At 46.1% G+C, this 72,089-nt stretch overlaps 1 protein-coding gene across 1 annotated transcript; it reads right to left on the bottom strand.

Annotated features, from left to right (window-relative positions):
• Window positions 1-27,274: 27,274 nt before the first annotated feature.
• On the bottom strand, window positions 27,275-71,406 carry LOC146064814 (cytochrome P450 2C5-like). The gene is made up of 10 exons (XM_083178709.1): window positions 71,239-71,406; window positions 64,142-64,341; window positions 56,066-56,228; window positions 50,470-50,619; window positions 45,250-45,410; window positions 44,682-44,858; window positions 36,000-36,141; window positions 35,738-35,922; window positions 30,641-30,782; window positions 27,275-28,491 (listed from the first exon to the last, which is right to left on the bottom strand). Exons 2-10 carry the CDS (start codon window positions 64,319-64,321, stop codon window positions 28,313-28,315), a joined length of 1,479 nt encoding a protein of 492 aa, XP_083034835.1. The 5' UTR covers window positions 64,322-64,341; window positions 71,239-71,406; the 3' UTR covers window positions 27,275-28,312.
• Between the last annotated feature and the right edge of the window lie 683 nt (window positions 71,407-72,089).

Here is a 72,089-nt window from a genome sequence, read left to right as displayed (position 1 = left end):
TAAGGGATGCATTTTTGTGCAATTACTGCGTTCAGCGAAACCCGATCGCGACCTTACAAATACACTGTAGAACATGTGGGTGGCTGATTCATCGGCGGCCTGTGAACAGGTTTAACAAACACACGTACACACGTGGCTGTTCACTGGCACTGCACATGCAGCACACATAGGAGCCCAGAGGTGGCTAGTATTAATCACAAGCTTTATTTAAACGGTATATTAACATACTGTGGATAAAGCGGTAATTAATGAAAGTAAATAAGTTTTTTTTGTTAATTTTTCTCAAAAACAAGCAACTCAAGCATTATTTTAATAGATTCCTATAGCCATTTAAGGGATTTATACCTGCATAAATATCTAGTGAGAAACTACCAACTAGGGAAGATTTTCTGTACAGAAATATTTCAAGTTTAAGCGTAAGACCAAGGTGTAACTAGCACCCAGTATGAAACAATCATTGAGGTGAAAGGGTGTGTGACGACACGTCTAAGTGCAGTCCAGATCAGGATATTATTTGTGTGTTGAAATAAGACATATAGGTACACGTGACGACGTGCCCATAGGAACTTCCCCTTTCTTGGATCTACCTATTTTGATCCACCGGGAGGGTACAAGAATCTAAATCGGAACCCAGTGATCTGATTAGCTGCTTTAGAAATACCAGTTTTGAGGATACAGGAAAAACAAGTTTTGTTGTGTTCTGCAAAACTTGGCCGCACCCTGCAAGTCGACTAGCAGTTCGCTGCTAGCCGAAAGCGACTAGTGATTGAGTACATTCACGTAGACTGTGCGCCTCGCTTGAGTGCGGGAACGTTTCAGGATATTGAGGAGGAGTGTTTTGGGTACTGCTCACTGATAAATTACCCACCGGCCTCTTTAAAGTGAACCTATCATTCCCTTAATGGGGAACCGCAGCTCACACCAAGGGGTCGTGCTACCTAGGGAAGAATTACGCCGACCGCAAGGATCGGCGGCATTCATAATGTGCAGGAAGCACGGTGAACGAGCAGTTGTTTACTTAAATAAATGGAAGGAAATGACACAATGCAGCAAAGTAGAATTTCCCAGTGTTGGTAGTTTCGATCCAGAAGTCTAATCAGCAGTTAGAGATCAGATATGTTTGCTCTTGTCACTCAAGGAAAGAGTTGAACAGATTGAATGTCTAAACTTGTGGCAGAAGGAAAGTAAAATTCAAAGGGAACATGGTTATTTGTGAGATGCAAATATAATCGGCCACAGGAATACGAATGTTCCTATCTCCCAATGTGTAAAAAAGGGAACAATTCAAGTCCAAAGTAAAACCAACAAAAACCTGAAAATGAATAACCTGTATACTGTTTTTACCCCCTGTAAGCAAGGTACAGGTCAACAGGAAGAGTTCCTGACACCAGCCATCCCTTGTGAAGCTAGCGGAAAGGAGAGAAAGACTGAGACAGTCCAAGCTGCTGTTGCCATCCTGGCTAAAGAGATGGCTGGTGCCAGGAACACACTTGGAGACACAGGTAAGTACACACAACACAGCACAGAGATGGTTATCCCTGGGATGTTGTCCAGTGGTGCAGAGGGGATACAAGTCTACCCTCTGCACACGATGGAACCTCCTTGGGGACGGGGAGACAGGGAGGAGGTAATGCCTGTAAAGGATAGCGACATGCACAATACGTGGACACGATTGGAACGTCGTTCAATCATCTCAAATTTCCCTGATCCCAGGAAAAATCTGGCAAAGTGTCAGAAATTTGTAAGGGATCTGGGAAATTCAGATGAGCCCACCAATAAGGATTGGCGATACATGTTGAAAGCTTGCCTCCCTTCACACATAGATATCCCGAAATTTATTCGGGATAGTGGTGTGGTGGGCGATAAGATTTTAACTGAACAGGGCAACCAGGAAAATATACGCCTAATAAATATACAATTGGGTGTATATTTCCCTGCGACGGTTGAAAATATCCTGACGTTCACTATCAAACAAAAAGATGGTGAATCTGCCAGCGAATATTTCAACCGTGCTTTGCAGGCATTGCTAAAACACACTGGTGTCCCTGACCCCAAGGACAACATATATTGCCTTGCGGCCTAGCGGCTCCTGATTGGCCGCTAGGCCGCAAGGCGGCCAATAGCGGCATTCGGGAGGCGGAGCCACACAATGTACACAAACACCGTGCGGCTCCCTGCTGTCCGGCTGGTTTCGCGTTCTCGGTTTTTTTTTTTCCAAAGACCCTTACCTGGACTACGTCGCGCTGGGACAGGTGAGTATGGTTTCCTTCCACAGCTTCCTCCATGGCTTTCGTCGGACTCCGGACGCCATCGCCGACAGCGGCGTCGACTTGAAGAAGGACGTCGACATGAAGAAGAATGCCGACACAGGACTGCAGGACATCAGGACCAGGGCTACCTACGGAAAGAAGATTGGTAAGTATTAGTATGTGTGGGCTTTGTATGTATTAAAGTTTTATTTTAAATGTGTGTCAGTGTGTTTTATTGTACTATTTTTAATACTGTGGAACTACAAGACCCAGCGGGCCCTTTAATGCCCCGGAGGCTGGGACTTGTGGTTCTCCAAGTCCCAGCTTGCTGGGACTCATAGTGCCCCAGTATTAGACAATAGATTATTCTATTTTTTACACCAGAATCAGCTCGATGCCCACCGCCCAGGGGCATCGAGGACAGCACCAGGCTTCAGCCTGGTCAGGTAAGTCCTGGAGGGGGGGACACCTTCATTGGGGGGTTCCCCACTCCCCCAGGGCCCCTGGCCAGGCTGACTGGTCGGTAGGGTTAACCTTTTGGCCGCGGGACCTTATATCATAAGTGTCCCCCGGCTGTGACATTACCCTGCTGGCTGGTTTGGCCTGGGGCTGGTTCTTAAAATATGGGGGACCCCTAGTCATTTTGTCCCCCATATTTTGGGAACCAGCCCCGGACCTGGAGCCTGGGGCTGGTTGTTAAAAATCGGGGAACCCCTATTTGTCGGGTTCCCTGATTTTTAATTACCGGCCCCGGCTCCTTCAGCCTGGTGCTGGTTATGGCTGTGGGGGGGACCCCACGCCGTTTTTTTTTTTATTATTTAATTTTTCTATTTTTTTTACACTGAAGCCTGCACGGATCTGACTGATCCGTGCAGGCTTAAAGCAAATACCACAGGGAAAGCAAGGTGTATTTTCCTGTCGTATTTGCGTGGGTGTTTTACACCACTTAGCAGCCGTATTATCAGTACGGCTGCTTAGTACATCAGGAACCACCATTCTTTTGAATGGTGATTTCTGTCGTATTCTATCTATGGTGTAGACATTCGTATTTGTAAATACAAATACGAATGTTCCATCTTTAGGACTACGAATTGTTGTATTTTCGGGATTGTAATTCCCGAAAATACAAATTCGTAAAAAAAAGGTGTATTTCTCCCTACGAATACACCTTTTTTCTACGAATCCATTTTGGTAAATGTCCCCCAATATCTGAAGGAGGAGCCTCAGATACGGGTAAGTGTAATGGTTTAAAAGCTAAAGTTTTTTTTTGCTTAACCCTGCCAACAATTTTTTTTCCCCTTCCTCTGGATTTAGGTTGGGCAAAACAAAGGGTAGTTACAATTGGGGTAACAGGAAAAAGTGCAGCATTACCCATTGGTAAAACCAATAGAGATCATAATCGGGCCCTTGCATATCAAATGCTCTGTCCTATTGACTGCAGCGGCTGCGATTTACCTTCTATTCACAGAACCGCCTGGAAAGATAAGTTATGTCTGCCTCTGGGCTCCAGAAGATTCATAACTTAGAGACAACAGGACCAGTATGCATGAACAAGGTGCTAAATTGTTAGATATACCTCTATGACTAATGCTGCACTTTACTGTATAGATTTTAACCCATCTAAGGTAGCTAAAAACTACAGCATGAATACTGAGTTCCCTTTGAACTAAAGATGGGCGGGACACAGGATTAATGGCAATGATAGCTCCAATAGAAACCCAATTAAAACCAGACAGCATAGCGCCCCAAGGTACAGCTTCACCATTTGAAACCTGAAGTCGAGCTGGAAAAGTACCCAGTGAGATAACAAGGTTCCCAAAAGAGAACCTTTTAGTTAATACCCCTAGACATGGCCCATAGTCACACCCCCATTGGGTAAGAGAAAGGAGGGAGGGCTTACAGACCAGAACAGGATTTGAAAAGGGTGAAAACCAAATAGTTGAGAGCCAATTCCCCCATAGTGCCAAATCCTGTTGTCATCAAAATAAAAGAGAAATTTCTGTTACAATAAATGCACACATTGCTGTCATTAAGTGTCTCCCTTCTGCTTTAATTCCCCCCCCCCCCCCCTTCTGTTCCAGAAACTTTAAGAGCCACGAAGCCTCTTCCCCAAATCTTGCAGGATTGCACGCTGTCCTTACAGCCCACTAATGGCTTGATACCGATACAATGGGTCAATGATTTATTGTTATGTCCTGACTCATTTCTAACACCGGTAGATGGCGATAGACAACTCCTGGTGTATTCCCATGAGGCAGAACATAAGGTATTGCAGGACAGATTGCAGTTGTGTCTGAGTGGGGGGAGAGGGGGAGAATCTGGGACACTGTTGTAATTTAAACACCACAAATGATAGAATAAGAGTTCAAAACACTGTCGCACACCCAGCAGAGAAAATGCATATGAATAGGTGTAATCACCAAACCCATGTCTCCACAGACTCATGTGGATGATTTGTTTCAGTAGCTGGCACTCCAGTGGCGCAAGCGTTGAAAGCTCAAAAGATTCCTGACAGCCACACAGCTGCCGGACAGAGTGGCTGTTATCAAGTGTAAAACCCACACCTTCGATAAGGATTCAGTGTCACTTGATAATAGCCATGCTGGCGAGGCAGCTGGGTGAGCCACACGCTCTGCGGATAATGGTTTTTGCTCCTTTGTAAATGTCAATGTAGTCACATAAAATACAAGATTTGTGTCCCCTGCAGGAGAAAGCAGTCTGGAAGCCGGAGGGATGTGGACAGTAATAGAAAGATGGACAAGGAAAACCAGTGACTCAGAGAACATGCTAAACTGTCAGGGCAGAGATAGCCTATGGTCTGACTTGCCTTGGCAGGGAAGGTATGTGGAAATTAGCCAAAACTTACTGGTGTGCCCACAGACAGATAAGACAGCAAGGTCATGCCTTACTTGTCTGGGGAAAGATACTGGAACGGCTGTTCCCACGAGCCATCTCCACATCCCTCCTCCAGCAGGATCCTCTGCAGGTAATACAAATTGACTTTGTACAGTCCACTCTAAAAGCGTTTAGTTATATATTTTTTTTTCATATGTGTTGATGTTTTGTGTGTATAGATATGGTAGCCCAGAAACACCCCTGAGTACGCAAGAGTATATGAAAAGTTTTAAATCAAGTGTAAACTCATAGGGACTGATGGTACACCCCACATTCTCTGCCGACCCCAAATAACCGCTAAGGTGGAGAAGGTGAAGGGTACTATCAAGAACAAACTGGGTAAAGTTATAGCTGAAAGAGAATTGCTATGGCCAGGGGCACTGCCCATTGCGCTGCATAGTAGTAGAATCACTCTCAGAACTCCACCTCATTTGTCCCCTTCGAAACATTGCTTGGCTGGCAGCCACACGTTATGACAACCCCACAAGAAGATCCTAGACTCAACCACGGACCGACCCTTGTTTCAAGTACAACACCAATGATGTATTCACCCCTGGGAAAAAGGCAGCCAAAAAGGACTTTGTTGACATCTGTTGTGAACTGTCATAACCATGAACCAGGAGATGTTGTTGTTTCCCATGATTTGCCATATACAGGTTGCTTGATAGATCTTTGAAAAGAACCACGCCAAGTCTTGTTGACCAGCACTACCTCAATTAACAAAGTCGCAGAGAGAGAGATTCGGGTACGTTCGTCCTACTGCCAAAAGACCAGAAACCCAGAAGGTCCTTACATTAAGAGCAAAAGAAAGAAATCGCTAGAGGCATCATTTCTGGAGGACTGGAGAGCAGCTACGGTCAAGCAACCTGTACAAGCTACACAAAGGACTGTGACAAACCCCACTGGTAACAGGTTGGAAGGATCATTAACAAGTTTTTCATTTTTTTTTCTCCTTCATTATTATGGGTCCTATTTTTGCTTTCCCCCCCCCCCCCCCCACTATCCGTTCTTATCCCCAAAATCAAGGATACTGCTTTCGCACTGCTGCCAGGTATTGGGCAGATGATACAGAGTTCTGAGAGTGTGTTACCCGACCCAGTTTAGGTCAAGATATAATCTATAAGCTTGATACGTTACCCAGGACCGGATGTTGGTAAGGAGGTTTGATCGTAATAATACCAGCATACTCAAAAACATACCAGAAAGAGAGACAACAAAGAATTCAAGGGTCTGTTGTCACAAACAATGCCTACCAAAGGATGCCATATCTGAAAAACAATTGTATATAGTAACCTCCCCTGTTTTTATTTTTATCCCAAAATTGTACATTATCCTTCGTCACCCTGAGTAGATTGTTCGATAAATGTGGCCCCTCATTTATCCATGATCCTGGATTGGCCAAAGAGCAGATGGTTTACTCCCCTTTTGTGTTTGATTACTAGATAACAAAATTGTTTATGAATTTCTGTGGTTTTAGAAATATTTTGTACTGTGACAGTTTTGTATCTACTGTCAAAGGGTGGACTGTTAAAGTCGAGTTGCACACACACCATTTTAGGATAGTATGGCCGCCATTTTGGTTTGCAGAGTTGCGCAAATAAAGTATAAATACCCGAGTCTGTGTAACAAAGTGGATCATAAGCGCAGCCATACTAATACACATAAATTCATAATACCATACTTACACCAAATAAAATATAGTTAATTAAAGGTCTAGAGCACTACACATAGTTTAATCAGCAATACACACTATGTCTGTATAATGTTTAGTATCGTTATGTTCCGTTTCTTATGCGCAGCACTCATGTCGCTGCGAAAACTTCGCAACTCATATGGTCCGATAATTATGGACAAAATCCATATTTCAAGGACTATTTCTGCTAAACTGTGTGAGACAAAGGAATCCAGTTATAACCGGTTCTTGTTGCTGTTTACGACCCCCAACGACGATGCCAACACACAAAGGATACCAAAGTACACTCCCCCTGCACCAATCCAAACCAGGTGTAATACTTTGCCCCAATCACTGAGGACTGGACATTCGAACACTGGACCAATAGGAATGGCCTTTGACCTCCCCCTTTTGACCCTATAAAGATAGCGAACCCTCGGCTGGCTCAGTCACTTTGGCACTGCTGATTATCCCCTCACCATTGACCCGGGCTATAGTTCTATTTGAATATAGCGAGCTCCGACCAGACTGCGCTGCGCTATTCCATGATGGTAACATTTGTATTCCTGTTCTGTTTAACGTGGCTGATTATAATTGTATCTGTTCCTGTTCCTTTGTTAGTGTTTTTAAAGTATACTTATTATTGTAGGATAATTGTATCACGTGTTATCCTGTATTTTCCTCTTTCTGTAATCCCCTTTTGTCCGCTAGGGACTAAATACACTATTTTGGAGAATCTATCTCCTCACTTGTTATATCGTGGTCTCGTCTATTATTCGCATCTAGCGATAACGTATATCACGGACATTGTCCTTAAAAGTTATTCGCAGATTAGAGACTAAGTACTGCGAAGGGATTTCCCATTACTGTTATTGATTCAGCGTGTACAATACACGGAAAAGGTATGCTACGCTGCGCTACGTTTTGTTCGCACGTACTGTAGCTAGGAATAAAGGGTACGCAAGTTACGGAATAAGTACGTAAACTGCACATTTCACTTATTGGCCCTTATTCTGATCGGTGCGGCCGGAGCCGATTATGCGGCCAGGACCGTGCGTGCGAAACCCCGCCTTCCATACGGATCGCCAACTCCGTCCGTATGCGGTAAGAAGCTGTCCGAACGGACCGCACGTGTATTTTTCACGGAATACGCCTCCTCCATCTAAGGGAACCTCCCCCATCATTCGATGGTCGCAGACCATCGAATGCAGGACCGTGTGCTCCACCAGCACCCGCAACCTCAGACCACACGGACATTTTTCCGTGCAAAAGCAGGGATCTGGGCAGGCAGCTGACATCCGGCGATGTCATATGTCCGCCCCCTACACGTGCGTCACGGCCGCATTACCATACGTACGCCCAGCGTTTTCATGGGAACTCCCATGAAACGCGGGGCGTATGCATATGGTAATGAGCCCAAATAGCCCTTCACGCCCCTCTCCACCCCCTGTTCGGAGTGTTCACATATCATGCAGGATTTGGCCGTACGCCCCGCTCGCACATGCGCAGAGACGCCTCTGCACATGCGCAGACACAAAACATCGGCGGGCCGAACACACGCGAATATATCCGCACCGATCAGAATAAGGGCCATTGTTCTTTGGTTATACAGTATAAATATCAGCTTTAATATGGGTCAGTTGGTTCCGAAGATATAGACAGTTAAATAAGATAACTGGTTAAAGGGGGGGGGGGGGGGGGGAGTGGTGGTTTTCTCTCCCCCTCACACCAGAAAATGCAGGGACTAGGCTGGTGTAAAAGGGGCCAACCTGGGAATGCATTTTCAGGTGTGAAAGGGGTATTATTTCAAATAGCCGGGACCTGCAGTGCTCTGAATACAGCCAGGCTCTGCCACTGCCACGTGGCTATCACTTCTGTCTGGCGGCGGCTGTCCCCCGTTTACCGCGAGCATGTATTCCCCCTTGGCAATGAGCATGTAATCTGACATGGCAACGAGCATGGAACCTCTGGCAATGAGCATGGAACCCTTGGCAATGAGCATGTAGATAAGCAGCACTTATGTAGCATAATTTTTAATAGGTATTATGGTGTTTGCCATAATACATAATGGACATAATGGCGTGTAACTTAACGTGTAATGGACATTATGGTGTAAATGTTTAATGCGCTCCTGTTTATGAAGTGTATTGTGAATTCTGGCTCAATCCGTGTGGCATTATGTGAATTTTGGCTCAATCCATGTGGCATTATGTGAATTTTGGTTCATTCCATTTGGCATCATGTGTAAGGGACAAGTATAATGGGGTGATACACTACACTCAAGGACACGCCCCCTGTTGAGTGGCCACACCCACTTTTCCGTAGCGCGCCTTCGGCGTGCGCACAACTACACCCTTCACTTTTGTCACCGTGGTGGGCCTGCATACTTTAAATGCCAGGGCCTATTTTTAATCCCATTCCCACCCTCTCTCTGCCACTCTCTTAGCATGTACACTGGCACCACTAACACCGCCCCACCTAAACCCTCTTTAATCATGGTGCCCCCCTGTCATTTTATCCTGGATCCGCCCCTGTACATACATACACTGACGCTCTCATTCATACATACACTGACGCTCTCATTCATATGATATATACATTAGGGCGGAGTGAAGAAACTGAAATTGAGAAATTCAAAATCGGCTAGTGTGGGAAAGTTGTGACTTGACCTGAATAAGAAACGTGCAAAAGCATTTTGATCTGAGTCAACATCTTCTGTTCTGGCAAGAGGCCTAAAGTTTCACTTTTTAGGTGAAAATGACGAAACCTATGAAGATGTTGACTAGTCTAGTTATAATTATGTCAGGATGTCTTAGAGTGGTTCATTAATATACTTTAGCATAGTAAAAAACAGTACGAGCTTGTCCTAGTGCAAAGTGACTGACTGGCGGGAGAAAAAATCCCTAATAATTGACCCATTTTCATGGTCACAATTGTGAATATTGTGTGTTTTCTCCTGAACGTGTTTATAATAGAAGAAGCACAAATACTCTAAATGGAATTTCATTGACACTGTGTGAAATATAACACTGCATAATAGCCCTTAATCAGACCTGATCGCAGTACAAATTTGTTCTCAAAATGGGCAAAACAAATGCTGCATTGCAGGTGGGGCAGATGTAACGTGCTGAGAGAGTTAAATTTGGGTGGGGTGTGTTGAAACTGAAATCTAAATTGCAGTGTAAAAATAATGCAGCAGGTATTTACCCTGCACAGAAACAAAATAACTCAACACAAATCTAAAGGTGGCCATACATCTACAGATCGATTGTCAGATCTGGCTGGTTGGAACAAATACCTGGTAATATCTGAATGACAGTTTTTGGCAGTTTTCCAGCATTTCAAAGCAAAGTGCTCTCATTCATTACCAGTATTTTCTTCCAAACAGACAGATCGGACAATAAATCTGTAGATGTATGGCCACATTAACCCCCTCTGCACATGTTACATCTGCCCCACCTGCAGCTGCATTACAGCATATAATTATGCCAAAGATAAGCCAATATATTAACAGTTAAATACATTAAAGTGCATTATGCTGTAATAAGTATTGCTGATCAATCCTGCCTAGCAGGGCTGTCTTTTTGTATGGGCTTAATGGGCACTTGCCCGGAGGCCCCAGGCGTATAAGGGCTCTATGTCGATAGCTGAGGATCCCCTTTTTCCAGGGATACCATAATTTTGAAAATCGGCCCTGGGGAACTGCAGATATCCAACTTTAAAGCAGCAGTCCACATCCGACCTGTTAATTACAATTTCCAGTCATATTTCTCAGGTTCTCTCTGACACTAGCGGCTTGTCTCTATCATGCCCAGAACCAGAGATATCAGCCTTCAAGCAGCCAGTCCCTGCTCCAGCTACAAATGTCTGGTGTAGTTTTATATTTTTGTCAATGAATTGCTCTGGCTCCTGATCTCTGATACCCAAGATCCCAGCACCTCCTGAAAGTTGGAACTCTAGGTTTTTATACTAGGCTAAGAAATCTATTTCCAGATAATGGCGATATCTGCAGTCAAACAAGCTGCCCTTCCACCGGAAAATGACGAATATTAAGCCCACTCCATTATCCAACCGTCCCCTGTGTATAAAACACCCCCTACCTCCCTGGAAGTCATTTACAAGGGACCCTTCATTCAGCTCAGTGCCCCCTTCCTCTTTTTAGTGTTCTCCCTCCCACCACCTGTGCAGTAAAGGAGTAATTAACAGAAGTTACTGCTCCAGGTCCTACATGTTGAATGGAAGATAGAGCACCCCCTGCCACCCGTGGGACAGCAAAGCTGCTGCTGATACCACCCCCCACCCCTAGGAGGGGAGAATGGGTAAGGGCCCCAGTGCATTGCTTTGCCCAGATGCCCACACTGCTGTTAAGACGGCCCTGCTGCCTAGAAATGAACACAGTGATTGGCATATATGTACTGCTGGACACCACTAATAGAATGATTAACCTGTTATTTTTTGAATCAATGTTCTTGTTTTTTTCCCCCAAAACATTAGATGTATTTGTTTATTTATTTATTTACAGTTTCTTATATAGATCAGCAGATTCCTTTACGCTTTACAATAGTAGACAGTGATAAAACAAACTGGGTAATGACAGACAGACTTGGGGGTTAGAGGGCCCTGCTGCAAGCTTACAATTTATTACATCATAATACACTTCAACGTATTTAACAGTTAAATTGGGCTGTAATGCAGCCCAATCATGTTCCCAGTATAGGGGATGCAACACTGTTTTTCTGTCAATAAACAGAAGTGATATGTAAAATGATACATTAGACAGTTTACACTTACTTGTAATACTTATTGTAACAGTTACTGTTTTTCAATAACAGACTGCAACAGTTATTTCTTATTTATATACACAGGATTATCTATCTTTGTATATGCACTGCAAAGAGAGCAGCATAAATCCAATTTCATGTATTTCAGTGACACTGTGTGAAATATAACACTGCATAATGGCCCTTAATCAGACCTGATCGCAGTGCAAATTTGTTCTCAAAATGGGCAAAAAAATGCTGGACTGCAGGTGGGGCAGATGTAACATGTGCATAGAGATTTAAGGTGGCCATACATCTACAGATTTATTGTCCGATCTGTCTGGTTGGAACAAAATCCCGGTAAAAGATGAGAGCAAATGACAGTTGACCATTTGCTTTGAAATGCTGAAAAACTGTCATTCAGATATTACCAGCTGTTCGTTCCAACCGGCCCAATCTGACAATCGATCTGTAGATGTATGGCCACCTTTAGATTTGTGTGATTTATTTTGTTTCTGTGCAAGGTAAATACCGGCTGCATTATTTTTACACTGTAATTTAGATTTCAGTTTCAACACACCCCACCCAAATTTAACTCTCTCAGCACGTTACATCTGCCCCACCTGCAATGCAGCATTTGTTTTGCCCATTTTGAGAACAAATTTGTACTGGAATCAGGTCTGATTAAGGGCTATTATGCAGTGTTATATTTCACACAGTGTCACCGAAATTCCATTTAAAGTATTTGTGCTTCTTCTATTATAAACACGTTCAGGAGAAAACACACAATATTCACAATTGTGACCATGAAAATGGGTCAATTATTAGGGATTTTTTCTCCCACCAAAGTCATTCACTTTGCACTAGGACAAGCTCGTACTCTCTTTTACTATGCTAAAGTATATTAATGAACCACTCTAAGACATCCTGACATAATTTTAACTAGATCGGAGCATCTTCATAGTTTTCGTCATTTTCACCAAAAAAGTGAAACTTCAGGCCTCTTGCCAGAACAGAAGATGTTGACTCAGATCAAAATGCTTTTGCATGTTTCTTATTCAAATCAAGTCACAACTTTTCCACACTAGCCGATTTTGAATTTCTCAATTTCAGTTTTTTCACTCCGCCCTAATATACATACATACACTGATGCTCTCATTCATATATACATACACTGACACATATTCATACATACATACACTGACACTCTCATTCATACATACATACACTGAAACTTATTCATACATACATACATACATACATACATACATACATACACTGGCACCACTAACACCGCCCCTCCTCCACCCAAACCATCTTTTATCATGGTGCCCCCCTGTCATTTTATCCTGGATCCACCCCTGGAGAGAACGGAAGGTGGCGCTGTGACGTGGGCTGAGTTACTGGCAGCTGCTAAAAATGTCAGGTTAGTCAGGCCTGAACTGAAGCAAAAAAAGGGGGACATTGGAAAGCAGCGCTGACTATATACAAATTATTAGACAATTCAACCAATAAAAACCATATGGAGATTGGACTGATTTCACATTAAAATAAATACATTTTATTGATACAATGAGTGACCATTTGGGGGAAAGGCTGGTATTGGATGCATGTTAGAAAAAAGTCCCACATATGATAAGAATGCAAATAACTGTCCGTTCCTAGTGCGCCTCGATGGACCACATAAAGTGCAAATGCAATAGAATAAGAACTGGTGTTACCGTCCACTTCTGAGTTGAAGACCGTGGTGTTTCTTATACCTCCCAGGGACTCAAGGCCTGGATGGACTAGGCCGAGTAACCGTCCGAATTGGGGGAGTTCACACTGCAGCTGGGGTCAATTGAAGTGGTTCTGGAGTCCTTGTGTTGCAAATAGTGGGGTCCTACTTGCACTATAAAGGTGCAAGTAGGTGGGAAACCTGATGCGATTCACCGTCTCAGCGGCTTTGATAAAGCCGCTGAGACGGTGAAACACGTCAGCTTTTCCACCTACTTGCACCTTTATGGACTGATCCGGACCAGCCTCAAACACTACTTGGACTCCACTTTTTGCAACACAAGGGTTCCAGAACCACTTAATTTGACCCCAGCTGCAGTGTGTACTCCCCCAATTCAGATGGTGACTCGGCCTAGTCCATCCAGGCCTTGAGTCCCTGGGAGGTATAAGAAACACCACGGTCTTCAACTCAGAAGTGGACGGTAACACCATTTCTTATTCTATTGCTTTTGCACTTTAGGAAGTCCCGTGCACACTCCCAGAAATATTGTGGGAACACAGGGTGCACACTCCACACTCTATGCCTCGAAACACGCTGGAGACACTGCCTGCTACTAAGTCCCACCACGCCGGAGACACTGCCTACTACTAAGTTCCGGCACCCACCGCCTGCTACTTACTCCCGGCACCCGCCATCTGCTACTGAGGCCCACCACTCCACTCTGTCCACCACTCTCCCACGCCATCCCATAAGTACTGCAACACCAACACTCAGAATACACCCACCTAGCACCCCATACCACCAGACCACCAACGCATCATCACTTACAACTCACCATACCCCACCCACGCTCTCACAATGGACATAAAACACATCCTTCAACAAATAACAAACACACGTCACACTCAGATATATTTCTACCTTTAATGGGGCGTAGCCCCTTACGATGGTGTGAAGAGCCATCGTAGTCCAAGGGTAGGAAACATAGCCAGCACCGGCATCGATCTACCCCCCGCCCAGGTAAAGTATGAAAAGGGAGCCGCATTTGAGAGCTGTTTCACCCCAGTTCTCCACCATTCAGGTAATTGGCCATTTGTTTCATCTCATGTCCGATGTTTTTAATTGTGTATATTTAAAAAAAAATAAAGTGGTGTTGCACCATACAGTATATCTGCATCTCTTCTGTTTTTGGGTACCCATTTTGGAGACATCATCGTGGAACTCCCATTTACATTATCGGTGCAGAGGAATTATATCCTATTTGTGTGTCCTTTACTGGAGAAGAGGAGACGTTACCTCCCCAGAAGGAATGTGTGGTATTTGTTTTTCTATTCATTGCTGAAATACGGAGAAGAGGATCGTTTCCCTATCATAGGGTTGTACCCCCCCTTTTTTCCTCCTGTTGATATTGGGCGCCATTGGAGGGGACATCTACAAATATAGCATGCGGCCTGGAGCAAACAAGTCTCATGTCATGTTTGTTTTATAATACCCAGAAGTCATTTCTCCATTCTCAAGTCTTGCAAACATGATGACTGCCTGTGGACATACAGTAACCAGGACACAGCAATGATTATACAGTATGCATGTTAGCATCACAGGCAACCTGCACATCCATGGATCCAGTCCTGTCAGATAACAAACATCTCTGTCATGTGCTGAGGTGGTCTCTGTGCAATATATGTGCAGTACAAGTATGTATGCTCTCACAGGCAGGACCCTCCATCATTTTGTTCCTCCCTGAGCATCATCCATAACACCTGTGTGCCTTGTTTTTTTCCCCAAGGCTCAGCAGAGACTCTAAAGTCTTAGAGTGAAAGGAGTTATAGTTAGCCACTAAGAAGGGAGGGTTAAGCACTAAGGAGGAATGTTAGGGTTAGTCTAACGGGGGGACGGACGACCCCTGTGATAAATTGCCAGGTGCGCGCTCCCGTTTTCAGTCCCGTTCCAATCGCTGGTCGCAGGAGCTTGCTCCTGCGACCAGCTGATTACCTCTGCGGCACTGCCGGCAGAGGTTTCTTTTCATCAGCGACCGTCTCTGGTGGCCGATGAAAAGGGGGCATTGAGCGATATATAGGTAACTGTGCGGTGGGGGGGGAGCTTCAGTAATAGTTACGCCACTGGCTCTGGTCCTCTGTGAGTTACTGTGTCTGGGCAGAGCTCTGGTCCTCTGTGAGTTACTGTGTCTGGGCAGAGCTCTGCTCCCTGTGAGTTACTGTGTCTGGTCAGTACTCTGGTCCCCATGAGTTACTGTGTCTGGGCAGTGCTCTGCTCCCTGTGAGTTACTGTGTCTGAGCAGTGCTCTGCTCCCCTTGAGTTACTGTGTCTGGGCAGTGCTCTGCTCCCTGTGAGTTACTGTGTCTTGGCAGTGCTCTGCTCCCCGTGAGTTACTGTGTCTGGGCAGTGCTCTGCTCCCTGTGAGTTACTGTGTCTGGGCAATGCTCTGGTCACCGTGAGTTACTGTATCTGGGCAGTGCTCTGGTCCTCTGTGAGTTACTGTGTCTGGGCAGTGCTCTGATCCTCTGTGAGTTACTGCGTCTGGGCAGTGCTCTGATCCTCTGTGAGTTTCTGTGTCTGGGCAGTGCTCTGATCCTCTGTGAGTTACTGTGTCTGGGCAGTGCTCTGGTCCCTGTGAGTTACTGTGTCGGGGCAGTGCTCTGATCCTCTGTGAGTTACTGTGTCTGGGCAGTGCTCTGATCCTCTGTGAGTTACTGTGTCTGGGCAGTGCTCTGATCCTCTGTGAGTTACTGTGTCTGGGCAGTGCTCTGGTCACCGTGAGTTACTGTATCTGGGCAGTGCTCTGGTCCTCTGTGAGTTACTGTGTCTGGGCAGTGCTCTGATCCTCTGTGAGTTACTGCGTCTGGGCAGTGCTCTGATCCTCTGTGAGTTACTGCGTCTGGGCAGTGCTCTGATCCTCTGTGAGTTTCTGTGTCTGGGCAGTGCTCTGATCCTCTGTGAGTTTCTGTGTCTGGGCAGTGCTCTGATCCTCTGTGAGTTACTGTGTCTGGGCAGTGCTCTGGTCCTCTGTGAGTTTCTGTGCTGGGCAGTGCTCTGATCCTCTGTGAGTTACTGTGTTTGGGCAGTGCTCTACTCCCTGTGAGTTTCTGTGTCTGGGCAGTGCTCTGATCCTCTGTGAGTTACTGTATCTCCCTATCAAAATATTCTTCCCTCTGTTCCCAGCACACTTACTCAGCGCTGAGAAGGCCTCGGGGAGAAGGAGGCCACTGATGTCAGTGACCCTCCCTCCCAACAGCTGGGGAATGCCTGCATTTAAAATCCTTATACCAATAGGCTTATGAGGTACCACCAACACCCCACCCACTATGTTTTGCATTGGATAAAGGTAGTGTCAGTCTTAATCATGGAGAGAGTTGATTGGCGCACCTAGGTATTTATACGAATTAGGATAGGATCCAGACATATCCTTCTTGAAAAAGACCTCAGTGGAGGTCGAAAGGGCTTGAAGTCTGGACTCTGCACATAGGACTAAGGCACTGTGGACTGGTTCTTGGACCTTTTACCTGACCATCTCTAAAGCAAGTTGGTGAAATCAGGATTCACCATCAGTCTTTATGCGTGTTTGAGAGCTGGATTCACTCCATGCACCTCCACCTAAACGGGTAACAGGCCATTTGCATCCATTTGTTGCTCACTGTGTTATTCCGTGTTTGTTTATTGTATAATGAAATTGTATTACACTATAGGCCCTATAATCTTGTTTTTTGGGAACTATCATCACATTCCTCGAGTGGTACCATTAAGAGAGGAGCGATCAGTGACTCACTTGTTGGATACTAAATCTTGATACTGAGGCGGAGGAGAGGATCGTAACCCCATTAAAAGGGGCGTCTGTTATTTATTTATATATATGCTGATTCATCCCCCTATTCGGAGAAGAGGATCCTAATCCTAATAGGAGGGACGTATATTTCCTAGTGTCTGGTGCCAGTGGAGGGGACTTTCTATTTTTCCTTGTCCTGTTTGTTCTTTGAAGGTGTTTTGGGTCATCTTCCAGTTGATCACCCACCATAAGGCAGCCCCTATGCGCACCACCTCAAGAATTTTCACACTCTTTGCTCTGATGTCAGTGACCCTCCCTCCCAACAGCTGGGGAATGCCTGCATTTTCTAAGGCACTCCCAGAAAACGCAGGGTTACTGCCCTCAAACAATCAATCACCCTGCGAGCTGCTAGGGCAGGGCCTTCATAGGGAAAGATCGCACATGCGCACACCATACCGTACCCCAGGGGCGGATTGGGAATTAAAACCAGCCCGGGAAACATTTTGAAGCAGCCCTAATGAGGGGGGGGGGGGGGGTGTCTCACTGGAGCATGGTCAACAGGGGGGGGGGGTTGTTTGTATAGTTAGGGTTATAGGCTGCAGGGTTTAATGAGTGTATAGTTAGGGTTATAGGCTGTGGGGGGTGTATGGTTAGGTCTAGGCTGTGGGGAGGGGGATAGGTGGGGTTATACTGCAGGTGTGATGTGAATGGTTGGGCTGTAGGGGGTGTATAGATAGGGTTAGTCTATGGGGGATGTGTAGTTAAGGTTAGGCTACGGGGCATGTATAGTTAGGGTTAGGTGATGAGGGTATAGTCAGGATTAGGCTAAGGGGATGTATAGTTAGGGTATGGGGTGAGGAAGGTGTATGGTTAGGGTTAGTTGCGGGGTGCAGGGAGGTGGCTCCTGATGACACTGAAGGTTTGAACACATTAACCCCACTGTAGTCACTACTAACCTGATCCTCCTGTGGCTGTAAATGGGCTGCTTGTGGGCAGGATGCTCTGTATTAGTGCACTCCATCGGGGACCTTTGGTTCCTGGGATTCCTCTCAGCCTTGTTCTACTTCGTGTGCACTGCGCCCCCTGCTTTCATATGGCCGAGTGTCCGCACCATCGCTGGCCAGCATATGCCCAACCTGTAGCAGCTTCCAGCAGTGGACAGCCCAGCACACACAGATAATGCGGCGGAAGTCAACGGAGGTCCCCAAAAAATGCAGTGTCACAATGCCATATAGGAGCCGGCCCACAGTGATGGTGTGGGGCTCCAGGTCAAATCCAGCTCCCCAGAGAAGATCTCCTCTTTCTCTCTCCATGCTTTCTCAGTAACCGAATTATTATTCTGCACATATACAGGAAAGAACCCCTTATGGCCATTGAGTGCGGAGCTGACAACCGCCATATACATACTACATACGCTTTTATTTACATATACATACACTGACATTCTTCATACATGCACTGCCGCTATCATTCATACATACACTGACACCCTTATTCATACATACATACATGCATACATACATAGCCTGACGCTCTCATTCATACATACATACACTGACACCCTTATTCATACATACATACATACATACACTGACACCCTTATTCATACATACATACATACATACACTGACGCTCTCATTCATACAGGGCTGGCAACAGAAATCTTGGGGCCCGGAACACTGATATCTCGGGGGGCCCCCCCAACACTGAACGCGGATTCTTATTACATTGCATATTGAATGTTTTTTTTTATTTTATTATTAGAAGCAAATAGATAATTAATATTTACAATGCAATATAATACGGGAGGGCAGAGATGGGAGGGCACAGCATTGTGCGTTGTGTATTGTGTGGTTTAGTGTGTTGCGTGACGTCACTAAACTCATTAGTACAGGTAGCCAGACAAGTGATTAGGCAGCCCTGCTTTTAGACCTTGAGTCCCTCAAAGTCTTTGGGCCCCTCAACTGGTCGGGGCCCGGTACGAGTGTCCCCTTTGACTCCCCCTGTCGCCTGCCCTGCATTCATATATACATACATGCACTGACGCTCTTATTTATACATACATACATACACTGACACATATTCATACATACATACACTGACACTCTCATTCATAAATGGCCTCAGGAGCGCTGCTGCACATGAGCAGCAGCCCTCCGGTGGCCATTTTTGATTAGGGCAAAATGCCAGGGCCGCACTAAAAGTATTGTCCGTGGCCCAGACACTCTGGGTTGGGGTTACTGTATCTAGGGGGCTGACACACTGACAGACAGGCGCTGACACACATAAAAGGACGATGAAACACACAGACGCCGACATACACAAATGCCACCACAAAGATGCTGACACGTGCATACAGATGCTGATATACTGACAAACAGACACACACAAATGCCGACACAAAGATGCTGACACATGCAAACAGTTGCTGACATACTGACACACATATGCCGACACATGAATGCCATCACAAAATGCTGACACACACAGGCTTACATAATACATACAAACAGACCACCCAATCAACACACATACTGTAAGTTACCAGCAAATACTAACCTCCTCTCACCCTGCAGTATGTAGCAACTGCCGGCAGCCCTTCTCTGTCCCCCCTGCAGTGGCCAGCAACCTCTGACCCCCAAGAGTCTTTATCCCCCTCCCATCTCCAGCGGCACTGCAGCGCCCGGCGACCCAACTCCCTCACAGGGATCCTTCTCCATGCAGCACCCGCAAACCCCCTCCCCCCACAGCGGATGAGGCCGGGCGTCAGCAGGGTTACTGTAGTAGTAGTAGTACGTTTATTTATAAGGCGCCGCAAAGTGTCCGCAGCGCCGTACATAGCAAACAAAAAAAAACAAATTACAAGGTAACGTACAGGGTGTGTTGAAAAAATACAGTATAAATAGGGGTATAGCTGGTAGAACTAAAATCAGCATCAGTTCAGAAGTAGGTGTGGAAATTGTCGAGGAGACTGAAGATGAAGTAGAGGAAGGGAAGAACAGGACAGGAGCACAGGTGAGGTAATGAGGTAGGGTGAGTACGTGAGGAAGGAGGACCCTACTCATAAGAGTTAACATACTAAAAATAGGTGGGTGGACGAACGAAATACAATAGGATAAGTAGGAACGGAGGGGAAAGGAGGCAGGATAGGAGGATCAAAAGAGGTTAGGAGGAGGGATAGGCTAGTCGAAAAAAGTGGGTTTTGAGGGAGCGCTTGAAGGAGGTAAGGGAATCAGAAAGCCTGATGGGTGGTGGGAGGTTGTTCCAGTGCAGGGGGGCAGCGCAAGAGAAGTCTTGGACACGGGAGTGGGAGGAGGTGATTAGGTGAGAGGTCAGTCGGCGGTCAGCGATGGAGCGAAGAGGACGGGAGGGAGTGTGGATAGAGATCAGTGAAGAGAGGTAGGGAGCTGTGGAGGAGGGGAGAGCCTTGTAGGTGGTGGTGAGGAGTTTAAAGAGAACTCGGAAAGTAATGGGGAGCCAGTGAAGAGATAGACAGAGGGGGGAGGCGGAGGTAGAGCGGCGGGAGAGGAAGATGAGCCTAGCAGCAGCGTTAAGAATAGATTGGAGAGGTGCGAGGCGAGTGAGAGGTAGCCCAGAGAGAAGGATGTTACAGTAGTCAAGGCGGGAGATGACAAGAGAGTGAATGAGAATTTTGGTCGCGTCAGTGGAGAGGAATGGTCTGATGCGTGAGATGTTGCGTAGGTGAAAGCGGCAAGACTGTGAGAGAGCACGAATGTGGGGGGTGAAAGAGAGGGAGGAGTCAATGATGACACCGAGGCAGCGCGTTTGGTCGGTGGGCGTGATCTCGGTTTCACCAATGCTGATGGAGATAGTGGGAGAAGAGGGGATGTTCGGGGGATGGAAGATTAGAAGTTCAGTTTTAGCCATGTTTAGTTTCAGGAAGCGTTGGGTCATCCAGGCTGAGATGGCCGTGAGGCATTCGGAGACCTTGGACAGGAGTGATGGGGATAGGTCGGGGGAGGAGAGATTGATTAGGGTATCATCAGCATAAAGGTGGTAATGAAAACCATAGGAGCTGATGAGGGTGCCCAGAGAGGTGGTGTAGAGGGAGAAGAGGCCAAGGACTGACCCTTGGGGAACACCGACTGGCTGCGGGGTAGTAGGAGAGGAGGAGCTTGGAGTGGAGACGGAGAAGGAGCGATCGGAGAGGTATGAGGTGAACCAGGAGAAGACCGTGCCAGTGATGCCAAAAGAGCGGAGGGTGTTGAGCAGGAGAGGGTGGTCAACAGTGTCAAAGGCAGCCGACAGATCAAGCTGGATGAGGATAGAGAAGAGGCCTTTGGATTTAGCCGATAGTAGATCGTTAGTGACTTTGGTCAGGGCAGTTTCAGTGGAATGTAAAGGGCGGAACCCGGATTGGAGGGGGTCTAGAATGGAGTTAGCAGTAAGGTGGCTTAGGAGACGATTATAGGTCAGACGTTCTAGGAGCTTGGAGGCAAAAGGGAGGAGGGAGATGGGCCTGTAGTTGGATGGAGCGTTGGGGTCCAGATTAGTTTTTTTGAGAATTGGGGAGACAAGAGCGTGTTTGAAGGAGGAAGGGAAGATCCCAGAGGATAGGGAAAGATTAAAGAGGTGAGCCAGGTGAGAGCAGACTGACGGACTGAGATGACGGATAATACTGGAGGGGATAGGATCGAGCGGGCAGGTAGAGGGAGAAGCGGATTAAGGGATAGAGTGGACTTCAGCAGCAGTGGTGGGGTAAAATGAGGACAGGGGTTGGAAGGAGGGGAGTGGAGATGTAGGGGGGGAGGAGGGAGAGGGTGAGGTCATGGAAGCAGTGATGGCAGTCCTGAGAGAGGAGATTTTGGTTGAAAAGTAGGTAGCAAAATCAGCGGCTACGATGGAGGACGGAAGAGCTGGAGGAGGGGGGGGAGAGCAAGGAGTTGAAGGTGGCGAAGAGCCTGCGGGGATTGGATGATTGGGAAAGGATGAGGGACTTAAAGTAGGATTCCTTGGCCAGAGCAAGGGCAGAGCTGAAGGAGGAAAGAATGAATTTGAAATGTAGATAATCCGCAAGGGAGCGTGATTTCTTTCAGCAGCGCTCAGCAGTGCGAGAGTACTTTTTAAGGAATCGGGTGATAGGCGAGTGCCACGGTTGGGGGTTGGAGCATCGAAGGGGGATAGAGGAGGGAGGGCAGGCAGAGTCCAATGCCGAAGATAGGGTGTCATTATAGAGGGAGGCGGCGAGGTTCGGGCAGGACATGAGGGTGATTGGGGTGAGAAGAGGACACAGCGTGTTTGAGAAGGCAGCAAGATCAAGTGTGTTGACGTTATGCCGTGAGACAATGCGCTTGGGAGGGGGGGGGGTGGGAGAGGGGGAAGCAGTGAGGGAGAAGGAGATGAGGTGATGGTCAGAAAGAGGAAAAGCCGAGATAGTGTAGTCAGTAAGGGAACAAGAGCGAGAGAAGACGAGATCGAGGGAGTGTCCTTGAATGTGGGTGGGAGAGGTAGTCCACTGAGTTAGGCCAAGAGAGGAGCAGAGAGAGAGGAGTTTGGAGGTGCCAGGATCAGTGGGGTTATCCAAGGGGATGTTAAAGTCACCAAGAATGACAGATGGCAGGTCAGAGGAGAGGAAGTGTGGAAGCCAGGCGGCGAAGTTGTCAAGAAATTGGGAGATAGGGCCAGGGGGGCGGTAGATTGCAGCGACACGGAGGTGGTAGGGGTAGTATAGACGGATAGAGTGAGACTCAAAGGAGGAGAAAAGGAGAGAGGGTTCAGGGTGAATGACACTGTGGGTGCATGAGGCTGAGAGGAGAAAACCCACACCGCCACCTTGGCGACCGTCAGGCCTGGGAGTGTGAGAGAAAGAGAGGCCACCGTGGGAGAGAGCAGCTGTGACTGTGACTGCAGTTACTTACCCTGCTTGCCCGGCCGCCGATCCGCTCTCCCCCTCAACCGCTGACAAGCTGCTCTGCTGCTGTAATGCTGCTCCCGGCTAGCCGGAGCAGCTTCCGGTTTCCAAGAGCGGCCGCGGAGCAGCAGCCCTCTGCCTGTCAGCCAGCCCTGGGACAGCCAACGGACCAGCCCGCCAAGGGGTTTATTGGACCGGCCCACCAGAAATTATCCCGGTGTCCCGGTGGGCCAATCTGCCTCTGCCGTACCCATGCGCTGTCATCCGATTAATGCTCCTGCTACAAATTCACAGCAGAGGGAACAGGTCTGAATCGGGCCGATAGATTTATTCTTTTACCGGTGATCTTAATGGGACTATGTAAAAACCGGACCGGACTAGACTCCGGACCGCCGGACAGGACATCAAAATCTGCAGTCCGGAGTTTATAGGGTCCGGTCCGGGGGGTGTCCTGTCCGGGGGGTGTCTTGTCTGAGGGGGTCCCTGTGATAGCTATCACCAGGGACATGGGGGAGGGGAGATTACAGCCTCCCCGTGTGGTCTGGACTTTTTGCTACATGCTACATGCCCGGACGATTCAGGGAGACTTTATTCTAGCCCTCCTCCTCTCCCTGGTGACAGGTGTGACAGGCAGCCCCCCCGGACAGGATACTACCGGACAGGACACCCCCCGGACCGGACTCTACAAGCTCCAAAATGCAGAGTTTGATGTCTGGTCCGGCGGTCCGGGGGTTTTGTCCTGGTCCGGTTTTCACCCATACCCGATCTTAATTCAAAACTAAGCAAGTATACAGTATGATAAAATTGTATAGTTTCTGATGCTTGCTAGAGCAAGAGAGGAGCTAACGTTACTAGTTGCTCAGTTGCGATATAAGTTGTTACTAGGGGCCAGATGTATCAAGCTTCAAAAAGTGATACTATGGAGAGTGATAGACAACCAGCCAATCAGCTCCTACATGTCATTTTTTAAACCCAGCCTGTAGCATGGCAGGTAGGAGCTGATTGACTGGTTGTTTATCACTTTTTGAAGCATGATACTGCACATCTCATGGATTACAATGATGCTGTTGTTGCTCAGAGGTGATATAGGATTAATCCACTAGATGTCACTATTCCCTTCAGTAAAGATAGTGCACAACTCAGATTAAGGGTTGACTTTGGCCCCATCCTCGATGGTGGGGGACTGCGCATAGGCGCTAATGCGTATGTGCAGACACTCGAAGCGAGTGTCCCAGGGAACGCAGGTGTTCCCCTGCCTGCTCAGGGCGGGCGGATGACATTGCATGATGTCAGCGAGGGCCAATTTAGACGACAACATACAGCATAAATGTTACTCCTGGGCAACTTGTCTGCTGTGAACAGAGGAATTTTTCCTCTGGTCCTGACTGGCTGCTGAACCACAAGCTCTGATTGGCTCGCAGGCCAGCGGGAGATTCTAAAAAAGTAAGGGACCTGAGTCTGAATACAGTGGGCCAACATACCGCTCTCTGCCTGGTCATCGCTTTCAATTCAGCCCAACTGGTGGCTGTCCTCATTACTGCGAGAGGCAGCATTTTACTCCCTTCATGGCAACGAGCATTTGACTCCCCATTGGCAATGAGCATTTATTTTTTCATCCTTCACAAATCAAGTCAGGATTTGGGTAAAAATGATGGCCTATCCAACAGGTGGCTCTTTTGGATTTATGCCCGTGCATGACAACGCTTTATTTTGAACACAAGAAAGTACTGTTGCAACTGGTGGCTGACTAATACAAACCATATCCTCATCATCAACATCCTCATTAGAGTTAAATAGAACGTAACTATCCCCCTCATCCTTTTGCACTTCCACAGTAGCATCCTCGATTTCTATTATCTCACCATCTTCACTTGCTCATCCCCATTTTGTAGGGGGAGCAGAAATGGTTTAAAGAGGCTTCCTTACGAGTACAATGTCAGAAGTGTGACACACACATACAGTAGATAATGTGAACACTCCTTTTTTTCCCAGCGATTTATGAACACGCAGATTCTTAAGTGTTCATTTTTTGATGATAATTGATTTGTCTGTTTTAAAGGTGACACCCCTTTCTCTTTTTTTAATGTTGTGAAATATTTAGATTGCAGGTGGCTTTTCGTAAACTTTTAGTAGAGGTTGAATTACCATCTTAATGATTGGCAGCAGCATACTGTAGTTCCTGAACATCAACACACAGAATATACTTTATTTCTTTTAACATTGGAGAAAGTAATGGATGAGTGGCACCTACTGAACATTATTTTATTAAGTACAGTTAAACTACAACAACACACAGATTTTCTTTATATTTATAATGATGATGTTCCTAACACTGGTACAGTTACAGCATTTCAGCCCAAAGACCTTCACTGGGTTGGAATCATATGGTCTACAGCATGCTGGTCAACAGTCATTAGGTTGACATGTAAAAAGGTTGACATGGGTCTAGGTCGACATGGGAAAAGGTCGACATGGTTTTAGGTCAAAAGGTCATTAGTTCGACAGGTCATTAGTTCGATAATGTCTAGGTCGACAGTGAAAATGTCGACATGGGGTTTTTCACAGTTTTTTTACCTGAAAGTCAACACAGTCGACATGGACACAGTTTAAAGGGCACTACATGAGATCGGCACACTATTTTATTCTCCCACCACGCCCTAGTGGATGGTAGGGCACGAAATTCCACCTGTCGGCACATGTCAGCTGCAAAAACCCAATGTCGACCTTTTGACTGTTGACCTTTTGACTGTCGAACTTATGACCTGTCGAACTAATGACCTGTTGACCTAGACCCATGTCGACCTAATGGTGTTAACCTAATGACTGTCTACGATAATGCTGTAGACCAAATGACCGCATCCCCCTTCACTGATGTCACTGAGTCTGAGGGTGACTGTATCCCACCACCCTTAAGCCGCCCATACACGCTCCGTTTAACGGATCCATTTTGTGCTTATATAGTACACATTGTATCGCATGCCTTGTGCATGCGATGCGATGAACAGCAAGTACAAAAAGTATGTGCAGCACAACTTTTTGTACCGTACTATGAGATGCACGGGAGCGCGCATCTCATAGTACAGAACGGACGGTCCGGGAACGGTCCTTATTATTAAGTCACAATTAATCCATTAATCACACTGCAGCCCGCAGACCATTACCGTTGAAACTTAGGGGTTTATTCTAGTTCATTTGGTCCCCCTGTGCGTTCACATGCGTATACACGGATGTGTTTCTGCACATGTTCACCATCCCGCTCACACCTAGCAGTGCGGGCCCGGGGCAGTGGCAGGGGGGCACAGCCCATGGGAATGCCCAGTGTTTCATGGGCATTCCCATGAAAACACTGGTAATCGCCCAGTGACGCAGGTGCATGGGACGGGCAGCTGATGTCAGCTGCCTGCCCTGTCCGAACACAGGGCACCCAGCAGGCCAGAGACACCATAGAGGTGGTGCGGGCGGTCGTACGGGCAGCCTTTGGTGGACTTTCACAGCCTTGCGAGTCAACCAAAATACGGTCCTTAGTCTGAGGTTGGAACAGTATCCCACTGCCCTTAATCACAGTCACAGGCGCCACAGTAACCCTTAATCATGTGGAGACCTTCCCCGCACCTTCTCTTCCAGCATTCTGTGTGAAACGGCATCAACATCACGAGCGATGGACTTTCATCAAATTCAAAAGGCTTGGAATTGGAATTCGGGTTCCATCTCTATGTAGATTTTTCCAGATTTTTTCCTCCTTAAAAAAAGGTTCTAGATTGGCGGTTGGCTTTACAAATTGAACCTTTTGTGGGAAATTTACTAAGATGTGTATTCTACTTCACATGTGATGTTGCTATGGGCAACCAATCAGAATCTACTTCTTATTTATTTAGGACCCTTTAGAAGATAGTAGACAGGATCTGATTGGTTGCCCAGCAACATCTCATGTGAAGTAGAACATACATCTTAGTAAACTCCCCCCTTTATGTCTTATATTTAATTGCATTTCATGAGTATGGGTATTGTGAATTAAGTTCTGCGAGTTTGTATAATTTGACCAGCAGATCAAGGCGAAACCTCTTGGGGCCGGCTCTACCATTAGGCAGATTTAGGCAACTGCCTAGTGCTCCAGGTTCTGGGGGGCGCCACCAAGTCTGCCTATCAAAAATCAAATATGTCTATTGGGATTCTTGTACTTAACGCAGGTGACGTACTTCCCTAGTTTGCTGCGCCCTCTTCCTTGTACTGATTTTTGTCTCCCTGCCATTCTGTAATGTTAGGCAAGTATGCCTTAAGGGGTTAGGAAATGGTTATTGGTGGCAGTATGGGGGGGGGGGTGGTGGTGGTGGTGGTGGTGGTGCAGTAGGTTGAAGTTTTGCCTAGGGTGCTAACAAGCCTCACACCGGCCCTGACTACACTACATTGTGCAAAGGTAGAGGAAGTGGAATAGGATCTCTAGGGCCTATTTGTATAGATATAGCAACAGACTGAGACTTGATATGCAATTACACTGGAGAGCCAGCAGATGGAGCTGTCGTGTATGTGTTTATGTTTTATTGTCTGTGATGTGTATTGTACTTGTTTGTTCCTGTATGTGTGAAGGAGATCTGAAAGTGACACGAAGGAGAGAGATGGCGCATATAGTGTTTGCTGCTCATATACAGTAATCTTGTTCTGATTATCAGTTTGTAATATGATCGGTTCCAGTTTTGTTATATAAACAAGTTATACCACTAAGGGCCAGATGTATCAAGCTTGAAAAGTGATAAAGTGGAGATTGCTAAGCATCCAGCCAATCAGCTCCAGCCTGTCATTTTTTTAAACCCAGCCTGTGACATGACAGGTAGGAGCTGATTGGCTGGCTGTTTATCACTCTCCATTGTATCACTTTGCGAAGCTTGATACATCTGGCCCAAAGAGCTTTCTTTGAAGCATAACTCCAGAGGTAATCCTGACTGCGTGGTAAAGCACTCCATGCCAACACTAGTGTCCTGGTCAGGGTTATATGATGTTGGGTCATCTGTTCCACACAAACGTCTTTTATTATCTTTTTTGAAAGTCCTAATTTGGTGCAATTTTGATTGGATAAAATAAAGAGAGAACGCATTGACTGCTACAGTATGTGGATTAACACCCTGTTCTGCCACAGACATACCATTAAGTCCCATGTTTATATCTGAGCCTTGCTTGGCTTGAGGTACTGTAGTTGGTGCACTCACAGCTCAGCAGCTGTGTTCCCTGCTGGGAGATAATGCCATCTCACTGCCTGAGCCATAATAAGTGACTTACATTGGTTGGAAAATACGATATATTCTTTAAAATGTCTCCATAAACCTATATTGGAAAAATATGTATAATTTTTAAATATATGCTGAAATCTTATATTATGTACGAGGCACAGCACAAATCATGTGGCTCACAGGAGGACAGGTCAACCCAACTGCACGGGTCAAGTCCACTGTGGCCCCCGGAGGAGCCTGGAAGGTGAAGCTCTGCAGCAGCTTCACAAAGAACATGAAGAGTTCCATTTTGGCCAAGTTCTCCCCGGCACAACTTCTCTTCCCTAGAACAGAGGAACATTAGGCAGAGTATATAATATATTGCATAATACTTTGAGTTTATGACCTATAACAATCATTTCTCTATGCAGCCAAATTTTACCACACAACTTGTTATATTAGGAGCAAGTATTACCAAACCAACCACAAGTTACCCAAATAGATTATTGTACTTTCTAGTTTTTATGATTTACATTTAGGGATGCAAATCACGGGCATTTTTTCAACCCCGGGGTCTGGGATTGAAAAATGCTCAATCCCGGGATTTCAGGGATTGGCATTCCTAATTTTAAAAAAAGTGCGCCCGTCCACCCACACCAGCCGGCCGGCACATTTAATTACACTGAAGAGCCACCGGGAGCGGGGCGGACAGCAGCAGTGAGGGGGTGCCTGGTGAGGAGAGCGGCAATGTGCGGCCGGGAGGAGAGCTGTGATGCTGCACGCCAGGTCGGGGGCAGCAGCAGAGCATGTGGGCAGAGTGGCCGGAAGGAGAGCGGCCATGTGGGAGTGTGATAGTGTGACACTAAGAGGTCACACTGTGCAGGCCGAACGCCGGGTCGGGAGCAGCCAGGCAGCATCTGAGAGTATTGGATACTCCAATCCCAGAATTGAAATCCCGCACATTTTGTGGCCAAATCCTGGGATCCCGCCGATCCCGATCCTGGGATTGGCCACCCTACTTGCATCCTCCCAAATTATACATACAAGGATCCCAAATGAGATTAATTCAATTCATAATAATGTTGTATGAATTGCTTTCCGCAATTAGTATTTAGTTTGTACAGTATATTGCCCCTGTTGGTCGCGCACACAGCCATTCGCCTGTCAGCGCTCCCTCCTCGTCCTATCTCCAGATGGAGCTGGTGCTGTTTCTGGATACAGGACGGGCAGTTTCCTGCATGCACTTTGCAAGACACCTAACTTGGGATACTCTTTGCCATACTGTGGTACCTGTGGCGTGAGGATGATGCCTCCTCCCGGGTGTTTGACTCTGAGGATCTGTGTGTAGGTGTGCTGATGTGTCAATGGGGTATCTGACCCTCTGTGCGGTGCCCATAATTGCTCCCATTGTTGCAGCTGCCTCACTGTTGCCCCTGCACTGCAGCAGGTGATATTGAGGACTCGCTGCTCTGGGCATCTCTGTGGCCCTTTGTTTGCAGGTGTCAGGTGCTAATTACCCGGGCCCAGGCTGGATTGATGGGCCCGGTAGACCCCTGGTCTGCCACACATACTCCACCTCCCTCCCAGGCAGCACAGTATACGCCTCAGTGTGCTGCACTGCAGAGGCTGCTACTGAGTCTGAGATGCCCCTGGCAAAGAGGCTCACATGCTGCCCCAGCTCCAAACTACCAACTAATTATCTGGACCTGTGTAATAAGTACCCCCAACCACACACACACACGCACACACTCTTGGCACCTCAGTTGATTGCTACATGTGTTTTCCGTGCTGGAGCACTATAGTAATTTTTGAATGAAGCAGGAAGTCTCTAGGAGTGTGGTTGGCTTTAGAAGATAGGTCAGAACCCGGAGCTTCTTACAATACAGTGCTGGGTTCCCACCTCTGGATCGGTCCTGTCCTTGAGACCAAGACAACTTTGATATGAATGTAGTCTCAGCTCAGGCAATATCTCCTGCACCACATGGTTCTCACTAGTTGTATTGCTAACGGAGATCTCACACTTGCAGACCACACTTAGTGGAAGATTACTAAAGATTTACAAATCAATGAAAATTGACTAAGATTGATTTCGATCAATGTTGGGTTCCTGGGGCTGCAAATCTCAACAGGTGTTTTGTCCCTGGAAGTAAAATGTGCCACGCAGTCTCTAACTGTGCTGAAAGTCCTACTTCTACTCCTTATCTTCTATCTTTTCCAGGATAATATAGAGTAAAGGTGGCCATACATCTACAGATCGATTGTCAGATTGGGCTGGTTGGAACAAACATCTGGTAATATCTGAATGACCGTTTCTGGCAGTTTTCCAGCAATTCAAAGCAAATGGTCAACTGTCATTTTCTCTCATCCATTACCAGGATTTTGCTCCAACCAGCCAGATCGTACAATAAACCTGTAGATGTTTGGCCAGCTTAAGTCAGGACTTTTCCATCAATCTTTCCTATATTACTACATAGAACACCAGATGTCACTCACCGGCTGAGAACGGCATGAACGCTTCATTCTTCACAAAATTGCCATCTGCATCCAGAAAATGTTCGGGGTAAAACTCTTTTGGCTTTTCAAAGTGATTCTTGTCATACAGCACCGACGTCAGCAGGGGAATTACCTGTGTACCCTGAAGAAAGAACAGTTGAATATTACATCATAATAACTTATTCTATCTATCTATATACACACAGAGGCTACAGTCCGTGCATTTACAGTATATAAGCTGGCAGATCAAATACACATAACAGCATGCTGCATAGTTAACACCAGCTCCAACCTTACAGATAAACTTCTAACTGGCTATGTGGACGTCTATTTGACTGTATAATACTTCACAGAGAATATAGTCCGTGTTCATGTGAGACGCTCATGTGTCCCATTCCCAGCAAACGGAACACCGCGTCGAGTAGGATGTGGCGTGAACGATAACCTACTGTACTGTATTTACAGTAGGAAGCAAATGGCTACCGGGTATCATCCAGACCATTTCAATGAAAGTAGCACTGGTGTACTGTAGGTTCCACCTGTGTAAGGGCACAGTTGTCCGTGCGTCTCATGACGCTATTTCAAGGGGTATGGGAACAAGTGATCGAATATACAGTACTGGGGAGGAGTGTATATAGTGAACACATACTGTGCTGATTCCAGAATGTGAGATGCTCGCGCCCCTCATTCTTGGCGAATGGCGATATGAATGGCAGTGTGGGCTCCATCTGAATGGCAGACTCATGAGCACCGGTTGCGATCACCAGGAGGTATAGGCTTGTGGATAGGTGTACCACTCTCCATGCTGGAAACTCGGGTTCAATTCTTAGAGTTCTGTTTCAGTTTTGCGGGTCCTCTAAACGCTGCACGGTGCCCACACAAATGCCCGCCCCAAAAAATTATTTTCACAGGGACACCCATGAAACGCTGGGCGGTCCCATGTGCGCGACCCCTTGCTGCTGCCCCATGCCTCCCACCCACAGTGCTGTGCGCGAGCAGAAGGACAATTGATTCACCTTGCCCGCTCAAATCAAACGGCTGTACATGCGCATAAATGTTTATGCGCATTCGCTAAACATCACTCCCCTGTGAGAATGCACAGGGGAGCAAGGCAGCGGTTATCAGGGCCGGTATACGGCAGCCCACAAGGTTAATTGATGGCCACCACAAGTTTGGCCAATGGTGCATTGATTCATACGTGTATGTTCTACCATGTTTTTCAGGTCTTGTTGAGCAACAAATATATTAACTCTTTGAGTGCCAAGGGAATTTGTCAAAATAGGTGTCAAAAATTTCAAAGCAAACATTTTTATTCATCATACTGACATGTAGGGGGAAATTTACCAATATGAAAAACCTAGTTTTTCGTATTGGTATTTCCCCTACGGCTGCATACGACTGTTTTAGTCGTATGCAAAGTCGTGTTCCGGAGGGGAAATTACAAAGCAGTCAGATACGACTGCTTTGTAAACCTCCGATGGAGTAACCATTCGTATTAGCTGGCCATATATACGGCCGCTAATACGAATGTTTCTGGCAGTCTGCACGGATCAGTCAGATCCGTGCAGGCTGCAAGGTGTAAAAAAAATAGAAAAATTAAATAAATTTTAAAAAAAACCAGCGTGGGGTCCCCCCCCAGCCATAAACAGCACCAGGCTGAAGGAGCCGGGGCCGGTAATTAAAAATCAGGGAACCCGACAAGCCCCAGGCTCCAGGTCCGGGGCTGGTTCCCAAAATACGGGGGACAAAATGACTAGGGGTCCCCCGTATTTTAAGAACCAGCCCCAGGCACAACCAGCCAGCAGGGTAATGTCACAGCCGGGGGACACTTATTATATAAGGTCCCGCGGCCAAAACATTAACCCCCTGACCGGTCAGCCTGGCCAGGGGCCCTGGGGGAGTGGGGACCCCCCCAATGAAGGGGTCCCCCCCCCTCCAGGACTTACCTGACCAGGCTGAAGCCTGGTACTGTCCCCGATGCCCCTGGGCGGTGGGCATCGGGCTGATTCAAGTGTAAAAAATAGATGAAACTATTGTTTTTTTTCTGTGGCACTACAAGTGTCAGCAAGCCTCCCCAGCAAGCTGGGACTTGGAGAACCACAAGTCCCAGCCTGCTGGGCATTAAAGAGCCTGCTGGCACTTGTAGTTCCACAGTTAAAAAAATAGTACACAAAACACACTGACACACATTTTAAATAAAACTTTAATACATACAAAGCCCACACATACTAATACTTACCTATCTTCTTTCCGTAGGTAGCCCTGGTCCTGATGTCCGGTCTGTGTCGGCGTTCTTCTTCATGTCGACATCCTTCTTCATGTCGACGTCGCTGTCGGCGATGGCGTCCGGTGTCCGGGTCCAACGAAATCCATGGAGGAAGCTGTGGAAGGAAACCATACTCACCTGTCCCAGCGCGACGTAGTCCAGGTAAGTGTCTTGGCAAAAAAACAAACCGACACGCGAAACCAGCCGGACAGCAGGGAGCCGCACGGTGTTTGTGTACATCGTGCGGCTCCGCCTCCCGAATGCCGCTATTGGCCGCCTTGCGGCCTAGCGGCCAATCAGGAGCCGCTAGGCCGCAAGGCGGCCAATAGCAGCATTCGGGAGGCGGAGCCGCACGATGTACACAAACACCAGGGGGTTAATGTTTTGGCCGCGGGACCTTATATCATAAGTGTCCCCCGGCTGTGACATTACCCTGCTGGCTGGTTGTGCCTGGGGCTGGTTCTTAAAATACGGGGTACCCCTAGTCATTTTGTCCCCCGTATTTTGGGAACCAGCCCCAGAGCAGGAGCCTGGGGCTGGTTGTTAAAAATCTGGGAACCCCTATTTGTCGGGTTCCCTGATTTTTAATTACCGGCTCCAGGCTCCGTCAGCCTGGTGCTGGTTTTGGCTGTGGGGGGGACCCCACGCCGGTTTTTTTTTTTAATTTATTTAATTTTTCTATTTTTTTACACTGAAGCCTGCACGGATCTGACTGATCCGTGCAGGCTTAAAGCAAATACGACAGGGAAAGCAAGGTGTATTTTCCTGTCGTATTTGCATGCCTGTTTTACACCACTTAGCAGCCGTATTATCAGTACGGCTGCTTAGTACATCAGGAACCACCATTCTTTTGAATGGTGATTTCTGTCGTATTCTATCGATGGTGTAGACATTCGTATTTGTAAATACAAATACGAATGTTCCATCTTTAGGACTACGAATTGTTGTATTTTTGGGATTGTAAATCCCGAAAATACAAATTCGTAAAAAAAAGGTGTATTTCTCCCTACGAATACACCTTTTTTCTACGAATCCATTTTGGTAAATGTCCCCCGTAATGTTACCTTATATAAGAAATATAATCCTTTTTTACACAACGTTTTTTTATTTGAATTTATATAACAAATGTGAGTGACGGTGGCATTTTTTTGCGGATATTTTGCGCATCTCAGAGAGATGTCGGCACTGAAAGGGTTAATCGCCTATGATTACTACATTTTAGCTCTGCGTCTGACTGGTGTTAAACTGCAGAGTTTTACCTAATAGATCCCGTGCAACAATACAGTATATTGTGTCCTTAATATCAATTTAATTACAGAATACAGATTGATATTAATCACTACTGGGACAGGATAAAACGCTGCAACACCCTGCAGCAAAGGGGATTATCCCTGATATGAGATCTATTATAATCTCTTATAATACAGATATCGCAGGATTACAACCTAAGTAACTGCTTGATGCTAAAGTTACAATTATAAATGCAACAAACTCATTTCTTCTTTAGAACTTTCTATAAACTCCTGTAGTTTAGAGGATTATCCTGCTTATACTGTATGACAAAATATATCTGGTAATAGACAATCACTACCTTGCTAAGCAATAATAGTTTACAAAGAAGATTAGCAAATGTTACTAAGATTTAATAGGCGATACCTGTAATAGTATTAGAGACAGGGAGCAGATGCAGTATTTTATTATCTTCACAATAACACTAATTCACTATTGCACAGAGACAGAACTACCATTGGTTCAGTACAATGGGCCCCCTGAGGAGTAAGGGGTCACTGCTGCCCCTGTCACCCTCTTCCTGTCACTCACTGCTGTTCCCTGTCACATTCTGCCTCTCCCTGTCACCCTCTGCCTCTCCCTGCCACCCCCTGCCTCTCCCCGTCACCCTCTGCCTCTCCCCATCACCATCTGCCTCTCCCTGTCACCTTCTGCCTCTCCCTGTCACCTTCTGCCTCTCCCTGTCACCTTCTGCCTCTCCATGTCACTCTCTGTCTCTCCCTGTCGCCCTCTGCATCTCCCTGTCACCATCTGCCTTCCCCTGCCTCTACCAGTCACCCTCTGCCTTTCTCTCTCTATCACTAAATGCCTCTCCCGTTCACTCAGCCTCTCCCATTCACACAGCCTCTCCCGGTCACACGCTGCCTCTCTGTCACTCACAACTGTGTTGCATATTGTGAACTTGGGTTTTGGCGGAAGAGGGGGGCCTAAATTATATTTTTGCACCTGGGCTCACCCCCCACAAGTTCCATCACTGGCACTATACATGTATAGTTTTTGTCACATATTTCATTGACTACATTTTTTATGAGCTTGTTATCAAAGTTTTAGGCTTTATTTGTAATGGATCTCTATACAACACAGGGCCTGATTCAGAGATGTTAGTGGGTCTGCGCATGTACTGGACATAATATGCATGTGTGCAGAAGTCCTGCATGATCACCCGCAGACTCCCCCCAGGGACCGTTCTGCAAAACGTGAATGTGTCACCCTCAATTTATAGGCGTGATGAGCCCAAGGTTATGTGTCTTTGGTTCACATCCCCTCGCATGGTTGGGGGAGGGGTTGTATTTTTGGCAGGGCAGCAGAGCGGGCTACCTGGGACTCAGTCAGCTGCGAAGCCAACCAGAATCAGTGCTTCTTTGTTTAAAAGTCTTTAGTAGAAGGCTGTGACATGGTAAAGAAAGAGGAGTGTTAGGACCTGTACTGTTTTTTTAATGGACAAATCTCCCCTTGTCCACTTCTCTACTATTTACATGACTTGATACATCTCCCCCTAATATCCCAGAAGATAGCAGCACACAATAATATGTGATCCTTACCTTTGGGATAAAATACCCTCGGAAAGTGACGTCCTGAGTAACACAATGCGGCAGATTATTCGGAAGTATATTTCCATATCTCTGAATCTCGTGTACTACGGCGTCAGTATAGGGCATGTCCTTACGGTGAGCCGCCAGGGGCTCCGCCGACCCGATAACGTTATCAATCTCATTTTGAACTTTTCCTGTTTGTAAAATAAAAGTTGAGGAACACATAACACAAAAATACCTAATCAATTGGAAATGCAAAACGTTCTCTTACGTTGGATTTCTGGATATTTCATCATCAACAGAAGACCCCATCTCAGAGTGTTCGAGGTGGTCTCCATGCCGGCAGCAAAGAGGTCCGTCACTAGAACTGTTAGGTTTTTATTGGTGAAATATAATTCAGGACTTGGTTTCTCCTATAGGGCATAAAAAAGATAGAATTTATTTTATATTAGAAAGAAAGCAAATAAAAATATTAAAACCAAAAGTTTTTTGTTTTTTCGTGCACATAATTAACATATTTATGTGGGGATGACAGGTGCTTGGCGTAAATGTAGAGTCATATTATTAATGCCCTCTCTGCAAATGATGGGTGGAATTCATTGCATACTTGCCTACTTTTAAAAACTAGTTTCAGGGAGATTACCAAGGGTGTCTAGTTCCATATATGGAGAGATTGTGAAAAGAGCACCTAGATGCGTGGCTGCTACACCTGAGAGGAATCATTTATAATGATTTATATCCAAATGTATATGAGCCCCAAAGCAGTTAGTAAGATCTACTATACTTGGTAAAGTGCTGGGGAATGTGGGCTAGGAGAAATGTGGGAGATTGCTAGATTAATGAGGGAGAGAGGGAGATTGCTAGACTAATGAGGGAGAGAGGGTGATTGCTGTTATTTCAGGGAGTCTCCTGCAGAATGCAGAAGGGGAGGTAACTATGATGTAACAGTGTAATGTGGGCTAGGTGAAATGAGGGAGATTGCTAGACTAATGAGGGAGATAGGGAGATTGCTGTTATTTCAGGGAGTCTCCTGCAAAATGCAGGAGGGGAGGTAACTATGTTGTAACAGTGTAATGTGGGCTAGGTGACATGAGGGAGATTGCTGCTATGTCAGGGAGTCTCCTGCAGAATGCAGGAGGGTAGGCAACTGTGATTCATTGTCCTCAATTATCATCCTCATTGAAGGTAAAAAAAAAATGATTTCACTATGGGTACCGAAATTGTGGAGAAGGTTGGTCATAAGACAGTAACTCACCTATACAATTACATCTGTATCTGTAGAAAAAAGAGTAAATAAAGCAAAAGATGGGGGGGGGGGGGTAATTTATGCCCACTACAGTATGTCCCCCATGAGTCCTCTCTTTCTACATAGTTTCTTCATAAAGGCAAAGGACAGTTAGAATGAACCACCAAGTCCATAAATGTAAGTCACCTACAGTATCATTATGGACCAGCTTTGACCCAATGGATCTAAAAGATAACTGCTGAAATTGTCTGAATGTTGTGTCCCACCACCTGTGATCTGGGGGTTATTCTGGTTCATACACTCGCATGCGAACTCGCATTTGAGTGCAATGTTTTTTTATCTGCGCGGGTGTGAGTGGCCACCACTGCGGGCGGGGGGCACGGAGCAGCGGCGGTTAGTCGCGCCCATGGGAATCACACAGTGATGTGGGTGCCGGGGGCAGGCAGCTGACATCACCAGATGTCAGCTGCCTGCCATTTTCCCCTTAGGAATACATGCAAAGCTAAGACACCTGAGACACCTGTCTTAGTTGCACATCATTCGATGGTCAGCGAGCATCGAATGATGTGGGTTTTTCCCCATAGGCTGCGAATGGATGTTCATGCTAAACATCCATTTGCAGACGTGGGAATTTGCCCTGCGAAGAGAGGTGGCTGCATATGCGAACGGCGGGCGGGCGAAAAATTACCCCTCTTGACCCTTCCACAACCAAGATTCTAATACGGTGTATAGACAAACTAGGCCCCGTCTTTGCAACAATAGTTCAATGCTCTTTACAGACCTTAAATTTTCCTAAAACCCGAAAGAAAACCCTAAAGACCCCTACTTAAAAAAACTAATTTAGATCGTGATGACTGCATGACCAATTACAGAGCGGTATCGAACCTTCCTTTTCTAGAGAAAGTTATTGAGAGAGCGGTTGAAAATCAACCAGCAACCCGCCTGACAACCCATGATATTTATGATCCATTCCAATAAGGATTCAGGAGAAGACATAGCACCGAAACAGTCCTGGAATTTGTACTAAATGATCTTCTGATGGTCACAAAGAGTTTTGTCTGAAGTATTCTCATTATTACCCGAGCTACTACCATGTGGTGTCCCACAGGGTTCTCTACTTCCTCCCATGCTTTTTGCAGTGTACATGAACCCAAAAACAACCCTAAATGGCTGTCTAGCTGAGCTCCAGGAGTGGTTGATCACTTTTTTCATTACCATTTTCGTGGACTCCAAATGGGAAAGATAAAGTGGGAGCAGCGCGAGGCACCTGGCCCGAAGCATTGCCAGCAAAACAAACAACATGTGGGGACGTAGTACACTAATTTGAGGTCCATTTGTTGCATTCTACAAATGACACGAAAAAAACCCATGAAAAAACTCATGTCAACATTTCCACTTCCGTGCTGACCTTCTGCTTGTGTCATCCTTGAGCATTTTGACCTAATTTCTGTTGACTATATCCACACCCATACATTCTGCCCTAACGCTTGTATTTCTGAGTGATCACCAGAAATAAACTACTACAAAACAGATGGAAGAAGATCATTCCAAAGATGGCTTCCAATAATTCATGGCCACCCATTTGAGAGATTGAGAGAGGGGTCGTCCGCTATGCAATGTGGCTCCTTAGCAACTTTTTCCTGGTGATCATCTGTGGATAGTAGACAATATTACCCTGCACTGTAGAAAAATGATGGCTTCCATAGCTATGGAGAGAATGTTGGCCCAAAGACTTGTGGGACACTTTTGTTTGAGAAGGTAAGTCCACCTTTTTAATGATTTTTTTTACCCTAATAGCTGCTTAACACCAGGCCATGACTAAAACTACACAAATGGAGGTAGATCCCCAATCTCCCCCATCTTGTGTTATATAAACAAATGTTACCTCATTTATTACAGGTAGGTTGTCTAGTTTTACAAAAATGGTAGGCCTTAACAGGATGAGGCTGTTAAGAGACAGAAGAAGATGAGGTCCCCCTTCCCCAATGCAAACTATGCAGGAAGAGACGTCTACAGTGGCCGACCCACCTCCCCCATAGCACCTGGTCATTGCGGAATTTACCCATGCCCCCATGGCCCCACCACAGGCCTCTGGTCCTGATTGACTCATGACATACTCTGCTCATTGGCAGGGGTTCTGCTCATTGGCAGGGGTTCTGCTCATTGGCAGGGGTTTAATTGCCCCATCTGCCGCTGCCGTGGGCCTATCATGCATGTCGTCATTAAAAATGTCACTCCAAAAATGGCGACTGCCTCCCTTAGCATCTTTATCAAATGCCCCCTCTAAGGTGGTAGACATTTTTAGAGGGACATTTTGAATGGAGGTAGGCGTAATGGAACTATCACTGCAGACAAGTGTATGTACTATAGGTCCCAATTGTGATGTGGTAGTAGTCCGCACAAAACCCCAAAAACCACACCCACAAAAGGCCTCCAAGCCACCATGGGGTCTGAGGGGGTTATTGCTATGCTGCTTGGTCTGCCTGTTGCTGCAGCTGCCTCTCTCCCCAGCCCAGTACACACAGCGTGTCTTCATCAGTGCGGGAAGTGCCAAGTGCCAATGCAGGCTGGGAGCGGGGTACATAGGCCCATCCAACAGGGGTGTATGGTTCCTCCCTCATAGCGTCCCTAGATGCATATGCCCTTTGTTGCTACTTATTGTATACTGTGTGTTGTGAAATCTCTATGTACAGTAGTTCACACTATGGGTTCTGTAATAACTAGGGATGTGCAAGTTCGGATTGGGGGAATCCAGACACCCCCAATCCGAACTTGCAGTCTGTGACTGTTCGGGAATTCCATTCCTCGCGAGGTCCGGACCCTTTAAAGGGGTGGACGGCCGGACACCATCTTCACTCCAGTCTAGGAGATTGAAGAGGCAAAGCGTCCTGGCCTCTTGCCTGATGTTAGTGCAGATGGTATTTTTGCTTATTAGCCCAGATTCAACGACCACTTCTTACTTATTAGATTGCTGGTGACCAGACTGCATGGGGCTCCACAGTACGCGTTTCTCCGTCATGGAAAGGTAAGTCAGCAGCTTCCTCAGATCAAGGATTCTGAGGAAGCTACTGACTTACCTTTCCAAGGCAGGGAAACGTGTACTGTGAAGCCCCAAGCAGTCTGGTCACCAGCAATCTAATAAGTAAGAAGCGGTCTCTGAATCTGGGCTAATAAGCAAAAATACCATCTGGACACTCAGCACCTGGAGCGCTCCCCCACAGCAGAGGGTTCAAGTATCCAGAGGAGACCCATATAGAGGCGTAACTAGTTATTCGAAGGCCCCATACTGTAGCAAAAGTTTGTAAGGGCCCCCTATTTAGCAACTTATAATGATAAATGTATGTATAACATATTACTTAGACAGTAAAGATGGACCCCCTTCAGCTCTGGGCCCCATAGCAGCTGCACCCCTTGCACCTATGGTAGTTACACCCTTGCATATACTTTTAACTGGGACTGGTAACTATACCCATATTGCCTCATTCCAAAGAAACGTCTAAAATCGAAGCCATATAAGCCTCACCAGAGACATTATAACACTGCCTCGTACTATTGCCTCAAAGGATTTTTATTTTATGTTATACAGTAGGAGCAAGTTTCATCTTTGCTCCTTTGTCAATACAATACGTATTGCAGCTGAGAACAATAGAATAGCCATGGCTAGCCATGGCCAAAGGAGCAAAGATGAAGCTTGCTCCTACTGTATGTTGTATGACTTGTTTGTTAAATTTTATGCATTGCTGTGAATATGAAAGTTGTTTGTTTTTTCAAATAAAATATGCGAATATAGTATACTAAGGAGTACAGCTGCGCTTTCTAGGTGCCAATTTTTAATTGTCAGGCAGTAGAGAGTTTGGACATCTGGTCCAGACTAAAGGACCTGCCAACGATTGCTGACGTGTCTACTGTGGCTGCATTGGATGCTGTCAGCATTAACCCCTTCATGACAGAGCCAGTTTGTGCCTTCATGACAGAGCCCTTTTTTTCAAATCTGACATGTCTCACTTAAGTGGGGATAACTTTTTTTTGCTTTTACTTATCCCAGTGATTTTGAGATTGTTTTCTCGTGACACATTGTACTTCAAGTTAGTGGTAAATTTGGGTCGATACAGTCTGTGTTTTTGTGTGAAAAATACCAAAATATCGTGAAAAAATGGAAAATTTAGCAATATGCAAAATGTCACATTTTCTGCTTGTGAGACAAATAATCATACCACTCAAAATAGTTAATAACTAACAAAGACCATATGTCTACTTTATGTTGCAATCATTATTTCAACTTCCTTTTAATTTTTTTGGACACTAGGAGGCTTCAAATATGACTAGCAAATTCTCAAATTTTCAAGAAAATTTCAAACACTGATTTTTTTAGGGACCAGTTCAGTTCTGATGTGACTTTGAGGGACTTGTATGTGAGACACCCCCATAAATGATGCCATTTCAAAAACTGCACCCCTCACAGTATTCAAAACAGCATTTTGGAAGTTTGTTAACCCTTTAGGTGTTTCACAGGAATTAAAACAAAGTGTAGGTGAAATTTCAAAATTTCATTTTTTTTTCGGATTTTCAATTTTAATACATTTTTCTAAGGAACACAGTACATTTTACTAGAGAAATGTGACTAAAAATTGATTCCCCCAATTCTTTGGTTTTCATAAATATCCTATATGTGGCCCTAGTGTGCACGGTGACCAAACCACAGGCTTCATAATAGAAGGAGCACCTACTTGATTTTGGAGACTCCTTTTTATGAGATTATTTTTTAGGCACCATGTAGGTTTCTAGGCACCATAAGATGCTAAAAGTTAGGAACCCCCCCACAAGTGACCCCATTTTGCAAACTACACCCCTCAGGGAATTCATCTAGGGGTATAGTGTACATTTCAAACCCCCAGGGGTTTCACCAATTGTGGTACAACTGGGCAGTGAAAATGAAAAAAAATAATTTTTCATTTTCACAGCTCAGTTGTATCAAAATTGGTGAAACCCCGGGGGGTTTGAAATGTACTCTATACCCCTAGATGAATTCCCTGAGGGGTGTAGTTTGCAAAATGGGGTCACTTGTGGGGGGGTTCCACTGTATGGGTGTTTCGGGGGTCATTCAACCAGAATCTGTGCTGCAAAATCCAAAAATCACTCCTTCCCTTCTGAGTCCTGCCATGCACCCAACTGGTATTTTTTGGTCACATGTGAGGCATTGCCGTACCCGGGAGAAATTGGGGCACAGATTTTGGGGTGCTTTGTCTCCTTCATTCCTTGTGAAAATGAAAAATTTTGAGCCAGATCTGCATTTTTGTGTAAAAAAATTTAATTTTTTACACAAAAATGCAGTTCTGGCTCAAAATTTTTAATTTTCACAAGGAATGAAGGAGACAAAGCACCCCAAAATCTGTGCCCCAATTTCTCCCGGGTACGGCAATGCCTCACATGTGACCAAAAAATACCAGTTGGGTGCATGGCAGGACTCAGAAGGGAAGGAGTGATTTTTGGTGGTGGAATGAATGGCGGGTGCTATGTCGCATTAGCAAGACCCCCGAAGCACCAATACAGTGGAACCCCCCCACAAGTGACCCCATTTTGGTCACCAGCTTTGGGAGGGGGGCTGGCGCTGCGGCTGGCGGGGGGGTGGGAGGGGTGCTGGCGCTGCGGCAGCCGGGTGGGTGGGAGGGAGGGGGGCTGCCGGGTGGGAGGGGGGGGGGCTGGCGATCGTTGGTGATCGGTGCGGTATACGCACACACACACACACACACACACACACACATATATATATATATATATATATATATATATATATGTGTGTATATATATATATATATATATACATATATATACATATATATACACACACATATATATATATATATATATATATATGTGTGTGTATATATATATATATATATACACACATTTGCACATTTTTTAATTTTAATTTATTTTTAACTTTTCCAGCAGCAGCATGATGCTGCTGCTGCTGCTGCTGCTGCGGGGGGGAGGGGGGAGTAGGGGAGCGCAGCGTGCGCTCCGGACGTAGCGGTGGAGCCGCTGGAGCTGCTGCTGCTGCCGGGTGAGTGCCCGGCGGGTGGGAGGGGGGTGCTGCCGCTCGGTGGTGATCGGTGCTGCACCGATCACCACCGTTTTCTGTGTTACCGAGCGGCTTAGCCGCCGGTAACACAGGAAACGCTGTGATTGACTGTTCAGATTTGAACAGCCAATCACAGCGATCGCCGACCGGGGGGGGCACCCCTGCCCCCCCTGGGCGACGAGGGGGGATGTCTGCTGTCAGGGACAGCAGACATCTCCTAACTGTCACCGCGTCTATAGACGCAGTGACAGTTAGAATCCATGACGTACATGTACGTCAAATGTCGGGAAGTACTTCCCGACCATGACGTACATGTACGTCAAATGTCGTGAAGGGGTTAAAAAAATGGTGGAGGATTACTTTGGTGACAGCATCCAAGCAGACATGTCAGGCAGTCCGTACATGTACTGGCAGGAAAAAAAGGCAGTTTGGAAACTCTTGTACAAACTGGCTCTATCTTACCTGAGTTGTCACCCCTCAAGTGTGTACTCCGAAAGAGTTTTTAGTGCAGCCGGGAACCTGGTCAGTGAGCGGCGTAGGAGGTTGCTTCCTCAAAATGTGGAGAAGATGATGTCCTTTAAAATGAACTTTCAATTCTTCAACAAAGACCAGCAATTTCCTCCAGAGACTGAAGAGAGGCCTATGATTGTGGAGTCCAGTGGGGATGAATTGATAATCTGTGAGGATGAGGATGTACGTACTGAAGGGGGTGAGGAATCGGAAGGTAAGGATGAGGATGACATCTTGCCTCTGTAGAGCCAGTTTGTACTGGGAGAGATGATTTTGTTCTTTTTCTGTGGGGGCCCAAACAAATCAATCATTTCAGCCACAGTCATGTGGCAGACCCTGTCGGTGAAATGATTGGTTTCTTAAAGACAGTGTGCATGTCCTATTTACGCAACATAAGGGTGGGCGAGAGGGCCCGGGTGGGTGTGCATCACTGAAAATAACACATCACGGCAGAGCCAGTAAGTCAGGGCCAGATTAAGGTGGTGGTGGTGGTGGTGGGGGGGGCACAGGGGGTCCCAGTACTCCTGGGCCCCCTCTTTCTAGGGGCCCCTGTTTGTTTGTTTTTTAGTTAAAGGTTTTGTGCATGGGAGTGGGGTAGTGCTGCAGCTTCGCCTATCTGCCAATGTGACAATGATTAATAGTGCTGAGCATCGGCAGCCAAGGCACACTGACTGCACAAGTGCATTACTGGGAGTTGACTAAGTTCCATGAGACTTTGCACAAGAGGTCAGAGTCTGAGAGGCTTGTGCTGAGCTCTGATTGGTGGAGCTCAACATATGCTTCTCAGGCCCATGGGGGACAGCAGCAGCAGCGCCCTTGTCATGGGAGGGTTTTCAATTAGAGGCAGCACTGAGCCTGTCAGGGCTCCTACAGAGTAAGGTACAGAGGGACAAACACAGGATTTTCATGTGGTACTTAATATATATTTATGTTTGTATATTCCCCATTGCAGTTACCCATTGACCAAGTTTATACTGCCTTTCCTCTGTGTTTTTTATAGTGTAATATTCTCCCGTGCAGTTTGCAGCCAGTAATGACAAGTGGGAGGGAGCCCCCTGTCTAAAGTGATCCCGGGCCCCCAGAAGGCTTAATCCCTGCAGTAAGTGCCACATTACCTCCTGCTGCTTCACCAGGAATGCGTCAATAAGATTCCTCTGGTCATTAACATCCAGTTGTGTCTTATAGCTGGTGAAAGTCTCTCTAATAAACTTGTGCAACTCATTTAGGTTTTCATTCACTCTTTTCTGAACTCCAGGAAACCAGCTCATCACAGAGGGGAATGCGTTGTACACCTTACAGAGAAATAAATAGATTTTTAATACAGTACATAGATACACAGTGTAGTAGGTCTTAAAAATCACTTTAAAATAGAGATGCGTGGTTCTTTGAGTGAGGAGGAGCTGCCACAAGGGTATTATTGTATCATGTTGATGTGGATGAGACAGGGCTAGGGTATCATGTAATTTACATTATAAACTGTTATAAAAAAACTGCCCTTCCCACAGGTCCAATTGATGACACACCCCTGCAGTAGCTCCACCCACAATATCAACAGCTACAACCTCAGGGGAGGGTCAGTCTGGGGCTACATGATTTCTAATGGCAGCCCTGGCCTCAGTCCTTGCATACTCGTCCACATTTCCAACTGCGAATCAGGCCCAAATATACATCTTTGTTGCTTACCATGGCCATCGGGCTACCAACTAAATGGATATTTTCATTGATAATTTTCAACAGTTTCACGAGTGTTGGATCCTCATATTCAAACCGATGGCTCAGTATTATGGAAACAATTACATTGGCAACAGCCGCGTTTATAATCATGGTATTCTCAAACGGTTTGCCTGCAATTACAGAGATAGGACATTTTAAGAGCATTAATACTGTAGATCAGCTGAAAGGGTAAATATATTTTAATTTATTTTTATGCGTTAACTAATATTTGCCCAAGAAATTCATATTCAAATTCTAACTACTGTAGATGCCCATGGAATCTAGGACAGGTATAGGGTAAATAAGCAAATGATATATGTTCTTGTTACTAGGACGTTAAAATGACGGCAATGTCAGCGCTGGTGTTACTCCATCTGCACCACTTGAATTCCTCCCATAGAGATGAGGAGCAACATTAGCCTTTTATTATATAGGATTATAATTATATAAGGATTTATTCTTTATAATATATAATGTATATTATAGAAAATGTATTATATAAGGATAATGTATTATATAAGGATTTTATTATATATGATTATTTTTGTTCCCATCACTCCAAAGAGACAACACTTACTAAAGTAGGATTCACTCAAGAGCAACTGGAGACACTGTTACCCTAAGGACATCATTGCACTGACTGTTTGCTCAGCCTATTTCCTGGATATTTATAGGAAGTGAGTGCAGCGGATTGGTTGTTGCAGGGTGATGTCAGAATGACTTTAACAGGATTGGCTGAGAAGCATCAGGTGGGTAAAACCAATATGGCTGCACCCATGCTGGGAATTGGAGGGCATTTTTTCATGCATGTGGAACCGGCCTGAGGCCTGCAATTTGTCTGGGGATGAACGTACTGGAGAATGCTGTCAGAGAGACTGCAGGCCATGCCAGCAGCACCAGCCAGGATGGTAATGCGAGAGCAGTCAGTCACATGCAGCTGGCGCATTTGACACTAGGCCCATGAGGCACGGGCCTAGGGGCGGCATCTACTACGGGCGGCAGCTGCTGGACCTAGTCTATCGATCACCCCACTTAGCAGCACCGCGGATCAAAGCTAAAAAGTCAGCGGGAGGGCTGCTACTTGTGTGACTCGCGGAGGGTAACACGAGTTGCTGTCGCCAGGATAACATGAAGGGAGTCAGTTTGGTTGTGCCCACTGGGTGTGTGCGGAGACCGATTGCTGCTTGTCATCTTGCACGGCATGGGTTCCCGAGCCTCAGGCTGATTTTTGTCTTCATGGGCGGCATTAAGAAAATTATGGAGCAACAAATTCCTGGAATGTATGTGCTGTCCCTGAAGTTTGGGCGAACGGTCATTAAGGTGGGTGAGGCGTGTGCAGAGAAACCTGTTGTGTAGGAGGCTGTATGGGTCACACTGCTGTTACATGTAGACGTACAGAGCAGTAACTGCGCAAATCCTTATAGCCACAATGCAGTAACAGGACACATAGCTGCTTCTAGAACACCTTATGCAGTAAAACACAGGGATTTTTGAATGTGGAGTATCTTGCTACTTCCCAGCCTGTTCGTTTATTGGCCTGAACTTTTTTTGTGTCATTTTTGTCAAACAATGGAATAGACAGGGGTTTCCTAAATTTTGCGGTAGATGTAAGAAGGGTCGTTATCATGGCCGTATTTGCCACTAGGCCCGTGAGGCACAGACCTAGGGGCAGCACCTACTATTGGCGACAGCTGCTGGACCTGGCCGTTCACCTCACTTTGCAGCGCTGCGGACCAATGTGGTCAGTGCATTTTGCCCAAAAACAAAAATGACCACAGGAGGGCTGCTGCGTATACACGGCTGCATACAGATCCTCCCATGGTTCTTTGTAGATCATGAGTCAAGGGGCCAAGGGGCCAAGCGGTGACGGACACTGACAAATTTTCAAACACTTAATGTATGTGTGTCACCACAGCCGCCGACACCTCAGAGTGTTGGGCACCAGGATGGCAGGCCTGACAATCTCTATATATAGGGGGGCGGACAAAAAAGTTGTGCCTAGGGGCGGCCTGACCTCTAAATGCTCGGGAACATCACACCAGATTATAAACTGCTCAGGAACATCCTTGCAGCTTATATAATGCTCAGGAACATCACACCGGCTCATATACTGCTCGGAAAGATCATACCAGCTTATATACTCCTCGGGAACATCACAACTGCTCAAATACTGCTCGGGAACATCACACCGGCTTCTATACTAATCAGGAACATGATACTGGTTTATATACTGCTCATCACACTTGCTTATATAATAATCAGGAACATCATACTGGTTTATATACTGCTCGGGAACATCACACAGGCTTATATATTGCTCGGGAACATCACACAGGCTCATATACTGCTTGGGAACATCACACTGGTTTATATACTGCTCAGGAACATCACACTGGTTTATATAAAGCTCAGGAACATCACACTGGCTCATACTGTATACTGCTCGGGAACATCACACTGGCTCATATAGTGCTCGGGAACATCACATCGGCTTATATACTGCTCGGGAACATCACACTGGCTCATATAGCGCTCGGGAACATCACATCGGCTTATATACTGCTCGGGAACATCACACTGGCTCATATACTGCTCGGTAACATCACACTGGCTCATATAGTGCTCAGGAACATCACACTGGCTCATATAGTACTCGGGAACATCACACCGGCTCATATAGTGCTCGGGAACATCACACCGGCTCATATACTGCTCTGGAACATAACACTGGCTTATATACTGCTCAGAAACATCACACTGGCTCATATACTGCTCAGAAACATCACACCGGCTCATATACTGCTCAGAAACATCACATTGGCTTATATAATGCTCAGGAACATCACACCGGCTTTTATACTAATCAGGAACATCATACTGGCTTATATACTGCTCGGGAACATCACACAGGCTTATATACTGCTCAGGAACATCACACCAGCTCATATACTGCTCGGAAAGATCATACCAGCTTATATACTGCTCGGGAACATCACAACTGCTCAAATACTGCTCGGGAACATCACACCGGCTTCTATACTAATCAGGAACATGATACTGGTTTATATACTGCTCATCACACTTGCTTATATAATAATCAGGAACATCATACTGGTTTATATACTACTCGGGAACATCACACAGGCTTATATATTGCTCGGGAACATCACACAGGCTCATATACTGCTTGGGAACATCACACTGGTTTATATACTGCTCAGGAACATCACACTGGTTTATATAAAGCTCAGGAACATCACACTGGCTCATACTGTATACTGCTCGGGAACATCACACTGGCTCATATAGTGCTCGGGAACATCACATCGGCTTATATACTGCTCGGGAACATCACACTGGCTCATATAGCGCTCGGGAACATCACATCGGCTTATATACTGCTCGGGAACATCACACTGGCTCATATACTGCTCGGTAACATCACACTGGCTCATATAGTGCTCAGGAACATCACACTGGCTCATATAGTACTCGGGAACATCACACCAGCTCATATAGTGCTCGGGAACATCACACCGGCTCATATACTGCTCTGGAACATAACACTGGCTTATATACTGCTCAGAAACATCACACTGGCTCATATACTGCTCAGAAACATCACACCGGCTCATATACTGCTCAGAAACATCACATTGGCTTATATAATGCTCAGGAACATCACACCGGCTTTTATACTAATCAGGAACATCATACTGGCTTATATACTGCTCGGGAACATCACACAGGCTTATATACTGCTCAGGAACATCACACCGGCTCATATACTGCTCGGAAAGATCATACCAGCTTATATACTGCTCGGGAACATCACAACTGCTCAAATACTGCTCGGGAACATCACACCGGCTTCTATACTAATCAGGAACATGATACTGGTTTATATACTGCTCATCACACTTGCTTATATAATAATCAGGAACATCATACTGGTTTATATACTGCTCGGGAACATCACACAGGCTTATATATTGCTCGGGAACATCACACAGGCTCATATACTGCTTGGGAACATCACACTGGTTTATATACTGCTCAGGAACATCACACTGGTTTATATAAAGCTCAGGAACATCACACTGGCTCATACTGTATACTGCTCGGGAACATCACACTGGCTCATATAGTGCTCGGGAACATCACATCGGCTTATATACTGCTCGGGAACATCACACTGGCTCATATAGCGCTCGGGAACATCACATCGGCTTATATACTGCTCGGGAACATCACACTGGCTCATATACTGCTCGGTAACATCACACTGGCTCATATAGTGCTCAGGAACATCACACTGGCTCATATAGTACTCGGGAACATCACACCGGCTCATATAGTGCTCGGGAACATCACACCGGCTCATATACTGCTCGGGAACATAACACTGGCTTATATACTGCTCAGAAACATCACACTGGCTCATATACTGCTCAGAAACATCACACCGGCTCATATACTGCTCAGAAACATCACATCGGCTTATATAATGCTCAGGAACATCACACCGGCTTTTATACTAATCAGGAACATCATACTGGCTTATATACTGCTCGGGAACATCACACAGGCTTATATACTGCTCAGGAACATCACACCGGCTTATATACAGCTCGGGAACATCACACTGGTTTATATACTACTCGGGAACATCACACTGGTTTATATACTGCTCGGGAACATCACACTGGCTCATATACTGCTCGGGAACATCACACTGGCTCATATACTGCTCGGGAACATAACACTGGTTTATATACTGCTCGGGAACATCACACCGGCTCATATACTGCTCGGGAACATAACACCGGCTTATATACTGCTCAGAAACATCACACTGGCTCATATACTGCTCAGAAACATCACACCGGCTTATATACTGCTCGGAAACATCACATCGGCTTATATACTGCTCGGGAACATCACACAGGCTTATATACTGCTCAGGAACATCACACCGGCTTATATACTGCTCAGGAACATCACACCGGCTTCTATACTAATCAGGAACATCATACTGGCTTATATACTGCTCGGGAACATCACACAGGCTCATATATTGCTTGGGAACATCACACCAGCTAATTCAACTTATTGCTTTAGAACAACAAAAGCTAAAGGTGCACACAAGTACTGGAGAGGGTGCAAAAGTAAAATAAAGCAGCCACTGACCTTTGTAGGATTTTATCTTTTCCACCAAACAACAACTTTCTTCACTGATTCTGTTTTCAATGGTGTGTTTCCCCATCCCGAAATCTCGTAGCGTGGAAAGAGTGAACCGTCTCATCACTCTCCAGTTTTCATTATTAGACAGTATAACTCCTGAGTGGAAAAAATGAACATTCTTAGATAGTTAAAGTTACATACCACGCATCATAGCAAGACACTGATGATACAAATGTCACATGTGGTTGGATTAGAGTTACAAAAAACTTAAATAAACATACAAACAAACAAGTAAACTGGGTTAATTTTGTGCCTAGACCTGTTTATGCCAACATCAATAACACATGATAAAACCTAACAAATCTTCAACATCCATTTTCTTTTGTCACAAAAGAGAAATTGAAGACTTTGGACCAGATGTAATTGTCATAGCTCATTTCAAGGATCCACATCTTCAGGATCTAGATCAGTGTTCTTTTAATGAATTATAATAAACTTGTCCTTTTCCTATTAAATGTGGCACATAGGATACAATAGTCTAATACAGCGGCAGTTGGAGAGGTGGGGCTACAGCACAGTCCAAAATTTAAATAGAGGAGCTGCACCAACTGCCAGTGGGTCCCACCCAATGAGGTGTGGAAGCCTTAGGAATGTCAGTTGGTGTGACTCCTCTGTTTGACTTTTAGAATGTGCTGTAGCCCCCCTTCTGGATCAGCCACTGCTACAACACCATCTTTGTAATACACAAAAGACACAATAAGACATTTGTAATACTTAACAAGGAGAAAATGCCAGGTGACATTTTTAAGGTCCCACTACTTCATTGTCCTGGCTACATTTCCCCAATACCTTCAACCTCAGAAATGTTAATACAAGTCGGGTATCCCTTATCCGGATATCCCATATCCGAAATATTCAGAAAACCGCAGGTTTCAGATTATTGTGTTTTTTTGTTTTGTTTTGGCCCCCCCGTACCTCCTTTTATACTTACCTCATCCCCCTGATGTCCACTGCGGCCATCAGACTCCTCTTCAGCAGCATCCCTGGTACCAAGGATGCATTGCGTGGGCACGCCGGTGACCGGCACACCCACACAATGCATAGTTGAGATCGGGCATACCGCTGGAGAGGAATCTCAAGGCCGCCGCGGATGCCAGGGGACACTGTGAAAGTCGGGGTACCGCTAGGGGACCAGGTAAGTATGGGAAAAAAAATCAGAAATCCGCAATAATCCCTGATGCAAAATGCTCATGGTCCCGAGCATTACGGATAAAGGATACTATATCTGTATTTTTAATAAGTAAATTAAAAGAGTTGTTGATTAACTTTTCTGCAATCCGAGTATAAAAACATATCTTTCTATGTCAAATATAGACTAATGGGGATATCCAATAAGCAGCGGTAGTTTACCCTTCCTACTATCCTATTAGTCCAAATGCCAGCTGCTTTATCCCCCCATTTCTGGCACTTATAGGGTATTATCAGGGGCGTAGCTAGTGTAAGGCAGCCCCCCCTCCCGCTTGGGGGAGCAGGAGCTGAGTGGGCGCCGGCACGGAAGTTCATACAACAGCAGCAGCACAATCAATGTCTGCTCTGTGAGGGCTGCCAGACAGCGTGATAGATCTTCCTAAGGTGAGCTGCCGTCCTGCTGGCTAGCAGTGCAATAGCCAGCAGGACGGCAGCTCACCTTAGGAAGATCAATCACGCTGGCATTGCAGACAGTGCAGAACCAGTTGATGGGGCCCGCTGCCGTCCACACCGCATACCTCTGTTTCCATCCGTTAAAAAAAAAAAAAAGTTTGGCAATGGCAGAGGGGGCACGCGTGACAGGACATAACTGCGGCACTGTAACTTCCAGCTGTCACTGCCGCCGGAGCTTCAGATTCATCAGTGCGGGCTGTGACGTCCAAGCTGTGTGATCAGATGCTAACCGCAGCAGCCTGCTGTCACCGGCCCGGCCACCTATCCCTGCAAGCGAGAGCCTGGAGACCGTCACCGAGAGGAGGATCCTGCAGGAGGTAAGATGCCGGGCAGGGGGGGTGTCAGGTGAATGAGGGCTCCTTGATTCATTGGGGGATCGGATTTCCTACTTTGTCTCTCTGCTCTACTCCCACCCCGGCCTGACCTGGGTCCTGCACACCCACTGCATGCAGCCCTCCCACATCCCAGTGCCCTGGGCAAGCAGCTTCCTCACTTCCATTGCCAGTATTTTCTGTGTGTATTTTCAGAGTTATAATGCTGGCTACTGTGCTTTACCTGGTCAGCACAGTGCTGTGTGTACTGTAGGCTCTGGACTGCCCTGTGCCAGCGGCCACCCACAGTTGTGCCCCTTCCATGCTGCTGCTGCTGTATGAGGGCACTGCCAGCCGCAGCAGTGCCCCTTCCATTGTGCTGCTGTATGAGGGTAGTGCCACTTCCATGCTGCCAATGTATAAGAGAAACTGCTGTCCACAGTAGTGCCGCTTCCATTCTGTTGCTGTGGCACTGACAACCACAGTATTTTCAGTTCCATGTTTCCGCTGCACGAGGGCACTGCCAGTCACAGTAGTGCCTCTTCCATGCTACCACTGCATGAGGGCACTGCCAGTCACAGTAGTGCCTCTTCTATGCTACCACTGCATGAGGGCACTGCCAGTCACAGTAGTGCCTCTTCCATGCTACCACTGCATGAGGGCACTGCCAGTCACAGTAGTGCCTCTTCCATGTTGCCACTGTATGAGCGCACCGCCAGGCACAATGGTGCCACTTTTATGCTGCTGTATGGGGCAGTGGTGCTTTGGCCATACGTTCTGTTACCCACCACATCTGCCCTGTAGACAAGACTCACAAACCACATCTGTTTGACAGACATTATATATACAGACACACAATGTGTGTGTGTGTATATATGTGTGTGTGTGTGTGTGTGTGTGTGTGTACAGTATGTATGTATGTATGTGTGTATATATATATATATATATATATATATATATATACACACACACACCATACACGTGGGGGCGGGGGGCGCCACAACCTTTTTTGGCTGGGGGGAGCAAAATTTATAGTTACGCCACTGGGTATTATGTTTTGCTTGCCTCAGGCACACAAAGCGTAATCCCAGATAAGCAACCGCCGGAGCCGCAGTAACATATAGAATCGGGACCTTATCCCGGATCCTCTAATTCAAGGGTCCTCAAACTATTTTGCTCTGGGACCCCATCAGACAATAAAAATGACAGGACCCCAGCAAGTTACTGCAGAAGGTCATCACATCACATGTGTAGTCAGCAGACAGCACACACATGGCAGCATTGTGGAGGCACAAAATGATGGGAGGAGTCTAATATACCATAACCCATGACATCACATGTGTAGTCAGCAGACAGCACATACATGGCAGCATTGTGGAGGCACAGAGTGATGGGAGGAGTCTGATATACCATAACCCATCACATCACATGTGTAGTCAGCAGACAGCACATACATGGCAGCATTGTGGAGGCACAAAATGATGGGAGGAGTCTAATATAACAGACAATTCAACAGATGTTTCAGACTCCTTGAATCACTGACTGAGATAAGAAAAGTCATCAGCCTGATGGTCAGCAACATGGAGTCGTGACCCCATGCTGAGAAGGTCGAGACCCACATTGGTGGTCAGAGCTAGTTTGATACCCCCCCAATATGTGTTATGTACCATAAGTAATATGGTGCTGTTCTGTCACAGTTGCCTTAATGATTTAGGTGCTCATGTATCAATGAGTGATAAAACTCATTGTGAGTGATAAAACTTGATGCATATGATACTGTATATGGTGCTCCAGCCAATCTGCTCACAACTTCCAAGTGTTTGAAAAATGACAGTTGGGGGCTGATTGGCTGGATCACAATTTATCATATGCAATGAGTTTTATCATTCACGACGAGTTTTGTCACTCATTGATTAATGCATTACCCTATAGGTTTCCCGGAAGCTGACACTTTGATGTGGAATAGGTTAACCCTTTAAGTGCCACCATCTCTGCGAGAGATGTCCAAAACATCCGCTTAAAATGCCCGTGTCACTCACATTTGTTATATAAATTCAAATAAAAAAGGGTTGTGTTAAAAAAGATTATATTTCCTATATAAGGTGAACATTACCGGTCACTACAATGATTAAAAACGTTTGCTTGGCAATTTTGACACCTATTTTGCCAAATTCCCTTGGGACTCAAAGGGTTTACCAAGTAGCTGCCTTGGGAACATCATCCCTTTCACCTGTAGACCTGGTAAGGACAATATACTGTGTGCAGCTGGAGCGTAGGTGTGGTCCCTCCTGAAAAAAAAAGGATGGAGCTGCGGGCAGAGAGGCGGAGCTTCAGACAAAGGGGACGGTGCCAAACATTGCAACCACCGTTTTTATCTCATCCTTGCCATAGCATCTATCCAGAGACATGTATCCACCTGCAGATAAGAGCTGCTCCCCCAACAGTCCCCCATCCACGGGACACTGGGAGCTGCTGGAGAGATAGCGGTACAGTCTACAATCAGTGGGACTGTCCCACTATAATCGGATTAGTTGGGAGGGATGGCTGTCAAGCGCAACGGAATATGCTGCGCTATGTAAGAAACTGTAAATAAATAAATAATCGGGTTCCGTGTCTATAAGAAGTCTAACTGAAATGAGTTGTACATGAAGTGAATCTTACATAACCGCAGCCTCAGGTCACGTGACACATCCTCACGGTTTAAGAGCGTGAAACAAGGAAACTGCAGTAATTGCACAATACTAATCTCATCTAATTACAGATAACTAGTCAAGCTAAAATATGCTACTGAACCAACTCCCTTGTTTTCATATTAATTGTTGCTGGAGTTTTATGTTCTGAGTTTTTGTTTTTTTTCTTGAACTGTTAAATAATATTAGAGATATATTCAATCCTGGAGACAGGTACGGAAACAGTTTGCCCCTGCAACTTATTTACCTACCCTTCCGGAATGGCTGTGAGGGTCCCGAAAATCTGGTCCCCCTCCCAGCCCCCCTGGAAGGGTGGGCAAGCCTTCCACATTTAGCAGTGCGCCACATCAGCCCCCCCACACCTCCTAACTCTGCCGGTCAAATACCGGCATCTGCGGCTCTTTGGGGAGGGGGCGGGGTTAAAATGACACAAATCACATAACGTCTCATCTTCATTGGTATTCTCATCTTACTAAATACACCCATATGAACTTGCAATCAGTTGCTGTTTGCCCTGGCTTCTAAAGACCCCAAGCATGACAGCCTAATCTCTACAGCATTCAGTACCGAGGGTGGGGGAGTGGTGAATGTGGGGTGGCCTTAGGTGGGGGAGGGTGTCCGTTGGTGATGTGGGTGTGGCAGTGTGAGTGTGCTGCAGGTGGTGCTTACTTACTTACACTGCTTTATCACTTGCAAGTCTCTGAGTGATGCTTTTGGGGAAGGGTGATCTCGGCAAGTGTCATGTGCTGATAGCATATTAGCCCTGATCTGTCACTCTATGACTCTGCCCAGCGTTATACACACAGTCACAGAGTGACAGATCTGGGCTATTATATAGGATATATATATATATATAAATATACACACACACATACACACACACAGAGCAATAATGATTACCATGTCCTTCAGCTATCTCTTCAAAAAGTGGTACTTTTGCCCGTCCTGAGAACTCCTCTGCGTGGTTTACCAGGGCATCTTTCACGGTCTCATACCCGGTCAGGACGACCACTTTCTCCTCTCCTAGCTGCACACTGTACACTGAGCCGTACTTCTCAGACAGCTGCAAAACAATATAAGAACATATATTTATTCATGGAATCTCCATGTACATCATCTCTGTGTCATGGTTACTATACAGTACACACATAAACCTAGGCTTTGTAATTCCAGGACCAGTGATCCTACCATATGAGCCCAAGAAGGTGCTGCTTAGTTAGGCTTCTGTTCAAGATGATGAAACCACAACAAATAGGGGTCACACTACAGTATATCGATGACTAGACTTTTTCTTCATGACCTTCTTCTTGGTGGTGCCTCCACCTGAGCTGTTCTCAAGCTTCCAAAGAAAGGTGGGTTCAGCAGGTAGAGTGGAGCTTGTTCTCTCCCTCACCAAATAAGATATCACGCAGGATATTTATTTAGAAAGACAATACCCCAATAAGGGTATGAGGTTATTTCAATAAAGGACATTATTATGTTGTATTTACTAGGGATGTGCACCAACCACTGTTGGTGTTTTGGTTCTAATTACCTTCAGGTTTTGGGTTCTAATGGGTTTTGCCAAAACACACCCTAAACGTTTTGTGTTTGGATTTTTCGATTTTGGGTTCTGATTTTTTTCTAAAAAAAGCATAAAAACTGCTAAAATCGCAGGATTTTGGTTGTTTTTTTTGCTCCTACACTATTATTAATCTCAATAGCGTTCATTTCCACTCATTTCCAGTCTATTCTGAACACCTCACACCTCACAATATTGTTTTTATGCCAATAGGTTGCACGGAAGTAGTTGGATAACTATGATAAGCGACACAAGTGGGCGGCACAAACACTAGACTGATACGGCACACAGCATCACCCCTGGACTAATACAGCACACTTAATAGCACCCCTGGACTGACACAGCACACTTAATAGCACCCCTGGACTGACATGGCACACTTAGCATCACCCCTGGACTAATACAGCACACTTGGCAGCTCCCCATGAATTATACGGCAGACTTGGCTCACCCCAGGAATTATTTGGCAAACTTGGCTCACCCCTGGACTGATACAGCACAGCTAGCATCACCCCTGGACTAATACAGCACACTTGGCAGCACCCCCAGACTTGGCTTACCCCAGCAGTAGCGCACGCAGGGGGGTTTCTGAGTACCCAGAACCCCCCCAGGAGTCTAAGGACCCTGAAAGGTGAGGGTCCCCTCTTTCCATGGGTATAAGAATTTTAAAAATCGGCCCTTGTGAACCGGAGATATCTGACTTCAAAGCAGTGGTCCCCATCCAAGCCTGTTAATTGCTATTCCCAATCAGATATTTCAGGTTCTGTCTGACTTGGAGTTTTGCTCAGGGTATATTCCAAAAGCTGGGACTCTCCCCCTTTGATGGACTCTAGTAGCTTGTCTCTACTAAAATCTAAGAAATATTTCTGGGAACTGGAGATATCTGCAGTCAAGCAAGCTGTCCTCCCACCAGAAAATTATGAATAATAAGCCCACTCCAGTATACACCCCTCCTCTGCATCTGTATGTATATTAAACATCCTGTACAATCCTGGAAGTTATGTATCAGGGCCCCTTCATTCAGCCCAATGCCCCCTTCTCCCACCCATCTCCCACCATCTGTGCAGTATAGGGGTAATTCGTGGAAATTACTGAAATTACTCAGCCCTACATGCTGAGCGGTTGATATAAAACCCCCTACCACCCGAGGAACATCAAAGATTGAGGATCGGTAGGGGCCCCAATACATTGCTATGCCCAGGGGTCTACACTGCTGTTATATATATAAGGTGAGGGTCACAAGGTGGCACACATCCGCAGTGGCTTTGTTGAGTGGTGCTATGGCACATAAGGGATAAATAGAGACACTTGCCTCCCTCCAGCCGAGGGAAGAAACGAGCCAGCACACACAGGTAGTGAAAAACGAAAGAACTGTATTAGGATATACGCTACATATTACAGCTGGTGGCAGGGCAGCCGAGAGGGGGGGGGGAGCGGGTACTAATTACCCGGGCCCAGGCTTCCTGGAGGGGCCCCGCAGGGGCCCTGGTCTGACCCCTCCCTTCCCCCTCCATCCCTCCCAGGTAGCAAAAGCAGCACACAAAAGCAGGCTCAGCATGAGTGTCTCACTGACAGCGTGAGAGGTCATGCTCAGCCTGCTGTCAGCACAGCACATGCTGTAGGTTTGTGTTGCTGCTGAGATTACAGTTTTTAGAGTTTTCTTTCACCCTCCTCTAAACATTTTGGGGGCGTGGCCTAAGTGCGGGATGTGCCCACACTGAGGCCACGCCCCCAAAATTTTACCGGGGCCCGGTATTCCTCTCGGCTGCCCTGGCTGGTGGTAAACAGCGGCTGACCCAACAGCCGTTTTAACTGGCAGCCAGCCAGTCTTCAGATGCAGCCAGCCAGCCAGATGAAGACTGGCTGGCTGCCAGTTGAAACGGCTGTTGGGTCAGCCGCTGTTTACCACTAGCTGTAATATGTAACGTATATCCTAATACAGTTCTTTCGTTTTTCACTACCTGTGTGTGCTGGCTCGTTTCTTCCCTCGGCTGGAGGGAGGCAAGTGTCTCTATATATATATATATATATGTGTGTGTGTGTGTACATATACCTTATATACTCAAGTATAAGTCGACCCGAATATAAGCCGAGGCATCTAATTTTACAAAAAAAAAACTGAGAAAAAAACTTATTGACACAAGTGGGACCCTCACTCGAGTATAAGCCGAGGGGGGCTTTTTCAGCATAAAAAATGTATCTGAAAAAGTAGGCTTATACTTGAGTATATATGGTATATATAATTATTATTTTTATAAATTTGGTCTATCTATAATACTTTAACTGACCCGGCATATACTGGGTCACCTAAGTGTCCATCTCCGTGCTTTGCTCCGCCCCTCTGGAAACCCCCTTCTGAAAATCCTGCGTTTGCCTCTGCCCAGGCATTATATGGCACAGATGGTGGCACTCCTGACCTGATACAGCACACATGATCAGGGCCGGCGCTACCCACTCAGCAGCTCCTGCAAAGCAGGGAGGCGCCATGCTGAAAAGGCGCCGTCTCCCTCCCTGCTCTGCTAAAGCTGCCTCAGCCCTCACTGTCACTGCCTCCTGCACGCCGCCCGCAGCGCCTGTCTGACAGCGGGCGGCAGTATTGAGAGGCTGAGCAGCTCCCTGCACCGCACACACACTGTCCTCCTCCTGCGACCTGCCCCCTCTTCCTCACGGACACTTGCGCTGAGGCATGTAGCGCTGTCTGTGAATGCCTGGATGACATGTCATGTCCGGATCCGCCCCCTACCCATTGCTCCCTGCGCCTGTCAGCTGTCAAATGATGAACAGGCAGCAGCGCCGCCTCCCCTTCCTTCCCTCTTCTCAGTGTGCTGTACCAGTGCCACTGCCAGTCCTCAACACTCCGGCCCCCTCTATCTCCTCCCCTCTTCTTCCATCTGCTCCTTCTCTCCCCTCCTTTCCCCCTCAGTCATGAGAGAGGTGTAATGGGGTCATCAGTGTCCTGCCTACGCAAATAGAAGAGGGGGGACTGCACAAGAGTTAAACAGCAAAAGAACAGTGAGTCTTTTATTATACATGTTTATAACACATTTTTTATATTCATTTAGACACTTTTTAAATAATGGGCTGGGTTATGTGCCTAAAGGTGGCCATACACGCTGCAATAGCAGCGTGCGATGCGATGTGTGCTCCCGTGGGCATCGCATCACACAGTACAAAAAGTATGTGCTGCATGGTAGTCCATAAAGTATGCGATTCTCGCAGAGTGTATGGGCACCTTTAGTGCCTGCAACATTTTACGGACACAGCACTGAGGTGGTGTATGCATACATGTACATGCACCCGAGATCCTCCATAGGATCGCATGTTGCATAAGCTCCCACAATCCGGCTGCAGCTTGTTGCAATGACAATGTGAAAGGGCGCAAAATTTATGGTTTGCAAGAGGGCGCTGGACAACCTAGCACCGGCCCTGCACATGATGGCACACATGGTATTATACTGCACAGATGACGGAACCCCTGGACTGACGCAGCACACATGGAATTATATGGCACACATAGTGACACTCCTGCAGCAAATTTTCCTCCAGTATTTTCTGATAACATGCTGCATTCAATTTTGCCATCAATTATGAACAAGTTTCCAGTGCCTTTGTAGCTCATACATCCCCAAAACATCAGCGATCCACCTCCGTGTTTCACAGTAGGAATGGTGTACCTTTCATCATAGGCCTTGTTGAATCCTCTCCAAATGTAACGTTTATGGTTGTGGTGAAAAAGTTACATTTTGGCCTCATCACTCCAAATGACTTTGTTCCAGAAGTGTTGAGGCTTGTCTCTGTGCTGTTTGGAGTATTGTAACCGGGATGCTTTGTGGCATTTGCGTAGTAATGACTTCCTTCTGGTGACTCGAAAATGCAGCCCATTTTCTTCAAATGCCTCCTTATTGTGCATCTTGAAACAACCACACCACTTTTTTTCAGAGAGTCCTGTATTTCAGCTGAAATTATTTGTGGATTTTTCTTTGCATCCCAAACAATTTTCCTCGCACTTGGAAATTTTTATTGGTCTACCTGACCATGATTTGGTTTCCACAGAATTCCTCATTTTCCACTTTTTAATTAGAGTTTTAACACTGCTGATTGGCATTCTCAATTGCATGGATATCTTTTTATATCCCTTTCCTGTTTTATACATTTCAATTACCTTTTCCCACAGATCCTTTGACAATTATTTTACTTTCCCCATGACTCAGAATCCAGACACGTCAGTGCAGCACTGGATGAAAGATGCAAGGGTCTTTCAGGAGTCCAGAAACTCACTGTCCATTTATACACACACTGATTACAAGCAAATAGATCACAAGTGAGGATGGTTACCTTTAGTAGCCATTCAAACCCGTTTGTGTCAACTTGTGTGCATGTCATCAGGCCAAAATCTTCAGGGTATGTAAACTTTTGATCAGGGTCATTTGGGTAGTTTCTGTTGTCGTTATGAAAAGAGTAAACACAGTTGTTAGACAATAAATGGCTTCACCCAACCACTAACCATGAGTGAAAGAAAAGTTTGTGAGTTATCATTCATATTCTGAATATATGACAAATGGCCAGAAAACCACACATTCTGCTAGGGTATGTAAACTTATGAGCACAACTGTATATAATGCAGTCACCCATACCTTATAATACTTAGGGCCATATGTATCAAGCTTAAAAAAGTGATACTATGGAAAGTGAAAAAAACAAGCAGCCAATTAGCTCCTAACTGTCATGTTACAGCCTGGGTTTGAAAATGACAGTTAGATGCCAATTGGCTGGTTGTTTAGAACTCTCCCTGTTATCACTTTTTGAAGCTTGATACATCTGGCCCTGTGTACATGAGTACTGACTGCGTTAGTGAGCAGCTGTGCAGTCCCCATGCATCTATTCAGTGGTCACCACTCCCCATCCACCCCCATCCCACCATGTCGTCGGGACACTGCGACCCATGGATGGGACAGTGTCCACTTACAGTACTTGGGAGGTATGTATAGCACCATTACTACCCCAATTAAAGATACACAGTGAACAATGCACTAAAGTAAGTAGATGCTGTATTCTTTAGGCTTTTAGCCTGCTTGCCCAATGAATGTTTATCTTTGCTAAACTGCCACTTACTCTGGCTGCATGCCTGCACTGCTGCTTACTGACTGCACCAGTCTCCTTACACTGCCACTTTCTATGGCTGCATGCCTGCACTGCACGGCTGCTCGCTGATAGCACCAGTCTCCTTACACTGCCACTTACTATGGCTGCATGCCTGCACTGCTGCTCACTGATAGCACCAGTCTCCTTACACTGCCACTTACTATGGCTGCATGCCTGCACTGCTGCTCACTGACAGCACCGGTCTCCTTACACTGCCACTTACTATGGCTGCATGCCTGCACTGCTGCTCACTGACAGCACCAGTCTCCTTACACTGCCACTTTCTATGGCTGCATGCCTACACTGCACGGCTGCTCACTGATAGCACCAGTCTCCTTACACTGCCACTTACTATGGCTGCATGCCTGCACTGCTGCTCACTGACAGCACCGGTCTCCTTACACTGCCACTTACTATGGCTGCATGCCTGCACTGCTGCTCACTGATAGCACCGGTCTCCTTACACTACCACTTACTATGGCTGCATGCCTGCACTGCTGCTCACTGACAGCACCGGTCTACTTACACTGCCACTTACTATGGCTGCATGTCTGCACTGCATGGCTGCTCACTGATAGCACCAGTCTCCTTACACTGCCACTTTCTATGGCTGCATGCCTGCACTGCTGCTCACTGACTGCACCAGTCACCTTACTCTGCTCGTACCAATGCAGAAACAGACCATCAATTAATGGGTATGGGTCAAAGGGTCAATTGTATGGTCGACATCAGTGGCATAACTATAGAGGATGCAGGGGATGCTGCTGCTATGGGTCCCGAGGGCTTGGGGGGGCCTGGGGAATCAGCAGACTGTCCCCTGCACCCTCTAAAAAATTGAAATGACTGCGATTGCCAGGTTCGGGTCCCGCAGTGTACTTTACTGAGCGTGGAGGAGGGAGGCGCAGCCGCTTGACAGACTTCAATAACTGCAGTGGGATTCGCCATCTCCACTGCCTCCACCTGACAGGGAACTCGCACAGTCACCCTGCTGTATTTCGCTGCTGCTGGCACTCTTGTCTGCGCTGTAATATCGTCTGTGATCCAGCGCAGGCTGTGACCCCTGCTCCCGGCGCATCTTGTTATCTGTGACCGCATCCCAGCGCCAGAGCCCTGGAGATGCCCTCGGACTACCCGCAGGCCACAGCCCCATTGGAAAAGGATCAGTCATTGAAAACGAGAGGTCCAGAGTGGCTACAGACCAAAATTCTGGGTAAGATCAGCCAGCACAGAACTCGGTCTTGCCCATTCCGGTAATCCTCTACAAAAAATGGGCTCCTTTCTAGTAAAGACATTGCTAGGCTCCATACCCAAAGTTGCAGCAGTACTTTATTATAACATTTTTAACAAATTACTTATAAAAAACTTTGCATGGTGTTGTGGCATTGAATTCGGCCACCCCCTCCCCAAGCCACATTAAACCTGCACCCCCTGCACCCTGTTTAGTTAGGGGGTCAATTCAACCATGTTTGTGCATCTATGCCCCCCTTCTGTCCATCCATCTGTCTATATATGCCCTCTTCCATTCAGCCCCCCTCCTGTCCATCTATATATGCCCCCTTCTGTCCGCCCATCTGTCTATATACCCTCCCGTCCGTTCGTTTATGCCCCCTCTTGTCTATGCCCCCTCCCATCCATCCTTCCAAATATGCCCCTCCTGTCCATTTGTCTGTCTATGCCCTCTCCCATCCATCTGTCTATGTGGCCCCTTCTGTCCTTCCATTTGTCTATGCCATCTTCTGCATATATGCCCCCTCCCATCCGTCCATCTGTGCCCCCTCCTGTCCGTCCATCCATGTCTCCTCCCGTCCACCCATCTATGTCCCCACCTATTCGCCCGCTATGCCCCTTCTCATCCATCCACCTGTCCGTCGATGCCCCCATATTGTGCTTTCTGTCCATCAATCCGCCCATTCCTCCGAACCATCTGTCTTTCCATCTATACCTCCAAACCATCTTGTGATTTTGCTATGGGGCCCACAAAGTTGCAGTTACACCCCTGGTCAACATAGATTACGTAGGCCACTAATGGTTGACTGGGCCTTTCCTGAATTTCTCCTGAAGTCGACATGGACACTATCAGTGTGCCATGTCCCCTCGCGTGGCTCGCTGCACTCACCATGTTTTGGGCACTATTGTATTCTCCCTACAGGCCCTATTGGGTGGTAGGGTTAAAATACCGCCTGTCCACACAAGTCAGATCCCCCCAAAAATTGAAAACCCCCCATTTAAATCCCTCATAACTGTCATTTCTTTTATAGTGTATTGAATTATACCTGGTGGAGTGTCTCATACGGTCTCTTCATGTCCAGAATGTGGATGTTCCCGATGATGGGTAATGGCGTGGGACCAGGAGGGAAATTCCGATACTTGTTTCTTTTGCGTCCATAGTAAAGCACTGCCACGAAAATACACAGAATAGCTGACAGTACCGTGACTGGGTCGGTGATACTCATGGCGGCAGCAACGCTTTCACCTGTAAAACGAGAAAATACATAGGTAAGCGACACAGTATAAACATATTCCCCAGCAAGGTCAACATGGGTCTAGGTTGACATGGAACAAGGTCGACATGGGTCTAGGTTGACATGGGTCTAGGTTGACAGGGTCATTAGGTCGACACAAGCATTAGGTCGACCTGGGTAAGGTCGACAGTCAAAAGGTTGACATGGGGTTTTTCACCATTTCGACCTATGTCAACATAGACAAACAAAATAAAAAAAAATTGTGTAAAAAATGTACACAATTTCTCGGCATTTAGACCTGCTTCCTTCATAAGGAGACGCAAATCTTGTGTATGATCTTCTTTTCCCGCACCATTCTCTAGGAAGCGGGCAGAATGCAGGAGGTCTGTTCACTCTTTCATGGGTGCAGGGAGATTGCCCAACAAAACGGGAGTCTCCCATATTATGTGCACAATGTATGGTTAATACCTAAGTGATCGTCCGGATAGAACAACAGGGAGACTGCTTGCAGTCCCCAGCGACCTCTCCGACCTCTTGCAGTCCCCAGTACACCTCCTGAGGAAGCCGCTGAACAAGCATAGAGGTGGAGAAACGCGTAGAGGATTGGGGACTTGAGCTGCCAACTGACAGAACTAGCGATTCACATCTCAGAAAAGACCGCGGCCAGAAGCGAACTAGTGGACGTGGAGGTCACTGGGGACTGCAAGCAGGATCCCTGTTGTTCTATCCGGACGATCACTTAAGTATTAACCATACATTGTGCACATAATATGGGAAACCTTATTCATTGAACATCTACTAACCGGTTTAACAAAGGAATCCACCTTATTGCATGCTGCTACTCATTAATTAACATTGACATTACTAAGAAAGTGCTATCAAGCGGGGAAGTTTACTAATCTATGTGTGTGAGTCTTGTTTGTCCCAATGTTGGCCACTTTGTTTATTCTTCTTAATAAATATAATTGTTCGGGCGCAAACAATTAGATTTAAACTGCTAAATGAATTTATATAAAATTAATCTACTGCATAAACATGCTAGTGTGCTGCTCCCATAAAAACAAAACAAGCTGAAAAAATACACAATGTAACTGAGAGCGCACTGTAAATGTCTATAACAAATTTATTAAAAATAAAAGCACAATTAAAATTGAACAATAATATAAAATGATACAATACTAATATTGCCAAATATCATACCTGTCAAAATATAAATCGAATTAGCATTATATATATATAGCGGAGTTGAGAAAAAAGTATATAGGTCCCTTTCAGTGCGCAAATAGGCGGCCCACGTGGATAATCCCTTCAGGTGTCCTCCCACCTGTTTTATAGATACAGAAAGAAAAGGGTGTTGGGATAAACCCAATGTAGGCGCCACTAATAGGAAGAGGAATTTAAGAAATATGCATCCCTTAATGGGGGTACCGTTCCTCTTCTCCGTATCAGTCAATCAGGGGTTAACCAGACAGACAGGCTTAAATCAGCATATGTTCTTAGGATCTTTGTCCTTTCTCCCAGGGTGTTTCATCCAGTTTACATGCAGTATGTGAAAAAAGGAAAGTGCATATGGTGCAGAAATCCTTTTATTTATATAAAACACATAGATACATATAAAAACAAGTAAAAGCTAAAGTGCTGTGGCAGGGGTGGTGAGGAAGAGTATAAGTTCTGTAATTACCAGAAGTATATGAGAAATCCGATTAGGGATGTTCTCATATAAAGCGTAGATGTCAGGGGTAACGTCTGGTCCCGTCCGGATTCAGTCCCAAGCGAGTCCCCTCTGCTGGTAACGTCAGAAAAACTTCTCCTGCAGTCCCTGCTTCAGCCCAGTCACCAGTGACTGGGCTGAAGCAGGGACTGCAGGAGAAGTTTTTCTGACGTTACCAGCAGAGGGGACTCGCTTGGGACTGAATCCGGACGGGACCAGACGTTACCCCTGACATCTACGCTTTATATGAGAACATCCCTAATCGGATTTCTCATATACTTCTGGTAATTACAGAACTTATACTCTTCCTCACCACCCCTGCCACAGCACTTTAGCTTTTACTTGTTTTTATATGTATCTATGTGTTTTATATAAATAAAAGGATTTCTGCACCATATGCACTTTCCTTTTTTCACATACTGCATGTAAACTGGATGAAACACCCTGGGAGAAAGGACAAAGATCCTAAGAACATATGCTGATTTAAGCCTGTCTGTCTGGTTAACCCCTGATTGACTGATACGGAGAAGAGGAACGGTACCCCCATTAAGGGATGCATATTTCTTAAATTCCTCTTCCTATTAGTGGCGCCTACATTGGGTTTATCCCAACACCCTTTTCTTATTATATATATATACACCCAATTATATATATATACGCCCAATGTTCTTACGAACTTGAGTTGTGTATATTGGTTACAATGTGGGGACTCTTTGGCAGGTAACGATTTTAGATTCAGAATTCAAGTTGGCCAACTAACTTGTATTTGTTTCCAAATAATTGAAAATAGATTGTAGCAGCAATTGTGGTGAGTACCAATGTCCCAATTAAGCACCAAGTTATACCGCAGGATGGAGATCGGTGGTATGGGCAAAAGGAGCAAACGGTCACCGGGTCAGGCAGGAGGAAGGTTGAGGAGGGTTGAAAGCAGGCACAGCGTCTTTGTTGCTACCACCGGCGTAGCTCTATTGGAGTTAGAGCCGGTGCCGGGAGCAATCTCCGTCGCATATGTGTTGGTGGTCAGTCGCTACCAATGGCGTGACCCCGTTGTTGTGAGGGTCAACGCCAGGAGCAACCTCCGCAAGATGTAAATACCTCTCGACCTCTGGCTGCGTTGACAGGTGACTTGTTACGGTTCTCTGTAAGTGAACAGGCGCTTACAGGCTTCACACAGATCTCGCTGTGGGATGTTACAACCAGCGCTTCGGTGTGAGGGAGATGGTGCCCGCTGGACACTCGGTTCTCTCAAATGTCCCAATGTCTCCAGGCTGGGTATTCGAGTTGGGAAGGCAATTCGACCAGCAGATAAACAGACAGGCAGATTTTAGGGGCCTAAAAATATCCAAATATCTGCCTGTCTGTTTATCTGCTGGTCGAGGGGACGCGCAGAACTTCACAGGTATACGCGTCCCCTCGCGGGGCTCACTGCGCTCGCCACGTTTCGGGCTCGGTGGCTCGATGCGTTCGCCACACTATATACAATCAACTCCACGCCGACGTGGATAATGGGTGTATGAAAAGGTCGTAGGACACGTACCGCCGCCCCTCGCGGGCTCGCTGCGCTCGCCACGCTTTGGGTTCGCGTTTATACTTGGGGGGTGGCATGGGGGTGCATTTAACATTGTAAGCACCCATTAGGGTGCTTATACAATTTAACATCAGGTACTTGTGTATTTTGGCGGCGCCCGATTTCAGCATCGTTCAATGAACGCATCGCATCGCATGCCATGTACCTGATGGCATGCGATGCGATGCGATTTTGACCCCCTATCCGATGAAAAACCCTAATGGGTGCTTACAATGTTAAATGCACCCCCACACCACCACCCCACTATAAACGTGAACCCGAAGCGTGGCGAGCGCAGTGAGCCCGCGAGGGGCGGCGGTACGCGTCCTACGACCTTTTCATACCCCCACTATCTACGTCGGCGTGGAGTTGAGAATAGAAAGTGTGGCGAGCGCAGCGAGCCACCGAGCCCAAAGCGTGGCGAGCGGACGCGGATACCTTCACAGGTATACGCGTCCCCTGGCGGGCTTCACAGGTGTCCGCGTCCCCTCGCGTGGCTCGCCACGCGGACACCTGTGAAGCCCGCCAGGGGACGCGGATACCTGTGAAGGTATCCGCGTCCCCTCGCGGGGCACGCTGCGCTCGCCACGCTTCGGGCTCGGTGGCTCGCTACGCTCGCCACACTTTCTATTCTCAACTCCACGCCGACATGGATAGTGGGGGTATGAAAAGGTCGTAGGACGCGTACCGCCGCCCCTCGCGGGCACGCTGCGCTCGCCACGCTTCGGGTTCACGTTTATAGTGGGGGGGTGGCGTGGGGGTGCATTTAACATTGTAAGCACCCATTAGGGTGCTTAACATTGTATAAGCACCCATTAGGGTGCTTATACAAGGTTTAATCGCATCGCATCGTATGGCATTGTATGCCATGTACAATTGCATACAATGTGAAAATTGTATGCCATCGCACACTATGGCACGAAATCGCGTCGCATCGCATACCATCGCATGCGTTATGGTATGCGATGCGATGGGCGCCGCCAAAATACACAAGGGTACTTGTGTATTTTGGCGGCGCCCCCGATGTCCGTCGTACGATGAACGGATCGCATCGCATGCCATGCACCCGATGGCATACGATGCGATGCGATTTTGCCCCCCTATACGATTAAAAATCGTATAAGCACCCTAAAGGGTGCTTTTGAGCATCCTAATGGGTGCTTACAATGTTAAATGCACGCCCACGCCACCCCCCCCACTATAAACGTGAACCCGAAGCGTGGCGAGCGCAGCGAGCCCGCGAGGGGCGGCGGTACGCGTCCTACGACCTTTTCATACCCCCACTATCCATGTCAGCGTGGAGTTGAGAATAGAAAGTGTGGCGAGCGTAGCGAGCCACCGAGCCCGAAGCGTGGCGAGCGCACGCCGACGTGGATAGTGGGGGTATGAAAAGGTCGTAGGACGCGTACCGCCGCCCCTCGCCACGCTTTGGGTTCACGTTTATAGTGGGGGGGTGGTGTGGGGGTGCATTTAACATTGTAAGCACCCATTTGGGTGCTTTACATTGTATAAGCACCCATTAGGGTGCTTATACAATGTTTAATCGCATCGCATCGTATGGCATCATATGCCATGTACAATGGCATACAATTTCAAAATTGTATGCCATCGTGCACTATCGTACGATATCGCGTCGCATCGCATACCATCGTATGCGTTATGGTATGCGATGCGATGGGCGCCGCCAAAATACACAAGTACCTAACATCGTATATGGGGCTTATATTCGCCCGATTTTTGATCGCATCGCCGTGCTAGTACACAAGTACCGATCCACAATCTATTTCAACTACATGTCAGTTAAATACGTATATTCCATTGCACCAAAATTATAAGAAAAAGCCTGCGAAAATATGCAGTAATAAATCTAGGCTCGTCAGGATAAAAAAACTGACGGCGCTGGGGGGAAGCAGCTGTCGCAGACACTGTTGAGTAATAGCTGCACACACCCTCTTCCTGTCCTCAATATCAAGTGCACCTTCATTTACTGTATATCTACTATCAATGTTTATGAATTATTCGTGATAAACCGTATTTATTTGTCCCATGGTAAATTTTGAAGTTATCAGGACTTGTACTGGGTCACATCAGAAAAGATCAAATCACTGTGACTTATTTTTGACTGCATTCGTTTTTTGTTTACCTGACTATTTATTACTGCATATTTTCTCAGGCTTTTTCTTGGTTCGCTTGAATATTATCTATTTAAACAATTATCATCATGTTGATCTTTCTTGTTACATCTATTCAGTGTTTTTTTTTTTGTGTTGTCTTTTTATGGTTTATGTGTCCATATAGTAATCTGGGAATTGACCTCCTAGATTTTTATTCCAATATCAATAAAAGCAAAGTTTTATATGTAAATAAAAATGCACCCGACAAAAAGAGAGTGGTCAAAATTTACAAAGATGGGAGATTTATTTCACATGGGATGTTGCTATGGGTAACCAATAAGAATCTACTGAAGTATTTAGATTTATTTATATATTATTTATTTAGCACCTTCTAGAAGATAATAGAAAATATCTGATTGGTTGCTATTAGCAACATCCCATGTCAAATATAACTGTCATTTTAGTAAATTTTCTCCAGTGCCTGCCTTTCCCTTGTCTTCACTTCTGGGTATGAAGCAGCTTTTGGTAAGCAAGTACAACCCCAAAAGTTAATAAAACAAGATCATTTTCACATTGAATTGATTATTATTATTTATTTTTTTATCAAATCAATAGTAAACTTTTAAGAACAGAATAATAAAGTGACATTATTATTATTTTAACATAGGGTCTAATCAGGTCGGATCGCATATACCATGCATGCCCAAACTATGGCCCTCCAGCTGAAACTACAAGTCCCATCATGCCTTTTCACAGTTTTGCTATTAGGGAAAGCTAAAACTATGGCAAGGCATGCTGGGATGTGTAGTTTCACAACAGCAGGAGGGCCACAGTTTGGACATGACTGGCATATATTAAGCATATGTTGAGCTGTCAATCAGTCACAAACATTCGCATTCCTGCTTTACGTTGGTACATTCTGTGAGTGTTCAGTACGAATCCTGCGCAGTTTCACAACACTCGGATACTGTGGGTTGGATCCTGCTCCTAGAGATGTTTCTGTCCTCCCTGAGCTCGCCTTGACAGTGAAAATACATTTACAGTACGGCACAAATCAGAATCGGTTACATTTCTATGTGTGAGGTTTAGGTTTACAATACAGCAAAGAGAACCGAGGGAACTTCTTAATAGGGGGCAATATGATCTTATCGGGGATATAACTATATGCAAAAGTTTGTTTATCTACATGGTCATCACAAACAACAAAAAATAAACTCCAAAGGACGTTATCTTTTCAGCCGTTAACAGTTTAGATAATAATATTTTTCATTTATTATATATTATCTTATCATATTTCTGGTGCTTGGGATCATTTCTCCAAGTCCTATGTGTAAAGATTGTATATTTCTGTTTTAAGGTATATCTGATTTGTAATAAGTCCCTTTTTCTTCAATATACATTTATGTATAAAACGATGACAGTTCTTCAAATTGCTTAAGAAAAATCCTCTAAATACATTACTGACTTTAAATAACAACTTCTAAGCTTTCTGGATACTTAGTGCATCTTACTGTACCTTAAACACGGGAGACGACAAAACGTGATCCTTTAGTCGCTGAAGTCTCGGTAAATCAGTTTCTTCTCTTCCGCATGAATAGAGAAGCTCTAACCCACGTTACAAGAGTTATTGAAATGGCACGTTTCCTTCCTCACACAGAGTAAACAGTTTTATAGTCAGCTTTTTGTAAACTGGCCAGAAAAACCTTAAAGATACATTCAACGTAATAGCAAAACAGATGATAAAGTAGTATATACAGGGAGGGGCCCCAGACTACTCTTTAACACTTCACTCGCTACACCAATGTGATGCCTTGGGGTGGTTTGGTTGGGCTTGGGGGGTTCCATGACCTAAGCTTGAACCCTTAGAGTGTTAGGGACTTACCCAATGAGGTTCTCTGGATGGGGTGGGTAAGCCTAGATCTCTGGCCAAGATTACAAAAAAATAAATTATTGCAAAATGTAGAGAGAATGAGAATGTAGTCAGTCAAAATGTTACCATTGACTACAGTATGTTAACATTTATTATGTAGACAATGATGACATGTTGACGCAGTGACGTCTTGCAGGACTTGGTAATCATATAACTGCAAGTTCTGGGCAAGACCTCTGATTCTTTAGCATTCCGGTTAGTATTCCATTTCAAGTTATGCGCAGATCTCTGGAAAATGGCAAGGTGCTAATTTTTCCATTGATATCAGCAACTCTGCTGCTTCCGACTACACTGCACATGTGCATACCTCTGAAAAAATGAAGTGGCGGACAATTTTCTGTTGATTTCCACAGCACACTGCAATAGGGTATGTTGTTCTTCTCCGAAATAACCTTCTTCTGTTGTCAACATATTTCCATAAACTGTAGAAAGTCTGA

This window comes from Crinia signifera, chromosome 3 (assembly GCF_055691185.1).
Source record: "Crinia signifera chromosome 3, ASM5569118v1, whole genome shotgun sequence".
NCBI classification, from domain to species: Eukaryota; Metazoa; Chordata; class Amphibia; order Anura; family Myobatrachidae; genus Crinia; species Crinia signifera.
Note: the sequence above shows the minus strand (reverse complement) of the source record. Positions and strands in the feature narration are given on the sequence as shown.

What these genes read in the sequence shown, in the direction of transcription:
- LOC146064814 (XM_083178709.1), bottom strand. Translation starts at nt 64,321, where the DNA reads ATGAGTATCACCGACCCAGTCACGGTACTGTCAGCTATTCTGTGTATT. An exon ending in AGAGATAGCTGAAGGACATG is followed by an intron (nt 50,620 to 56,065) that starts GTAATCATTATT and finishes TTTTCCACTCAG; the next exon opens with GAGTTATACTGTCTAATAAT. An exon ending in TTGGTAGCCCGATGGCCATG is followed by an intron (nt 44,859 to 45,249) that starts GTAAGCAACAAA and finishes TTTCTCTGTAAG; the next exon opens with GTGTACAACGCATTCCCCTC.